The sequence below is a fragment of the Hevea brasiliensis genome, chromosome 1 (assembly GCF_030052815.1).
Source record: "Hevea brasiliensis isolate MT/VB/25A 57/8 chromosome 1, ASM3005281v1, whole genome shotgun sequence".
Lineage (NCBI taxonomy): Eukaryota > Viridiplantae > Streptophyta > Magnoliopsida > Malpighiales > Euphorbiaceae > Hevea > Hevea brasiliensis.
Genome location: NC_079493.1, coordinates 38,539,550 through 38,611,638, shown reverse-complemented (window position 1 = coordinate 38,611,638; position 72,089 = coordinate 38,539,550).

Sequence of the window (72,089 nt, the reverse complement as noted above, 5' to 3'; positions counted from 1 at the left end):
TAACCTTTGTGCTTAGCTTTAACCAACTCAAATCAACCTCCCAATCCAACCAAACTTGACTTTTCAACTTGAATCCACCCTTGGCTGAAATTCCCTTCTTCAACATACCAAAGATTTCAATCAATTTTCCATAGAACACTTCATATTCAACTTGAATTCAATGAGCTAATAGCTATTGAAGCATGAAATCCAACTTACCTAGATTTGGTCAAATTTCCCCTTCACCCAATCTTCCAAATTCTTTGAAATTTTGATGTGCTTTCTTCAAATCAAGCTTCAATTTAGGGTTTTCTATTGATTTCCTAAAGAAATTATGGAAGAAACTGTAACACCCTCACTTTAGCTAGTCCGTATATTATACTGTTTCGGTGATCAATGTCGGTCAAGACAGCCAGAAGTTTGGAACTATATTTAGACTAGAGTGAGGAGTCATAAATAGTCCAAATAATAACAAGAAAAATTTAGGAAAAATTTAAGAAAAGAAATGCCATTAGGTTAAATGAGCTATGGCCACAGCGATGGGTGACCAAACGAGAAGTGACTGTGAAGACAGTTGTCACCACTATACTCGTGGGAAAACCCTGTGAATTAATTTTTGGGACTCTAGTGAAGAGTTATTGACCCTTTGATGGCATTAGAATGCCAAGAAAATGCTCAGAGAATTTTATCAATCGGTACAGACAATTTTAGCTCAACAAGCTAAACGAAGGGCATTTTGGTCATTTCACCTTTAGAGATGATTTTTAACCAACTTGTCCAATTAAGTAAATAAATTATATGACATAAAATATGAATAAATATTGCTAAAAATTTAATTAAAAATGAATAGAAAAGAAAGAGAAAGAAAATGAATTAAATACCTAATTAAGATATCATAATGATGTCATTTAAAAAGCTCCCACCAATCACAATGCAATAAGCCATCTTAAAACCATTAAAAGAGATAAAAATTAAAGAAAAAAAAATCAGATTTCCTTCCTCATCTTCAGCTGGCCGAATTGCTTGTGAGAGAGAGAACTCCATTGATGACTTTCCTTTCTCACTAAACTTTCCTTATAAACACCCCCTAAAATTACTTGCTTCTTTCACTAAAACTCCTCCTTGCAACTAGAGCAAGCTTGAGGCAGCAAAAGCAAAGAAAAATCAAGAAGTTTTGCAAGCTAGGGAATTGCTCACATAAAGGTTAGTGACCAATTCTTCATCTCTCTCTGTAAATTTCTTGTTAGGATGATGAATTGAGTTAGGATTTGTGAAATTTGAACAAAAATAAACATGCTAGAGGACCATACAAATTTTGGTAGCCATGATGGACTTTAAGAAATGATGAGTTTGATTGAAATTAACATGTCTACTAAGGCCAAAGATGTGTATAATGGAGTTGAAATGGAAAAATCACATGAATTGTATGGTGTATGCATGAATTAGGGATTGAAGTTAGGATTTTGTAATTAATTTGGGGGTTTTGTTAAATTGTTAATGAATTGACATTATTAAGGTCAATTAGTGACTATTTGAAGTTGTTTGACCTTAAAATGAGACAAATTGTGGCTTTGAATATTGAAATGTGTAGGCTGCCCTATGTGATGAATTCTGGACCATTGGAGTCCAGTGTGTTTGGACAGCCTTAATTGGATTTGTGTAGCTCCAATTGGTGCAAGGACAATTAAAGATGAAAATAGACATATAATGTAACATTTTTGGTGAAGAAACCATGCCCAGAAAACCAACCTAAGTTGGCCTAAAAATTGACCAAATTTGGGTAATACACATGCTACCCTGGAAAAATGACTAAATAAACAGTGTTTGTTCAATTAGTCATAACTCAGTGTAAAAAGGTCCAATTGACCTAAATTTTATATCAATGGAAAGATTAGACAATTTAGAATAACTTTTATGGAGAACACCAACCCAAATTCTGACCTTAAGCCATCCGAAATGCTAGTTGAATTTAGGGCACTAAAACTGCCCTAACCATTTCTGCCCATAAATTCTGGGTAGATACTAATCCGGCCAGCCTTATTCAAATTAGCATAACTTGACTTAGAAAACTCCAAATGGAGTGATTCAAAAAGATAATTAAAGAAGACACAATAAGGAACAACTTTGATGAAGAGAATTTTGCCAAATTTTTACTGTAGAAATGACTAATGGAATAGTAAACTTAAAGCAAGAAATCTGAAAAATGGAAATAACATGCAATAAGCTTTGAAATGGATTTGGCAACAAATGCTAATATTTATAGAATACAAAATGTGGTATGTTAGTGTTATTAGAACCAACTTACCTATTATGTATGAAAAAGTCAATATTTTGATTGACTAGTAAAATGAATAGTAACCAATGAATATTAAATACAAAGAATTATATATTAAATTTATAACATGCCCTAGTATGCCTAGTATGATTGGTTTGGATAGGTTGGCATGCCAATAGAGTTCTATTAGCAGTACTGCATATGGCATTATGCCATTATGTGATTTATGACATTTCGTGCCATTCTGTGATATTATGGCCTAAGGCCATTCTGCTATACTTGATACACTTGGCCTTGTGCCCAATGATTATTACAGCTCATTCGCTGTTCTGTTGCACACCTGGAGATACTTTATGACCGATGGTGTGATGACCCGAGGTACTTGGTATCCATTGCCAGTTTACCTGTTTATCCAGTCCGGTCAGTTTGTATAAATTAGTTGGGCAACTAAAATAAGTCTAAATACATTATTATCAAATAATGAACATAAAAGCACTAAATACACAAAAATGTTAATAATTACCAAAAATCTTAGTTTGCATAAAATAACAACATAATATCTACATTATTAATTATTTCAGTTTATTTGCATTTTATATTAGCACCACTAAGCTTTATGCTTAGCGCATCGCTGTTCGTAATGCGTAGGTACTGAAGTTTTGGTCAGGGAACCCAGTAAACCATAGGCTAGGAGTTAGAAGTTTTGATCTGCATTTGGGTCCCGAGTGTCACCTCCTCAGCAGTGCATATTTTGGTAGAGTCCAACAGCTTGTAGTTTATTTTTTATCATTATAATTAAATTTTGGATATGTAATGTAAATTATGTATTTTTGTACATTAAATGAGCACGTGATGTAAAGTAATACAGTTTGAAATTTCATATTTGAATTGTGTATGTATGGAAATGATTTGAATTTCTTATGTATTTATATGAGTAGAACTTATTGATGTTCTGAATGAGAAAACAAATTTGAGAATATATATAAAAATAATTGTTTCACATAGGTGGGAAATCGTCGAATTATTAAGAAATGAGGGGAAACTTCATTAGTTTCTCCAACAAAATAATTATGTAACACCCCTCACCCGTCTACAGTATAGCCGAGTAATGCGTGCTACACGACGTGCTACACGGCGTGCCGGAGCACCTAGTCTGTAATCAACTCATTTCCTAAATTCAGTTTGATTTTAAGAAGTCTTTTATGTAATATTCATATCATGCTGATACTATTTTCATACTTTAATAAAACCAGAGTTTCAAAAATGATAATAAAAATCCAATAAGGTGCCGTCTGTATTTCAAACAATCTGTCCTTCTAAACCTATTAAAAACAGTTCAATATGATAATCTCAAAATCTAAACTATTTCATAGTTGCAAAATACAATCCATCATAATTTACATTCATCCAAACACTATCCATAGGAGTTTAATATATACAAATTATTACAAACTTTAAAGTTTTATGATATCTATACATATTACATAATAAAATATCAAAATACAACTGATAGTCATTACACAAGATCCTAAGTCCTACCATGTATGCAGTGTAGTGCAGATGACTCTGGACTCTTGTATAGATCTGATGTCTCACCCGGTCGTAGGTCTGCTGGGCTCCCCAGCTGTGTCTCCAGTACCTACGCATTATAAAAGCAACGCGCTAAGCAATTTTGCTTAATAGTGCCAAATATAAAGAAATATATACTAAAATAAAGTAAATGAATTATTTATGAATTTATAATATCGATATACTTTGCAGTTGCTGATTCTACTTTTATTTGCTAACATTTCAATATTTGTTAATTTTTGGTAGTGGTGTATGTCAGTAGACTAGATTTAACTATTTGAATTTAGTAGTGCTTAAATTAACTGCCCGTGTAGCCTATATACTAACCAGACTTGTCACACCCTAGCCCTCTGTAAGGCATAACATGATCCCGTAGTATATCTAATGAATTACCAACTCCGTCTACTGATAACCCATTAAATACACTACAAGGGATTTTAAAAACTTTTCTTACTTCTTTTACAGTGGTGAGCACTATTTACAAGTATTAAAAACCTTTTTGAATTGAAGTGATAGAACTAACACATTTGAATTATTTGGAGTTTCTGTAAAAATTTTGGCAGAGTGCCATCTGTATTTTGGATAAAACAGTTCTTCAGAAAACCTGTAAAAAGCACTTCAATATTTTTCCAAATCTCATCTTCAACATATTTCTCAACACAACATATTTATCAACTTAAATCCACAGTGATTTTTCAAAGACTGAGATAAAAGAAATATAATACAATTTTTACAAGTCAAAATAACTCATAATTTACCTTACAACTTCAATGTACAATTTTAATTTACAACTGCTCAAAACCAAAAACAATATGTACATACAGTGGTCATACATTACAGTACAAAATGCAAAATGTGGTATACTCATTATACCCGAAAATCTCTCGCTGGGTGTACTAGCAGCCTAGTCTGCTGCCCTGTCTATCTGTCTACCTGCGACAGCAATAAAAAGCTATCGCTGAGACAATGTCTCAGTGGTGCACAACATTAACCAAATACATCTTTAAATCACAATTCATAAATCATATAAATAGTGGATACTTAAAACCATAGTTAAATTCAAGACAATAAATGTCATAAAGAATTTAACACAATATCACATTAAATCTCAGAAATCAAAACATAGTTAAATTTAAAAGACAGTGAATGTCAATAAGCATTTAAACTCCATTTCACAATTTCACAATACATATCAATAAACCACACACAGCTTAATCATGTTCCAAAGTTCAATTTGTCCCAAAAGCCGATGGCTAATGAGGTATTCAATTCGTCCCAAAAGTCGATGACTAATGAGGAATAACATAGCTAGCTAGCAAAAATATGAGTACTCATTCGATTCGTCCTCAACAGGCACACACCTCAACACTTCAGCCAGAGAGGGAATTCAATTCGTCCCACTAGACAAGCTAGCGAGGAATACAATCAATATACATGATAGATGTGGTTTCAAATCATTTCCAATGCTTTTCAATCAATAAGTATCCATCAATATCATTCAAACAATTTTTCATAGTTTCAAACCATTTACAATGCTTTTCAAGCAATAAATATCCATCAAATATCATTCAAACAATTTTTCACAGTTTCACAATTCAAAACAACAATATACAAATAGTCATAATTTATTTCAATTGAAAATAATTCAAAAGAAATAGCTGTTGTGCACAAACCTCTGATAACTGTCTCCTGGTTTAGACTCAGTGTTTCCTTCCCTTTTCCTGAGTCTTTACTAACTGAGAAACACAATTTAAAGTATTTCAGTACTAAATTAAACTGTCTCTATTGATAATGCTTGATAAGTAATTCACTGAAAGCTATTATTTGCTTAATCACCTAATATACCGACCCTCGATGCGTTCTAGGTAAATTAGGTTTTAGTGTCACTAATATGTCACATTCGATAGTGTTTTAGGGTTGGTACACGTTACCAATTTCATTTCCTTGTTTAGTGCATTTTATTGCAACTTGCTGGATTCCGGTATACTAGTTTGACCTAGTAGGACGACCTAGTTCTCTCAATTTTCGGGTTTCGGTCAAAACTACAAACTTGTAGATCTATGTCTTATGGAACGCGGGGCAAAATTTTAGGTCATTCTGAGTTTTGTAGACCAAGTTATGGTCATTTTACTATTTCTGGTCAAATGGCATCAAATTAGGTCATTTTAGGTAAAATTTGGTCAACTTTGGTTCGGCCAGTTTTTGGACCCCAACTTGTGCAAGCTGTTTGACTTGCTTATGGTCATTGCTGGGCTTTGGTTTCTTCATAAGACTTGTAGATATGGGTCTTACCTATTCATGGTTAAAATTTCAGGTCAATTGGACCTGTTTTGAGTGAGTTATGGCCTAAACACTAACTGCTGCCCAATTGGTCAATTTTCAGGTCTCACTTGTACTTAATCCGGATTTGGTCATTTTTCAAGTTACCTTGCAAGCAGAATTTTGGTATGTTTCCTTCATGAAAGTTGGCACATTTTGTGCCTAGTTTCACCTCCAATTAGTCTCATACCAATTGGAGTTACACATTTAAAGTTATAGGCTAAAATGCACACTGCCCTTAATTATATTGCTTAAACATCTATTCATTACACATTTACCTTGCTACAAATCCACCTCTCAACCCCATTCTGTTTTGGTACATTACCAAAACCATTTACCACTTCACATTAAGATCATTTTGGGCAGAATACAAACATCCTCAATACACCAAATAAAACTCTAATTCATAAAGTCCAAATACAATAATATACTCACATAAACACTACTCATTATTACATACAATTTCCACAACCAATTTACATACATTTTCATCAATCCTTAATGTCACAATTCACCCAATATCTTCATAAATTAAAACACTCATTAAAGAGTCCCAAGGCTGCCGAATTGCTCCACCTTGCCAAAGTTTCACATAACTTCCTCCACTTTAATTTCAAATGCACAATCATCACATATACATGGGAATAACTTACTAGGACATTAATCACCCTACTCAACATAATTTCCCATCAAATAAATGTAAGAATAAATCATCAAATATACAACTCCATGGCTGTCCAAACTGGATATATCAAGAACTCCTCAAAACTTAAAAATTCCTTCACAAAGCACACACCCATAACATGTATACAAAGTTTAACAAAGCAATATTTAAAAATACAAACTTACCTATTGTTAGGACTTGTTAAACCTTCACTAAACTTCTTGATATTGGTATCTAATTCTTCCTTGTGAAGTGGGGATAATTTTTAATGAAGCAACCTAGGTGTTTAGAAGTGAAATAAAGGAGAGGATGAAGCTTTAAGCTACACGGCAATGGAGGATTTCCATTCCTTCATTTCGGCATGGTTGAGGGAAATGGGAGAAGATGAAATTGCAGAATGTTTAATGAACTTACACCTGCCCATTTTGTTCTTAATTTATTCTATAGTGGTCCACTTACTCAAATTAAATCATATAATAAGTTTAACTTTCATTTATCCCACATTAAACCCATAATTTTTGCTATTTACTTTAGGTACCACCAATTTAATTTTTCATTATATTTTCCAAGTGTAATATTATTTATTTTTAATGGACATTTAGGTCAAAACACAATTCGGGATGTCAAATGACCATAATGCCTCTGTTCGGGTTACATTCCCGATTTTTCGGTAACACCGGGTTTTGTCTGTTTTTCGATTTCTCACTTTTCTTTGTACTAATTAATTAATTTTTCTTTGACATTTTTAATGATATTTATACTTCAATTGATGTCTCTTTAAGTTCTAAAAATATTTCCCAGGGTTCCCCACAGTCCAGGGCTAGTCAACGGTCCACGCCGTGACTTCCCGATGAGGTTACTCATCGCTAGGGTTTTCGACTCGCTTAACATGGTTACATTTCTTTGCTACTATTTTTCCTTTGTTTTTCTTGTATTTTCTTTTCTTGTATTTCATTATTTTATGTCTCCTCCCTCATATAAAATATAGTTCTAGGCATCCTAGCTGTCCGGACAACACTGGTCACCGGAGCAGTAGAACGCACTACCGAACATAGGGGTGTTACAAGACTGGATAAACGAATATACTGGCACTGGGTACCTAGTACCTCAGGCCGTCACACCATCGATCACAAAGTGTCTCTTGGTGTGCAAACAGTATGGCTAAAAAGCCATATAGTCAATCTAGGGATAAGCCAAGTACAATAACACAATACATATAGCCGTAGGCTATTAAAGTCACAGTGCGGCATAATATGCCGTAGAAACACAGTATTGCGTAAAGCCATTTACAGAACAGCTGCCAGAATCTTATTGGCATGCCAACCTATCCAAACTAGTCAACTAGGCAAACTAGGGCACATTATAAATTAATTGTTTAATTCTTCAATTTTTAGAGTTTACTAGCGATTATGTAATTCATAAGTCAATGCATATGTTGACCTTTTTAGGTACTATGGATAAATTGTTTCTAGCATCAACATGTCATAAATTGTAATTCAATATGCTGCCAATATAGTGCAATTTACCATTTTTACAAGTTGGCATGCATTGCCAAATTGCTTCAAGCATCATTATATGTAAATGTCAAATTCTCAATTTTAGTGTGCTAGATTGGTTGAGCTTAAAGTCATATTTCTCTTGGTTTTTAGCTTTTGGTCAAAGAAGCAAAAGTGTAGCTCTATGTCTTATTGCACTCTTGGCAAAATTTCAGGTCCTTCTGAGTTGTATAGACCAAGATATGGTCAATTTACTAAAGCTGGACAGATTGCACCTTTAGTGTAAAATTTGGTCAATTTTAGGTCACTTTTAGTTCTGGTAGTTTTGTTACCCGAACTTGAGCAATCTATTTGACTTGGTTCTGGCCATTTCTGGGCTTTGGTGTCTTCATAATAATTGTAGCTCTATGTCTAAGCTATCCATGGTAAAAATTTTAGGTCAATTGGGCCTGTTTTGAGTGAGTTATGGTCATTCTAATGATTACTGTTCATATGGTCAAAAATCTGGGTTGCAAGGTTGCCATTCTGGATTTGGTCATTTTTAAGGTCAGTTTCTAGGCAGAATTTTGGCAACATTTCTGCATGAAAGTTGGCGTATTTGGTGTCTAGTTTCACCCCCCATTGGCCTCATACCAATTGGGTTCACAGCTTTGCACTTTTGACCTAATTTAAGTGTTGCCAACATACACAACCTGCATTTGAACATTACACTTCCAATTTTTGACAATTCTTCTCCTCCCAATACTTTAATATTCAATCATGACACTTCTATATATATGGTAGAAAATTCCAACAATGTATTTTGAACAAAACACTCAAGTGTTCAATCACACAATACACCATTTAAGTTCAACATTTACTTCAACCCAAAATCAATGTACATCAACACTTATATTACACATACACTTCCATGGCAATTACATAAACTACCCACCATTCAACACCACCATATTTCATTAAAAAATTTCATAAACTCACACACAAATTCATAATATTTAAGGCTTCCTAACATGACAGTTTACTAAAGCATCAAAGTTCCACTTTTAAACCCTTAATTCAAGTACTAACATACACATACTTGGATATTAACTTACTACAATTTCCATTTGAGTTAATCAACCTTAAATCCCATCCATTAGAGGTAAGCAAAACTCAAATACAACAAACCTTCATGGTTACCAAAAATGGACAAGTTCATTTCTCAATATTTTCTTCATTTCTCTTCACCAAATTACTCACCTCAACCTAAACACAAGGTTTGCTAAAGCTAGAGAGAAGATTTGGACACTTACACTTTTGGAGCTTCCTTTAAACTTCACCAAATCTTGTTTTTCTTATTGCCAATATCTTCCCTAAGGTGAGTAGGCACGTTTTAATAAAGGGTGCTTGCATGTGGGGCTACAATGGTGCTTCCATGAAGGTTTCCTTTCGGCTTGTGAGAGTGAGGTTGAAGATGAAGATGACAATGAATGGAACCTGCTGTCCCAAGGTCCAATATGTCTCCCAAGTTAGGAGTTAGTGAAGCACTCATCCTATTTTTATTGTTTAATTATTTCAAGTTCCATTATTTGCACATTTATCTCCTTTTTTTTTCACTATTTACATAATGTATTACAATTCAATTTTTCATGACATTTCTAAAGTGTAGTATCATTTATTTTTAATGGAAATTGAGGTCAAAAGACAACTCTAGATGTCAAATGACCAAAATGCCCCACTTCGGGTTATATTCTCGATTTTTCGGTAACACCGATTTTTGTTTATTTCTCGATTTTTCTTTTTTCGTTGTACTAATTTATTAACTTTTCTTTGATATTTCTAGTGTCAATTATATTTCAATAAACCTTTACTTACATCCCAAAATTTAATTCCGAGGTTTTCCTGCGGTCCTGGGGTCGGCAACGGCCTTCCCAGTGCGGTCACCCCTCGCTGCGGTGTCGGCTCGTTTAACTTAGTTTCATTTTCTCTCTTTCATTTTTCTTTGATTTTTCTTGTATTTTATTTTTATTTATTTCATCATAATATGTCTGTTCACTATCACCGAAGTGTAGTTCGGACATCTGACTTCCGGTGACATTAAGTGACCGAACAGAGCGTCTGAGAACACGTACAGGGAGGATGTTACAACTCTTCCCCGATAAATAAAAATTTCATCCTCGAAATTTACCTGATATAAAGAGCTGAGGGAACTGTTGCCTCATTGTCTCCTCGCTCTCCCATGTTGCCTCTTCCGTGTTGTGGTGCCTCCATAGGATTTTCACTAGTGGAATTATCTTGTTTCTGAGCGCTTTTACCTCTTGTGCCAACATTTTAATCAGTTCTTCTTCATATGTCAGGTTCGGTTGTACCACAATTTCTTCTGCTGAGATGACATGTGAAGGATCTGATCTATATCTTCTAAGCATCGAGACATGGAGCACATAATGTATCTTATCTAGCTCTGGTGGTAAGGCTAATCTGTAGGCTACTGGTCCCACACGATCAATAACATCATATGGGCCAATAAACCTAGGGCTTAATTTCCCTTTTTCCTGAATCTCAACACTTTCTTCCATGGTGATACTTTGAGAAATACCTTCTCGCTAACATCATACTCAATGTCATTTCTTTTCAAGTCAGCATAAGATTTTTGTCGGTCTGAGGCAACTTTCAAATTGGCCTTTATCAGTTTCACCTTTTCCTCTGTATATTTTATCAGGTCTGGCCCTACTAGCATATCTTCACCCAATTCAGCCCAACATACAGGTGTTCTGCATTTTCTCCCATACAATGCTTCATAAGGTGCCATTTGTATGCTAGCTTGATAGCTATTGTTGTATGCAAATTCTGCCACTGGAAGGTATCTGTCCCAACTTCCCTCAAACTCAATAACACAGCTCCTCAGCATATCCTCGAGGACCTATCACATATGTTCGGTTATTATTATCATTATCAGTTCAATTTATTATTTGCAATAACTCAATGAGTTTTAAAATTTTACATAGATTATTCTTTCTGACTGTCCATCCGTCTGAGGATGAAAAACCGCACTAAAATAGAGTTGTGTGCCCAAGAATTCTTGTAATTTCTTCCAAAATCTAGATGTAAATCTCGGGTCTCTATCAGATATAATGGAAAGTGGAATTCCATGTAGTCTAACTATCTCACTAATATACAATTCTGCTAGCTTTTCCAGTGAGTAGTCAGTTCTGACTGGCAGAAAATGTGCTAATTTGGTCAACCTATCCACAATCACCCATATTGCATCATGCTTCTTTTGAGTGAGAGGTAGACCACTGAAAAAGTCCATAGTGACTCCGTCCCATTTCCATTCAAGTATGTTTATGGGCTGTAACAAACTTGATGGAACTTGATGTTCTGCTTTGACTTGCTGACATGTCAAGCATCTAGTTACATAGTCAGCTATGTCCTTCTTCATACCTGGCCACTAGTATCAGAGTTTCAAGTCATGGTACATTTTTGTGCTTCCTGGGTGCATAGCATACACACTATTATGTGCTTCTCTCAGAATACTAGTTTTCAACTCTTTATCATCTGGTACACACACTTTTTCTTGATAGTACAGGCACCTATTTTCTTTCACTTCATATTCAGTTTCCTTTCCCTCAGTGATTTTGCCCATAACAGCCATTAATTTCTCATCTGTCTTCTACCCATCTTGTATCTGTTGTAACAGATTCGGCTTCAATTGCAACTCAGCCAAAATAACTCCGTCATGAGTTAAAGACAGTTGGACATTCAGAGATCTTAATGCTACAATAGATTTTCTGGTTAAAGCATCAGCAACTACATTTGCCTTCCCAGGGTGGTAGTCAATCACACAATCATAATCTTTCAGGAATTCAATCCATTGCCTCTATCTCAAATTAAGTTCCTTCTGGGTTGGCAGATACTTTAGACTCTTATGGTCTATGTATATGTAGTATTTTTCTCCATACAAATAATGCCTCCATATCTTCAATGCGAAGATAATTGCTGCTAACTCTAAATCATGAGTACGGTAATTCTTTTCTTGTGGCCTTAACTGCCTAGAAGCATATGCGATCACTTTCCCTTCTTGCATGAGTACACACCCTAACCCATTATGTAAGGCATCACTGTAGACTATGAAGTCTTTTCCCGACACTGGCTGTGTTAACACTGGTGCCTCTGTCAACATAGTCTTTAGCCTCTCAAAACTAGCTTGACATTTGTCATTCCAGTCAAATTTCATATTCTTGTGTAGTAATTTGGTCATTGGAGTAACTATCAGGGAAAATCCCTTTACAAATCTTTTATAATATCCAGCTAACCCCAAAAAACTTATGATCTCAGTTGTATTTCTGGGAGGCTTCCATTCCATCATTGCTTCAATCTTCTTGGGATCCACTCGAATCCCTTCAACTGATACTACATGTCCAAGAAATGCAATCTCATTCAACCAGAACTCACACTTGGACAATTTGGCGTACAGTTTCTTCTCTTTTAGAGTCTGCAGAATAATTCTCAAATGCTCATCATGTTCTGCTTTGTCCTTGGAATACACCAGGATATCATCAATGAAGACCACTATGAACTGATCTAAGTATGGATGGAAGAAACGGTTCATAAGGTCTATGAATGCTGCTGGAGCGTTTGTTAACCCAAATGGCATCACCAGGAATTCATAATGCCCATACTGGGTTCTAAATGCAGTCTTAGGCACATCTACATCCTTAACCCTTAGCTGATGATACCCTAATCGGAGATCAATCTTAGAAAACACACCAGCTCCCTTTAACTGATCAAACAGATCGTCAATTCTAGGCAACGGATACTTGTTCTTCACTGTAACTCTGTTTAACTGCCGGTAGTCAACACATAACCTCAGTGTCCCATCTTTCTTCTTTACAAATAGTACCGGAGCTCCCCACGGTGACACACTGGGGTGTATGAACCCCTTGTCTAGTAATTCTTGTAGCTGGATTTTTAACTCTCTCAATTCAGTAGGTGCCATCCTATACGGAGCAATTGAAATCGGAGCTGTACCTGGCATAATCTCAATAGCAAATTCAACTTCCCTTTCTGGTGGCAAACTAGGCAATTCCTCAGGAAATACCTCCGAGAAATCCCTTATTGTGGGTATGTCAGACAAGTTAAGTTTACCCTACCTAGTGTCAACCACGTGTGCCAGATAAGCTTCACACCCTTTTCTCAACCATCTCCTTGCAATTGTATGTCACACCCTACTCCCCCGTAAGATGTAACATGATCTTGTAGTATACCTAATGAATTATCGTACTTTGCCTACCGATAACCCATTAGATATACTACAAGGGATTTTAAAGCAATTTTCATGAAATTTAAATCATCGATTAAAATCTGGTGTTATAAAATTTTTTCAGAATTTTGGCAAAGTGCCGACTATATTTTGAGAAAACAGCTCTTCAATCCTGCAAAAGAAAATACTCCCAATATGTTTTCTCAAATACAACTCCAATAACTTCATTTCATTTCACAATTCAAATCTCAATAAACAATCAATTCATTTTCAAACCAATCTCATCATAAAGAAACATTTCATTGATTACAAGACTCAAAATTTATATTATAAAACTATTCAAGTAAATGAAATCTTAAATTTATATTTATAATAATTTATATTTAATTACATACCAAAATATTTTACAAGAGTTTTTATACAACTGCTCAAATAATTTACATGCATATTATTACATGCATACATCAAAACCTATGTACATGGGTATACCTATGATATACCTGGAGCTGATTTGAATGTCTCTTCAAAGAAGCTTACTCAATTGCTCTATGCTCTTTTCACCTGCGACAGCATGCAAAGCTATCGCTGAGTGGTGAACTCAGTGGTGCACAACTATAATTTAAAATATAGTACAATATACCTTAACAAAAATTACAACAAATAATTTGGAAATCTGGATACTCATCAAATTCCAAAACTCAAAATATTCATTGCCAATAATATAAATCATTTGTATAACCATTTAAGGTAATTCCAACAATTTATTGGAAAGACAGATTTATTCCAATAAAATTAATTATACATAAATCATAATTAAAATCACAATTCTTTACTATTTAAAAACATTCTTTATCTTGAAAACCGTTCTTTATCTCAAAAACCATTATTTATCTCACTAACTATGCAAGACTAATCCGAAAGGGCCATCTTTGGGGTGATTCTAACTCCCTATGGTCGGGGAGGTCGAATCAGATTCTAACTCCCTATGGTCGGGGAGTTCAAATCATCGTGCACAGTACACATCACAATAATGAATCTTCCGAAAGGGCCTTAACAAATAAGAACTTAGATCTAACCTCTAATAAGAGGAGAATCTAAGCCTGTGCACATACCATGGTAATCAAAACACAACTAACTCCATTGTCTTCTCAACAAATGAGAGAGACGGCTAATAACCTAGTCAAGCATATATAGTGAGATATAAAACAATATCACAATCCTTTTAGTGAGCATAAATCATAATACAATTCGATTCAAAGTCAATTCCAATATCCAATAATTTTTATTCTCATCATAATTCAAATCATAAATTTGCATTTTTCCATGCAAATTGCCCATCACAATTCAAAACATGTTCTATCACAATTTTCCAAAACATAATTTATTCAATTCACAACAATGCTTAATACTTGTGAAAATACCATTTCACAAAGCTAAATTCATACATACTATAACAATTTTAATAATCATTGAATTAAATCCAATGCTTGTTAAACATAATACATAAGAAAAATATGTCATTTAATCATATGAAATATTCAGAACAAAATCAGTTAAAAAAAAATAGTTGTGCACAAACTTGATTTGAGTCACTCCTAGGCCTTGACTCAATGTTCTTTATGCTTCTCAATATCCTTATCAACTGAAACACACAACTTAAAGTGTTTCAGTACTCAATGAATTTGTTTCTAACCATAAAATCCAATATTTAAATTTTCTTAATACTATTCCCTTCAGTTCATTTCATTAGTCAATCTATAATGTTGACCCTTGATGCACTCTAAGTGAGTCAATTCTAATGTTACCAATATGTCACATTTTATAGCTCTTTAGTATTGGTATATGTTACCAATTTTATTTCCAAGTGTATTGCGTTTTATTGCAATTTACCGGATTTCAATGTACTATTTTGACCTAACCGGATGACCTAGTTCCCTCAGTTTTCGGGTTTCAGTCCAAACTACAAACTTGTAGGTCTTTGTCTTATTGCATGCAGGGCAAAATTTCAGGTCATTCTGAGTTGTGTAGACCAAGATATGGTCAATTTACCAATGCTGGACAGAATACATCAAAATGGTAACTTTAGGTCATTTTTAGGTCACTTTTGGTTCGGCTAGTTTTGGTACCTGAACTTTTGCAAGCTATTTGGCTTGGTTCTGGCCATTTCTGGGTTTTGGTGTCTTTATAAGAATTGTAGATCTATGTCTAAACTATTCATGGTAAAAATTTTAGGTCATTTGGACCTTTTTTTAGTAAGTTATGGTCAAAACACTAACTGCTGGCCAATTGGTCAATTTCCAGGCTTTCAAGTCACTAATCCGGATTTGGTCATTTTTCAAGTTATCTTCTAGGCAGAATTTAGATAAGCTTCCTTCATGAAAGTTGGCACATTTTGTGCTTAGTTTCACCTCCAATTGGTCTCATACCAATTGGAGTCACACACTTAAGGTTCTAAGCTAAAACATACACTGCCCTGCTACACCCTTTTCAAACACCAAACCAAACACAAGTTTACTAATTACATCTTTATTTCCCCACCATATTCTGCATTTGGCACTAACCAAAACCATTCCATTCTCTACATTATAGTTCACTTGGACAGAATATAACCACTTCAAATACACCAAATGCAGTCACCATTCACAAATTTCAATCCCAACAATGTATACACATAAATACTTCTAATCATCACACAAACTTCCATCATCAAATAACATACCTATCACTACTATTTCAAACACATATATTATGCCAAATTTTTGTACAATATTTCAAAAACATTTCATGATTTTGAACATTACAAATTTCCATTATGAGGCTGCCCAAAAATTATACATACACATCAACTTCCGTTTTCACTTTTTAAGCTTACCATTCAACTTCACACATGGAATTCAACTTCAATACAATTAAACATTTAATTCAACATCTCAAACTACCATCTACATGCATAAGCAATCTATATAATATGAAGTTCCATGGCTGCCAAAACTAAGGTTCACCAATACTCATCATTTCCTCAATTTTTCTTACCAATTCAACTTACCCAAAGCTCAACACAAGGATTATTGAAGGAAAATGGAAAGATTAAGCACTAACCTCAACTTGAGCTTAAAAAATCCATGGAATTTCCTCTCTTTTTTTGCTACCCATATACTGCCCATGGTGTGAGGACCACTTTTAACGAAGGGAGTTTGAAGAAATATGGCTTGGATCATAGTAGATTTGAGCTTATGCATGAATGGCCATGGAGTTTTCATGGAGAAGAAAAATGAATTCGGCAAAGTGAGATTAAAGAGATGAAGATGATGAAATATGGCTGTCCACTTTGTCTCATATGCTTATATATGTCCCACTAAGGTCCACTAATTTTAAAATAATAATAATTTAATTAAACTTTTAATTATCCCAAACTTTATCCCTTTAATTTCCCTTAATCACATTTCATTCCAAATTCATTTTTCATGAAATTTTCAAAATTTAATACCACTTTATTTTCATGGAAATTTAGGTCAGAAGCCAACTCTAGGTGTCAAATGACCAAAATGCCCCTTTTCGGGTTGTATTCCCAAATTTTCATTTTTCTTTGTACTAATTATTTAATTTTTCTTTGACATTTCTAATATCATTTATTTTTCAATAGATGTTTATTTAAGTCCCAAAAATATTTTTCAGGGTTCCCTGCAGTCCAAGGCTAGTCAACGGCCCACGCCGCAACTTCCCGGTGTGGTCACCCATCGCTGCGGTGCTGGCTCGTTTAAATTAATTTCATTTCATTGCTATTATTTTTCCTTTGTTTTTCTTGTATTTTCCTTTCTTGTATTTCATTATTTTATGTCTCATCACTAACTTTTAAATGTAGTTCTAGGCATTCTAGCTATCCGGACAGACACTGGTCACCGGAACAGTAGAATGCACTACTGAACATAGGGGTGTTACACTGTAGCTGAGATGACATTGGACAAGAAATCTGTCCTTTCACCCACAACTATTATTTCTTCGTTCTCAGCAGTTTTCAGAGAGATTCTCTTCAATTTATAATCTACTTTTGCCTGATGATGGGATAACCAGTCCATTACCAAAATCACATCAAACTCATGGAAAGGTAGTTCAATTAAGTCTGCTGAGAACTCTTTCCCTTGAATCTTCAATGGACAGCCCTTATACACCTTGTTTACTACCACACTGTGGTCTAGCGGATTTGTGACCAGGATGTCTTGTCACTTTCCTCTACTGGCATTCCCTTTTCTACGGGCAGCTTGATACAAATATATGAATGAGTAAATCCAGGATCCACTAATGCATGCACAAAAGTATTATAGAGGAGGAACGTACCCTTGATGTCATCTGGAGCATCTTGTTCCTCCTGTGCCCTTATAGCATAGGCTCTAGCTGGTTTTCTACCTTCTGCTCTCTCCACAGACTCTGATACAGGTTTCTGTGAAGTATCGACTGCCTCAGCCTTACCCAGCTTTCTACCCCTTGGAGCTGGAGGGGCTGGCCTAACAGTTGATATTGGACTGGATGTAGCAGTTCTGCACGGACAATCTCGGATTAGATGGTCTGTAGACCCACACCATAAACAAGCACCTATCATCCTCCAACATTCACCCCTATGCCATTTTTGGCAATGTGGACAAGCAACAGATACTGTTGGGGCTGAAACCCTGAACCCTGTCCCTAGAGAGCTAGCCACTGAAGGTGTGGGCTGGCCTCTCCTCGGTGCAAATTGAGATTTGGGCCTTTGTGACTGACCCTGACTTGGTGCTCTACTAAAACTCTGAGTAGGCGAACCTCTGAATTTCTTACTAGGGGCAGAAGATGTACCAGTCTGACCCTGACCTCTTTTCTGTTGCCTATCCCTTCTATTTTGCTCATTCATTCTAACTTTTTCAACCTTCAGTGCGGCTTCCACTGTAACACCCCTCACCCGTCTACAGTATAGCCGAGCAAGGCGTGCTACACAGCGTGCCAGAACACCTAGTCTATGATTATTTCATTTCCTGAACTCAATTTGATTTTAAGAAGTCTTTTATTTAAAATTCATATCATGCTGATACTATTTTCATACTTTGATAAAATCAGTGTTTCAAAAATGATAATAAAAATTTGGCAAGGTGCCGTCTGTATTTCAGACAAACTGTCCTTCCAAACCTGTTGAAAACAATTTAATAGGATAATATCAAAATCTTAAATATTTCACAGTCTCAATTTCTCAGTAAAGTCAATAGACTTTTACAGTCATTAAACAGTTCCATAATACAGTCCATAATAATTTAAATATATCCAAAAAATCTCCATATTATTTAATATATACAAAATATTACAAACTTTAGAGATTTCATAACATTACAAAATATAGGGCCGAATTTCAAAAATACAACAAAAGTACAAAATACAAGATATCCTAAGTCCTACCATGTATGCAATGCAGTGCAGATGACCCTGGACTCCTGTGCAGATCTGATGTCTCAATCGGTCGTAGGTCTGCTGGGCTCCCCAGCTATGTCTCCAATACCTACGCGTTACAAAAGCAATGCACTAAGCAATTTTGCTTAGTGGTGCCAAATATAAAGAAATATACACTAAAATAAAGTAAATGAAGTTATTACATCGATATTTTTTACAGTTGTTGATTCTACTTTTATTTGGTAACATTTCAACATTTGCTAATTTTTTTGGTAGTGCTGTATGTCAGTAGGCTGGATTTAGCTATTTGAATTTAATAGTACTTGAATTACTGCACGTGTAGCCTATATACTGACCAGACTAGATAAATGGATATACTGGCACTGGGTAGCTAGTACCTCGGGCCATCACACCATCGGTCACAAAGTGTCTCCTGGTGTGCAAATAGTGTGGCTAAAAAGCCATATAGTCAATCTGGCGATAAGCCAAGAATAAATACACAATATATATAGCCGTAGTCTATTAAAGTCACAGTGCGGCATAATAAGCCATAAAAACATAGTATGGCATGAAGCCAATAACAAACCGGTTGTCAGAATCCTATTGGCATGCCAACCTATCAAAACTAGTCAACTAGGCAAACTAGGGCACATTATAAATTAATTGTTTAATTCATCAATTTTTTTAGAGTTTACTAGCTATTATGTAATTCATAAGTCAATGCATATGTTGAACTTTTTAGGTACTATGGATAAGTTGTTTCCAGCATCAACATGTCATATATTGTAATTCAATATGCTGCCAATATAGTGCAATTTACCATTTTTATAAGTTGGCATTCATTGCCAAATTGCTTTAAGCATCATTGTATGTAAATGTTTTGAGTGAGTTATGGTCATCCTAATGATTACTATTCATATGGTCAAAAATCTGGGTTGCAAGGTTGCCATTCCGGATTTGGTCATTTTTAAGGTCAGCTTCTAGGCAGAATTTTGGCAACATTTCTACGTGAAAGTTGGCCTATTTGGTGTCTATTTCACCCCTCATTGGTCTCATACTAATTGGGTTCACAGTTTGGCACTTATGACCTAATTTATGTACTGCCATCAATACATAACCTGCACAAGACACTTACACTTCCAATTTGATATTCCTTCTCCTCCTCGTTACTTCAATATTCAATCAATGGCACTTCCATATATACATTGTACACAATTCTAGCAAGCATATTGGGTAGAACACTCAAGTGCTCAATGCACACAATTCACCATTCAAGTTCAACATTCACTTCCATCAAAATTCAACATATGTCAATATCAATATTACACATACACTTCAATATACTCATACTTTGATATCATTTACACATGCTGCCCACAATTTAACAATATCATGTTTCATTAATAAACTTCATATTCACACACAAATTCATGATATTATAGGCTATCAAACATGGTAGTTTGCCAAAGTGTCAAGGTCCCATATCAAACCCTTAATTCAAGCACTAACAAGCATATACTTAGATTTTAACTTACTACATCTTCCATTTGAGTTAATCAACCATAATTTCCATCCATTAGAGGTAAGAAAAAGTCAAATACAACAAATATTCATGGCTGCCGAAAATGGACAATTACATATCTCACTATTCTCTTCATTTCTCTTCACCAAAATACTCACCTCAACCTAAACACAAGGTTTACTAAAGCAAGGGAGAGGTTTTGGACACTTACAACATTTGGAGCTTATCAAAACTTCACCAAATCTTGTTTTTCTTATTGCCATTATCTTCCCCAAGGTAAGTATGCAAGCTTTAATGAAGGAATCAAGTGGAAATGATGGCTTGATTATGCACCAATGAAGCTTGCATGTGGGGCGGCAATGGTGGTTTCCATGGTAAATTTCATTTCAGCAAGATGAAGTTGGATGAAGAAGAAGATGATAATGAGTACAATCTGTTTTCCCAAGGCTTGTTTTGGTGTCCCAATATTCAAGTTAGTGGAGCACTAAGTTCATTTAATGTTTACTTAGTTAAAGTTTCCTTATTTGCTCATTTATCTCAATTCTTTCACTATTTACATAATGTATCTCATTTTAATTTTTCATGACATTTTCTAAGTGCAATATCATTTATTTTTAATGGAAATTGAGGTCAAAAGGCAGCTCTAGGTGTCAAATGACCAAAATGCCCCACTTCGGGTTATATTCAAAATTTTTCGGTAACACCGATTTTTGTCTGTTTCTCGATTTTTCGTTTTTTTTTATACTAATTTATTAATTTTTCTTTGATAATTCTAGTGTCAATTATATTTCAATAAACCTTTACTTACATCTGAAAATTTAATTTCGAGGATTTCTCGCTATCACAGAATTAAACGACCTTCCAGTCTGATCATCCATTCTTTGTGTATTCTTTGGCTCGTTTAACTTAGCTTCATTTTCTCTCTTTCATTTTTCTTTGATTTTTCTTGTATTTTCTTTTTATTTATTTCATTTTTACATGTCTATTCACTGTAACCGAAGTGCAGTTCCAGACATCCTGATTTTCTTGGACTGATATTTGGCCACTAGAGCAATAGAACGTACAGAATACGTACAGTGGGGATGTTACAACTCTTCCCCTATAAATAAAAATTTAGTCCTAGAAATTTACCTGATGTGAAGATCTGGGGAAACTGTTGCCTCATTGTCTCCTCGCTCTCCCATGTTGCCTCTTCCGTGTTGTGGTGCCTCCATAGGATTTTCACTAGTGGAATTGTTTTGTTTCTGAGCTCTTTTACCTCTCGTGCTAAGATTTTAATTGGTTCTTCTTCATATGTTAGGTCAGGTTGTACCACAATTTCTTCTGCTGAGATGACATGTGAAGGATCTGATCTGTATCTTCTGAGCATCGAGACATGGAACACATTATGTATCTTATCCAACTGAGGTGGTAAGGCTAATCTGTAGGCTACTGGTCCCCTACGTTCAATAACTTCATATGGGCCAATGAACCTAGGGCTTAATTTTCCCTTTTTCCCAAATCTCAACACTTTCTTCCATAGTGATACTTTGAGAAATACCTTCTCGCCAACTTCATACTCAATGTCCTTCCTCCTCAAGTCAACATAAGATTTCTGTCGGTCTGAGGTAACTTTCCAATTAGCCTTTATCAATTTCACCTTTTTCTCTGTCTGTTTTATCAGGTCTGGCCCCACTAGATTATCTTCACCCAATTCAGTCCAACATACAGGTGTTCTGCATTTTCTCCCATACAGTGCTTCATAGGGTGCCATTTGTATGCTAGCTTGATAGCTATTGTTGTATGCAAATTCTGCTAGTAGAAGGTATCTATCCCAGCTTTCCTCAAACTCAATAACACAACTTCTCAGCATATCCTCGAGGACCTATCATATATGTTCGGTTATTATTATCATTATCAGTTGAATTATTGTTTACAATAACTCAATGAGTTTCAAAATTTACCTAGATTATTCTTTCTGACTGTCCATCCGTCTGAGGATGAAAAGCCGTACTAAAATGGAGTTGTGTGCGCAAGGATTCTTGTAATTTCTTCCAAAATCTAGATGTAAACCTTAAGTCTCTATCAGATATAATGGAAAGTGAAATTCCATGTAGTCTAACTATTTCACTGATGTACAATTCTGCTAGCTTTTCCAGTGAGTAGTCAGTTTTGACTGGCTGAAAATGTGCTAATTTGGTCAACCTATCCACAATCACCCATGCTGCATCATACTTTTTCTGAGTGAGAGGTAGACCACTGACAAAGTCCATAGTGACTCGGTCCCATTTCCATTCAAGTATGTTTATGGGCTGTAACAAACCTGATGGAACTTGATGTTCTGCTTTGACTTATTGACATGTCAAGCATCTAGTTACATAGTCAACTATGTCCTTCTTCATACCTGGCCACCAGTATCGGAGTTTCAGGTCATGGTACATTTTTATGCTTCCTGGGTACATAGCATATAGACTGTTATGTGCTTCTCTCAGAATACTAATTTTCAACTCTTTATCATCTGGTACACACACTCTTTCTTGATAGTACAGGCACCCACTTTCTTTCACTTTATATTCAGTTTCCTTTCCCTCAGTGATTTTTCCCATAACATCCATTAATTTCTCATCTGTCTTCTGCCTATCTTGTATCTGTTGTAACAGATTCAGCTTCACTTGCAACTCAGCCAAAATAACTCTGTCATGAGTTAAGGACAGTTGGGCATTTAGAGATCTTAATGCTACAATAGATTTTCTAGTTAAAGCATCAGCGACTACATTTGCCTTCCCAGGGTGGTAGTCAATCTCACAATTATAATCTTTTAGGAATTCAATCCATCGCCTCTGTCTCAAATTAAGTTCCTTCTGGGTTGGCAGATACTTCAGACTCTTATGGTCTGTGCATATGTAGCATTTTTCTCCATACAAGTAATGCCTCCATATCTTCAAAGCGAAGATTATTGCTGCTAACTCTAAATCATGAGTAGGGTAATTCTTTTCATGTGGCCTTAACTGCCTAGAAGCGTATGCGACTATTTTCCCTTCTTTCATGAGTACACACCCTAACCCCTTGTGTGAGGCATCATTGTAGACTACAAAGTCTTTTCCAGACATTGATTGTGTTAACACTGGTGCCTCTGTCAACATAGCCTTCAGCCTTTCAAAATTGGCTTGACACTTGTCATTCCAGTCAAATTTCGTATTCTTGTGTAGTAATTTGGTCATTAGAGCAGCTGTCAAGGAAAATCCCTTTACAAATCTTCTATAATATCCAGCTAACCCCAAGAAACTTCTAATCTCAGTTGTATTTCTGGGAGGCTTCCATTCCATCACTGCTTCAATCCTTTTAGGATCAACTCTAATCCCTTCAGCTGATATTACATGTCCAAGGAATGCAATCTCATTCAATAAAAACTCACACTTGGACAATTTAGCATACAGTTTCTTCTCTTTTAGAGTCTGCAGAACAATTGTCAAATGCTCATCATGTTCTGCTTTATCCTTGGAATACACCAGGATGTCATCAATGAAGACCACTACGAACTGATCTAAGTATGGATGGAAGAGATGGTTCATAAGGTCCATGAATGCTGCTAGAGCGTTTGTTAACCCAAATGGCATCACCAGGAATTCATAATGCCCATACCGGGTTCTAAATGCAGTCTTAGGAAAATTTGCATCCTTAACCCTTAGCTGATGATACCCTGATCTGAGATCAATCTTAGAAAACACACTGGCTCCCTTCAACTGATCAAATAGATTGTCAATTCTAGGTAACGGATACTTGTTCTTCACTGTTACTCTGTTTAACTACCAATAGTCAACACATAAACTCAGTGTCCCATCTTTCTTCTTAACAAACAGTACCGGAGCTCCCCACGATGACACACTGGGGCGTATGAACCCCTCGTATAATAATTCTTGCAGCTGGAATTTTAACTCTTTCAATTCAGCAGGTGCCATCCTATATGGAGCAATTAAAATTGGAGTTGTACCAGGCGTAATCTAATTTGCAAATTCAACTTCTCTTTCTAGTGGCAAACTTGGCAATTCCTCAAGAAATACCTCAAAGAAATCCCTTACTGTGGGTATATCAGACAAGTCAAGTTTACCCTGCCTAGTGTCAACCACGTGTGCCAGATAGGCTTTACACCCTTTTCTCAACCATCTCCTTGCAACTGTAGCTGAGATGACATTGGACAAGAAATTTATCCTTTCACCCACAACTGTTATTTCTTCTTTTTCAGCAGTTTTTAGAGAGATTCTCTTCAATTTACAATCTACTATTGCCTGATGATGGGATAACCAGTCCATTCCCAAAATACATCAAACTCATGGAAAGGCAGTTCGATTAATTCTGCTGAGAACTCTTTCCCTTAAATCTTCAATGGACAGCCCTTATACACCTTGTTTACTACCACACTATGGCTTAGCGGATTTGTGACCAAGATGTCTTGGTCACTTTCCTCTACTGGTGTTCCCCTTTCAACGGGCAGCTAGATACAAATATATGAATGAGTAGATCCAAGATCCACTAATGCATGCACAGAAGCATTATAGAGGAGGAACGTACCCTTGATGACATCTGGAGCATCCTGTTTCTCCTGTGCCCTTATAGCATAGGCTCTGGCTGGTTTTCTATCTTTTGCTCTCTCCACAGATTCTGATACAGGTTTCTGTGATGTACCGGCTGCCTCAGCCTAACCCGGCTTTCTTCCCCTTGGAGCTAGAGGGGTAGGCCTAACAGTTGATACCAGAGTAGATGTAGCAATTCTGCGAGGACAATCTCGGACTAGGTGGTCTGTAGATCCACACCATAAATAAAACACCTCTCATCCTCTAACATTCGCCCTTATGCCATTTTTGGCAATGTGGGCAAGCAACAGATACTGTTGGGGCTGGTCCCTTGAATCCTGTCCCTAGAGAGCTAGCTATTGAAGGTGTGGACTGGCCTCTCCTCGATGCAAACTGAGATTTAGGCCTCTGTGGCTGACCCTGACTTGGTGCTCTACTGAAACTTTGAGTAGGTGAACCTCTGAATTTCTTGCTAGGGCAGAAGATGTACTGGTCTGACCCTGACCTCTTTTCTGCTGTCTGTCCCTTCTATTCTGCTCATTCATTCTAACTTTTTCAACCTTTAGTGCGGCTTCCACTAACTTGATAAACTCTGTAATTCCCAAGGGTGTAATCATTACTTTAATGTTATTATTGAGTCCTTCCTCAAATCTCTTGCATCTCTCGGCCTTATTAGGGACTATTTCCCCCCCATTGTGGCTCAGTATGACAAATTCTCTTTCATATTCAGCCACTGTCAACTGTCTCTAGCGTAGGGTAATAAACTCCCTTCTCTTTTCTTCCAAGTGTACACTGCCCACATACTTCTTTCTGAACTCAGTGAGAAAGAAATCCCAAGTTATCTTTTTTGGTGGCACCTCACTAGTTACTGTATCCCACGATTGGTATGCATCATCTTGCAGTAGTGATACAGCAGCTTCCAAATTCTGCTCTGGAGTATAATGAAGTTGTTTCAAGACTCTTCCAGTTCTATCCAACCAGTTTTCAGCTGTGACAAAATCATCTTCCCTTTTGCCCAGAAAATCCACTGCTCCGAACTTCCTAAGTCTCTGCATATGAGATTTTTGATGTGGAGGTGGTGGTGGTGGCATAACTCCTGCCATCTGTCTAAAGAACTCAGCCATTTGCTGAAATGTGGCTGTTGCATCTAGTACTGGTGGAGCAGGTTCCCTCCTGTCTCCTGGTTTAGTCATAGATGGAGCATGACTTTCTACTTCCTCATCGACCGCTCTCTGTGATGTGGAGTCAATATTCTGATCAAAATAACATATCAAAAGATCTGCACTAGAGTCATCTTAACACTTACAATGCAATGCATGATATGCAAACTATCTAGGTCCAGAAACGCCTAAACCATGCTCTGATACCACTAAATGTAACACCCCTTACCCATCTATAGTATAGCTGAGCAAGGCGTGCTACACGGCGTGGCGAAACACCTAGTCTGTGATTATTTCATTTCCTGAACTCAATTTGATTTTAAGAAGTGTTTTATGTAATATTCATATCATGCTGATACTATTTTCATACTTTGATAAAATCAGTGTTTCAAAAATGGTAATAAAAATTTGGCAAGGTGCCATCTGTATTTCGAACAAACTGTCCTTCCAAACCTGTTGAAAACAGTTTAATATGATAATATCAAAATCTCAAATATTTCACAGTCTCCATTTCTCAGTAAAGTCAATAGACTTTTACAGTCATTAAAAAGTTCTATAATAAAGTGCATAATAATTTAAATATATCCAGAAAATCTCCATGTTATTTAATATGTACAAAATGTTACAAACTTTAGAGCTTTCATAACATTACAAAATACAAGGCCGAATTTCAAAAATACAACAAAAGTACAAAATACAAGATATTCTAAGTCCTACCATGTATGCAGTGTAGTGCAGATGACTCTGGACTCCTGTGCAGATCTGATGTCTCAATCGGTCGTAGGTCTGTTGGGCTCCCCAGCTATGTCTCCAATACCTACGCTGTAACACCCCTAAGTTTGGTAGTGCGTTCTGCTGTTCCGGTGACCAGTGCTGTCCGGACAGCTAGGATGCCTAGAACCACACTTCAAGGTGAGTGAGGAGACATAAAATAATGAAATACAAGAAAAGAAAATACAAGAAAAACAAAGGAAAAATAATAGCAAAGAAATGTAACCAAGTTAAGCGAGCCGAGAACCCTAGCGATGGGTGACCGCACCGGGAAGTCACGGCGTGGACCGTTGACTAGCCCTGGACTGCGAGGAACCCTAAAAAATATTTTTAGGACTCTAATAAATATTTATTGAAGTATAAATATCATTAGAAATATCAAAGAAAAATTAAATAATTAGTACAAAGAAAAGTGAGAAATCGAAAATCGAACAAAACCCGGTGTTACAGAAAAATCGGGAATGAGACCCGAACAGGGGCATTATGGTCATTTGACACCCCGAATTGTCTTTTGACCTAAATGTCCATTAAAAATAAATAATATTACACTTAGAAAATAAAATAAAAAAATAATTTGGGGATACCTAATATAAATAGCCAAAAGTGGAGTAAAAATGTGTAAATAAAACATTTAACTTATTATATGATTTAATAAGTGTAAGTGGACCACTAAAGGGATAAATTAAACATAAAATGGGCAGGTGTAGGTTCATTAAACAATCTGAAAATTCTTTTCTTCCAAGTTCTTCAACAATGCCGAATTGAGGAAAAGAAAATCCTCCATTGCCGTTGGCCTTCAAGCTTGATCTTGTCCTTTATTTCACTTCTAATCACCTAGGTAGCTTCACAAAAAATGGTCTACACATCACAAGGAAGATATTGATACCAAATTTGAGAAGTTTGGTGAAGGTTTAGCAAGTTACAATTAAAGGTAAGTTTGCATTTTTGAGAATTTCTTTGTTAAAGTTTATGTTCATGTTATGGGTGTTGGTTTGGTGAAGGAAAATTTTGAGTTTGAAGGGTTATTCTTGTTTTCATTTTGGACAGCCATGAGTCACGTTTTTGATGAGATATTTGTGCATATAATTGATGAGAAATGGTGTTGATCATGATGAATTAGTAACCTAGTGAATTATTTCATGTTTATATGGTGATTTATGCACTTGGATGGGAATTGGTAAATTGGATGGCACTTTGATGTTGAAGAATGTTTTGCGGCAGCTTGGGGACACTTGAGTAATGGTATATATTGAAGGAAGTGTGGGCAGAATATTGACCTAGAAGGTTGATGAGATGTATGTAGATTGATATTGTAAAGTGTATGTAAAATTTGTAATGGTTAGGTGTGTTTGTAATGGTAATTAGAAATTGTAATTATGAATGATATTTGGTGTGTTGAGGGTAATGGTAATCTGCCCAAAATAATGTTAATGTAAAGTAGATAATGCTTTTGGTAATGTACCAAAACAGATTGGTAGGGTATGGAAGTAAACTTTGCAAGTTAAATGTGTGTTTGAAGTGGGGTGTGAAAGGCATAGTGAGGGCAGTGTACATTTTAGCCTATAACCTTAAATGTGTAACCTCAATTGGTATGAGACCAATTTGAGGTGAAACTAGGCACAAAATGTGCCAACTTTCATTGAGAAACCATGCCAAAATTCTGCTTGCAAGGTGACCTAAAAAAATGACCAATTCGGATTAGGTGCAATTAGGACCTGAAAAATGACCAATTGGGCAGCAGTGAGTGTTTAGGCCATAACTCACTCAAACCAGGTCCAATTGACCTGAAATTTTGACCAAGAATAGTTAAGACCCATACCTACAAGTCTTATGAAGACACCAAAGCCCAGAAATGACCATAAGCAAGTCAAACAAATTGCACAAGTTCGGGTCCAAAAACTGGCCGAACCAGAATTGACCAATTTGACCTAAAATTGACCTAAAATGGTACCACTTGACCAGCAATAGTGTAATGACCATAACTTGGTCTACTTAACTCGGATTGACCTGAAATTTTGCACCGCGTGCAATAAGACCTAGATCTACAAGTTTGTAGTTTTGACCGAGACCGAAAACTGAGGGAACTAGATCGTCCGGTTAGGTCAAACCGGTGTTCGGAATCGAGAATTTGCATTAAAATTCAATAAAAAAGTAAATGACTTTGGTAAAACTTACCAAACCTAAAACCCTATCGAATGTGACATATTAACGACACTAAAACCTAATTTACCTAAAACGCAATGAGGGTCGGTATATTAGGTGATTAAGTGAATAATTTAGTTCAGTGCATTATTTACCAAACACCATTGATAGAGACAGTTTAATTTAGTACTGAAACACTTCAAATTGTGTTTCTCAGTTAACAAGGACTCAGCAAAAGGGAAGGAAACACTGAGTCGGATCGGGAGACAACATCGAGGTTTGTGCACAACTAGTTTTTAACTGATTTTGTTTGAATATTTCATATGATTAAATGACATATTTTTCTTATGAATTATGTTTAACAAGCATTGGATTTAATTCAATGATTATTGAAAATTGTTATAGTATGTATGAATTTGGTTTTGTGAAATGGTATTTCCATAAGTATTAAGCATTGTTATGGATTGAATAAATTATGTTTTGGAAAATTGTGATAGAACATGTTTTGAATTGTGATGGTACTTTTCATGGAAAAATGTAAATTTATGATTTAAATTGTGATGAGCATAAAAATTATTGGATATTGGAATTGACTTTGAATCGAATTGTATTGTGATTTATGCTCACTAAAAGGATTGTGATATTGTTTTATATCTCACTATAGATGCTTGACTAGGTTATTACCCGTCTCTCTCATCTGTTGAGAAGACAATGGAGTTAGTTGTGTTTTGATTACCATGGTACGTGCACAGGCTTAGATTTTCCTCTGATTTGAGGTTAGATCTAAGTTTATTTTATCGTTATGGCCCTTGCGGAAGATTCATTATTGTGATGGTACTGTGCACGATGATTCGACCTCCCCGACCATAGGGAGTTAGAATCTGATTCGACCTCCCCGACCATAGGGAGTTAGAATCACATCGAATATGGCCCTTTCGGATTAGTCTTGCATATGAGTGAGATAAAGATTGATTTTTGAGATAAAGATTGATTTTTGAGATACAGTATGATTTTTGAGATACAGTATGATTTTTGAGATACATAATGATTTTTGAGATACATAATGGCTTTTGAATGGTAAGAAATTGTGATTTCAATTATGGTTTATGTATAATTGATTTTGTTGAATTACTTAAATGGTTAGTCATGATTTGATAAATTGAATTTTGTGATCAAAGTCATTTATACAAATGATTTACATTATTGGCAACGAATATTTTGAGTTTTGAAATTTGATGAGTATTGATTCCCAATTTATTTATCAGTAAATTTTGTCAATGTATATTGTACTATGTTTTAAATTATAGTTGTGCACCAGAGTTCACCACTCAATGATAGCTTTGTATCTTTGTCATGAGTAAGAAAGCATAGAGCGATAAGTAAATTTCCTTGAAGATATATTCATATCAGCTCCAGGTATATCATAGGTATACCCATGTGCATAGGTTTTGATGTATGCATGTAATAATATGTATGTAAATTATTTGAGCAGTTGTATAGAAACTCTTGTAAAATATTTTGGTATGTAATTAAATGTAAATTATTGTAAATGTAAATTTGAGATTTCATTTACTTGAATAGTTTGTATTATATTTCTTGTATCTCGATCTTTGAAAAATCATCTGATTTGAGTTGAGAAAAATGTTGTGTTGAGAAATATGTTGGAGTTGAGATTTGCAAATACATGTTGAAGTGCTTTTACAGTTTTACAAGAACTGCTTTATCCAAAATCTGAGAGGGCACTCTGCCAAAATTTTGTGAAATTCCAAATAATTCAAATGTGTCAATTCTATCACTTGATTTAAAAGGTTTTAACACCTGTAAATAGTGCTCACCACTGTAAAAGAAGTAAGAAAAGTTTTGAAAATCCCTTGTAGTGTATTTAATGGGTTATCAGTAGACGGAGTTGGTAATTCATTAGGTATACTACGGGATCATGTTATGCCTTACAGAGGGGTAGGGTGTGACATGTTTTAGTGGTATCAAAGCAATGGTTTTAAAGTAAATTTTGAACTGTGAATTTGAAATCTTTTTGTCGGTAACTACAACTGCTCAAATGTTTGATACATATAGTATATTTACATCATAAATGTGAACTAATGGAGAGGAATCTCCTTGTGTTGGTTGTACAGGAATAGAAAATTCTGTGAGAAAAATGGAAGAGAAGAATGAGATAATAGAACAGTCTGTGATGGTAGAAGAACAAGTTGAAGCACCAGCTCCACAAATTGTCGAAGGCCTGACTGTACCAGTTTTACCGGTACAAATTACTGCACAAATGGCCCAACAAATGGCCACTTTCTTTCAACAAATGGCTGATAATTTGTCATTAAGCCCAAGTCTGCACCCAACCCCACAAGGGCAGTGTGAAATGGAAAAGAGGGAGAAACCTATGGGTCAGAGTTCGAACAGTAATTTGGGGAAGAGAAAAGAATTTGAGGAACCCCAAACTCAGAAATATGATAGAGGCGGATCATCAGGGCAGAGACCACTAAGATCTAGTCATCGAACAACTAGAAGTTCCTACCCTTCCCGCCAATGTGAAACTTGTAGAAGATATCATGGAGGTATTTATCGTAAGGCCTCTGGAGCCTGTTACAATTGTGGAAAACTTGGACACTTTGCTAAAGATTGTGCTAAACCACCTCGATCTGTTCTCCGGAGTTCACAGACCGTCAGTCAGAGTCAAGATAGAAATAGAGTTGGTACTCCTCACCACTATAATACAATGAATCAACCCGAATATAGTAGCGCACCAGTCGGGGTGTCCACTATGCGCCAAGTAAAAGGAGCAGAAACTTCAGATGTAGCTGCTAGTAAGTTCTTAATTTTAGTTATTATTTGATCCCAGCACTACTTAGTTGTGTGTTAGTGTCAGAACTATATGTTCTGTTGTCATTCCTTTACATGGGAACGAATTTTGATGTATTAGTGACTAGTCCTTTAGGATAATAACTATAATAACAAGTATGATTGACATTACTTTTGGAAGAATTGTTAGCTAAAAGTATTTTCTAACATACCATAAATTATAAAGCTAAATGGCGAGCCTACTTAATGTAAGGCAAGAGGACCTAAAAGTAAGTTACAGTAATAGAATTACTCTAGATGAGGGCAAAGATGTTACTGTTAGTAATTGTCAAAGGAAATTGTAATCAGAATCGGTTTGGGATATTAGTGGATTCGAGAAAGATAAGATGTTAGAAAACCTAGTCCATGAGGTTATAACGTAGTGACTATATAATGTTCTCGATGTTTGTATTGTAAGCTGCAGATACTGATCGATACTGGATTATTGTGTAGAGCTACGTGTTTCCTCGTGGTACAATAAGTAAGAATATTTGTAAGTAATCTATAAATTGATACAGTTGCACCCGAATAGGGTACTATTACTGGAAATAAATGTGAAAATTTTAGTCAGAAATTTAAAACTTCAGAACTAGCCTGTCGAAAGACTACACTTGTAAGGTAGCTGGAGTCAGTAACTCGGTTACAATAATGTGAATTACCTGTACCCCAGTAATTGCTATAAACTTAGAGATATCAGTACAACGTATCATCTTCAGACAGATGGACAATTGAAACAAGTGATTCAGGTAAATTCGGAAACTCATTGAGTTCCTATAAATAATGAAATGAAATGATAAAAATAACCTGTAAAAGGTGATAAGCCCTCAAGAATATATCGAGAACTTGTGTCATTGAATCCGAGAGGAGATGGGACAGATACATCCCACTAACAGAATTTGTATACATTAATAAGTGTCAAGCTAGCATACGAGTGGCACCCTATGAAACATTGTAAGGGAACAGATAACTATGGATGTTGTGATGAGACTCCCGAGGACACATAATAGTCAAGATGCAGTATAGGTCATAATTGTCAGATTGACCAAGTCTGCTCACTTTTGCCGATTCGGATGGACTATAGCACAGAAAGATTGGCGGATTGTACTTATATGAAATTGTAAATTGCATGGAGTGCCAGTATCAATTGTGTCTGATAGAGATCCTAGGTTCACTTCTAGATTCTGGGGTAGTCTTCAGAGAGCCCTAGGAACTAGATTGAACTTCAAAGACAAAGATTCCACCCAGACATGATGGCCACTTGAAAGGGTTATTCAGACATTGGAGGGTATGCTACGGGCTTGTGTGATTGAATTTAAAGGTAGTTGGGATACACACTTGCCTTTGATTGAGTTTGCTTATAACAGCAGCTACCAATCAAGCATAGGGATGCCTCCATATGAAGCTTTGTATGGCAGAAAGTGCAGAACTCCCTTATGTTGGGATGAAGTAGAGGAAAGAAAGGTGATTGGACCAGAAATTGTTCAGCAGACATAGGAAAAGATCAAATTGATCAGAGATAGACTCAAGGCTGCGTCAGACCGTCAGAAGTCTTATGTTGATCTGAAGAGAAGAGATATTGGATATGCAGTGGGTGATAAAGTATTCCTCAAAGTTTTTCCTTGGAAGAGGAATGTGAGATTTGGCAAAAAGGGGAAACTGAGTCCTCGTTTCATCGGATCATATGAGGTTTTGGAAAGAGTGGGTCCTTTGGCATACCGGTTGGCATTACCTCCAGAGCTAGCAAGGATACACAGTGTCTTCCATGTGTCCATGTTAAGGAGGTACAGATCAGACCCATCTCATGTACTGTCAGTTGAAGAGATTGAAGTAAATCCAGACCTCTCATATGAGGAAGAACCCATAAGAATTCTGGCTTATGAGGTGAAGCAGCTGAGGAACAAACAGATACACCCGGTTAAAGTGCTGTGGAACCATCATTCAGGCCAGAAAGCTACTTGGGAACGTGAAGAGGATATGAGGAGACAGCACCCATAGCTGTTCAAAGACTAATGCCAGATAAAATTTCGAGACGAAATTTATTTAAGGGGGGGAGAATTGTAACACCCCTAAGTTTGGTAGTGCGTTCTGCTGTTCCGGTGCTTCAAGGTGAGTGAGGAGACATAAAATAATGAAATACAAGAAAAGAAAATACAAGAAAAACAAAGGAAAAATAATAGCAAAGAAATGTAACCAAGTTAAGCGAGCCGAGAACCCTAGCGATGGGTGACCGCACCGGGAAGTCACGGCGTGGACCGTTGACTAGCCCTGGACTGCGGGGAACCCTAAAAAATATTTTTAGGACTCTAATAAATATTTATTGAAGTATAAATATCATTAGAAATATCAAAGAAAAATTAAATAATTAGTACAAAGAAAAGTGAGAAATCGAAAATCGAACAAAACCCGATGTTACAGAAAAATCGGGAATGAGACCCGAACAGGGGCATTATGGTTATTTGACACCCCGAATTGTCTTTTGACCTAAATGTCCATTAAAAATAAATAATATTACACTTAGAAAATAAAATGAAAAATTAATTTGGGGGTACCTAATATAAATAGCCAAAAGTGGAGTAAAAATGTGTAAATAAAACATTTAACTTATTATATGATTTAATAAGTGTAAGTGGACCACTAAAGGGATAAATTAAACATAAAATGGGCAGGTGTAGGTTCATTAAACAATCTGAAAATTCTTTTCTTCCAAGTTCTTCAACAATGCCGAATTGAGGAAAAGAAAATCCTCCATTGCCGTTGGCCTTCAAGCTTGATCTTGTCCTTTATTTCACTTCTAATCACCTAGGTAGCTTCACAAAAAATGGTCTACACATCACAAGGAAGATATTGATACCAAATTTGAGAAGTTTGGTGAAGGTTTAGCAAGTTACAATTAAAGGTAAGTTTGCATTTTTGAGAATTTCTTTGTTAAAGTTTATGTTCATGTTATGGGTGTTGGTTTGGTGAAGGAAAATTTTGAGTTTGAAGGGTTATTCTTGTTTTCATTTTGGACAGCCATGAGTCACGTTTTTGATGAGATATTTGTGCATATAATTGATGAGAAATGGTGTTGATCATGATGAATTAGTAACCTAGTGAATTATTTCATGTTTATATGGTGATTTATGCACTTGGATGGGAATTGGTAAATTGGATGGCACTTTGATGTTGAAGAATGTTTATGCAGCTTGGGGACACTTGAGTAATGGTATATATTGAAGGAAGTGTGGGCAGAATATTGACCTAGAAGGTTGATGAGATGTATGTAGATTGATATTGTAAAGTGTATGTAAAATTTGTAATGGTTAGGTGTGTTTGTAATGGTAATTAGAAATTGTAATTATGAATGATATTTGGTGTGTTGAGGGTAATGGTAATCTGCCCAAAATAATGTTAATGTAAAGTAGATAATGCTTTTGGTAATGTACCAAAACAGATTGGTAGGGTATGGAAGTAAACTTTGCAAGTTAAATGTGTGTTTGAAGTGGGGTGTGAAAGGCATAGTGAGGGCAGTGTACATTTTAGCCTATAACCTTAAATGTGTAACCTCAATTGGTATGAGACCAATTTGAGGTGAAACTAGGCACAAAATGTGCCAACTTTCATTGAGAAACCATGCCAAAATTCTGCTTGCAAGGTGACCTAAAAAATGACCAATTCGGATTAGGTGCAATTAGGACCTGAAAAATGACCAATTGGGCAGCAGTGAGTGTTTAGGCCATAACTCACTCAAACCAGGTCCAATTGACCTGAAATTTTGACCAAGAATAGTTAAGACCCATACCTACAAGTCTTATGAAGACACCAAAGCCCAGAAATGACCATAAGCAAGTTAAACAAATTGCACAAGTTCGGGTCCAAAAACTGGCCGAACCAGAATTGACCAATTTGACCTAAAATTGACCTAAAATGGTACCACTTGACCAGCAATAGTGTAATGACCATAACTTGGTCTACTTAACTCGGATTGACCTGAAATTTTGCACCGCGTGCAATAAGACCTAGATCTACAAGTTTGTAGTTTCGACCGAGACCCGAAAACTGAGGGAACTAGATCGTCCGGTTAGGTCAAACCAGTGTTCCGGAATCCAGCAATTTGCATTAAAATGCACTAAACAAGGAAATGACTTTGGTAAAACGTACCAAACCTAAAACCCTATCGAATGTGACATATTAACGACACTAAAACCTAATTTACCTAAAACGCAATGAGGGTCGGTATATTAGGTGATTAAGTGAATAATTTAGTTCAGTGCATTATTTACCAAACACCATTGATAGAGACAGTTTAATTTAGTACTGAAACACTTCAAATTGTGTTTCTCAGTTAACAAGGACTCAGCAAAAGGGAAGGAAACACGAGTCGGATCGGAGACGATCATCGAGAGGTTTGTGCACAACTAGTTTTTAACTGATTTTGTTTGAATATTTCATATGATTAAATGACATATTTTTCTTATGAATTATGTTTAACAAGCATTGGATTTAATTCAATGATTATTGAAAATTGTTATAGTATGTATGAATTTGGTTTTGTGAAATGGTATTTCCATAAGTATTAAGCATTGTTATGGATTGAATAAATTATGTTTTGGAAAATTGTGATAGAACATGTTTTGAATTGTGATGGTACTTTTCATGGAAAAATGTAAATTTATGATTTAAATTGTGATGAGCATAAAAATTATTGGATATTGGAATTGACTTTGAATCGAATTGTATTGTGATTTATGCTCACTAAAAGGATTGTGATATTGTTTTATATCTCACTATAGATGCTTGACTAGGTTATTACCCGTCTCTCTCATTTGTTGAGAAGACAATGGAGTTAGTTGTGTTTTGATTACCATGGTACGTGCACAGGCTTAGATTTTCCTCTGATTTGAGGTTAGATCTAAGTTTATTTTATCGTTATGGCCCTTGCGGAAGATTCATTATTGTGATGGTACTGTGCACGATGATTCGACCTCCCCGACCATAGGGAGTTAGAATCTGATTCGACCTCCCCGACCATAGGGAGTTAGAATCACATCGAATATGGCCCTTTCGGATTAGTCTTGCATATTAGTGAGATAAAGATTGATTTTTGAGATACAGTATGATTTTTGAGATACAGTATGATTTTTGAGATACAGTATGATTTTTGAGATACATAATGATTTTTGAGATACAGAATGGCTTTTGAATGGTAAGAAATTGTGATTTCAATTATGGTTTATGTATAATTGATTTTGTTGAATTACTTAAATGGTTAGTCATGATTTGATAAATTGAATTTTGTGATCAAAGTCATTTATACAAATGATTTACATTATTGGCAACGAATATTTTGAGTTTTGAAATTTGATGAGTATTCAGATTCCCAATTTATTTACTGTAAATTTTGTCAATGTATATTGTACTATGTTTTAAATTATAGTTGTGCACCAGGTTCACCACTCAATGATAGCTTTGTATCTTTGTCGCAGTAAGAAGAGCATAGAGATAAGTAAATTTCCTTGAAGATATATTCATATCAGCTCCAGGTATATCATAGGTATACCCATGTGCATAGGTTTTGATGTATGCATGTAATAATATGTATGTAAATTATTTGAGCAGTTGTATAGAAACTCTTGTAAAATATTTTGGTATGTAATTAAATGTAAATTATTGTAAATGTAAATTTGAGATTTCATTTACTTGAATAGTTTGTATTATATTTCTTGTATCTCAGTCTTTGAAAAATCACTGCGGATTTGAGTTGAGAAAAATGTTGTGTTGAGAAATATGTTGGAGTTGAGATTTGCAAATACATATTGAAGTGCTTTTTCTGAGTTTTACAAGAACTTTTTTATCCAAAATACAGAGGGCACTCTGCCAAAATTTTGACAGAAATTCCAAATAATTCAAATGTGTCAATTCTATCACTTCAGTTCAAAAAGGTTTTAACACCTGTAAATAGTGCTCACCACTGTAAAAGAAGTAAGAAAAGTTTTGAAAATCCCTTGTAGTGTATTTAATGGGTTATCAGTAGACGGAGTTGGTAATTCATTAGGTATACTACGGGATCATGTTATGCCTTACAGAGGAGTAGGGTGTGACATACGCGTTACAAAAGCAACGTGCAAAGCAATTTTGCTTAGTGGTGCCAAATATAAAGAAATATACACTAAAATAAAGTAAATGAATTTATGACATCGATATTCTTTACAGTTGCTGATTCTACTTTTATTTGCTAATATTTCGATATTTGCTAATTTTTTTGGTAGTGCTGTATGTCAGTAGATTGGATTTAGCTATTTGAATTTAATAGTACTTGAATTACTGCCCGTGTAGCATATATACTGACCAAATTGGATAAACGGATATACTGGCACTGGGTATCTAGTACCTCGGGCCATCACACCATCAGTTACAAAGTGTCTCCCGGTATGCAAATAGTGTGGCTAAAAAGCATATAGTCAATCTGGCGATAAGCCAAGAATAAATACACAATATGTATAGCTGTAGGCTATTAAAGTCACAGTGCAGCATAATAAGCCGTAAAAATACAGTATGGCATGAAGCCATTTACAGAACAGCTGTTAGAATCCTATTGGCATGCCAACCTATCCAAACTAGTCAACTAGGCAAACTAGGGCACATTATAAATTAATTGTTTAATTCATCAATTTTTTTAGAGTTTACAAGCTATTATGTAATTCATAAGTCAATGCATATGTTGAACTTTTTAGGTACTATGGATAAGTTGTTTCTAGCATCAATATGTTACATATTGTAATTCAATATGCTGCCAATATAGTGCAATTTACCATTTTTATAAGTTGGCATTCATTGCCAAATTGCTTCAAACATCATTGTATGTAAATGTCAAATTCTCAATTTTTGGTGTGCTAGATTGGTCTAGCTTAAAGTCCTACTTCTCTTGGTTTTTAGCTTCTGGTCAAAGAAGAAAAATTGTAGCCCTATGTCTTATTGCTCCCGGGGAAAAATTTTAGGTCATTCTGAGTTGTATAGATCAAGATATGGTCAATTTACTAAAGCTGGACAGACTGCACCTTTAGTGCAAAATTTGATCAATTTTAAGTCACTTTTAGTTCTGGCATTTTTGGCATCCGAACTTATGCAAGCTATTTGACTTGGTTCTGCTCATTTTTGGCCTTTGGTGTCTTCATAAGAATTGTAGCTATATGTCTAAGCTATCCATGGTAAAAATTTCAGGTCAATTAGACCTATTTTGAGTGAGTTGTGGTCATCCTAATGATTACTGTTCATATGGTCAAAAATCTAGGTTGCAAGTTTGCCATTCCGGATTCGGTCATTTTTAAGGTCAGCTTCTAGGCAGAATTTTGGCAATATTTCTACATGAAAGTTGGCCTATTTGGTGTCTATTTTCACCCTCTATTGGCCTCATACCAATTGGGTTCATAGTTTGGCACTTATGACCTAACTTAGGTATTGCCATCAATACACAACCTGCACAAGACACTTACACTTCCAATTTGATATTCCTTCTCCTCCTCATTACTTCAATATTCAATCAATGGCACTTTTGTATATATATTGTACACAATTCTAGCAAGCATATTGGGTAGACACTCAAGTGCTCAATGCACACAATTCACCATTCAAGTTCAATATTTACTTCCACCAAAATTCAACATATCTCAATATCAATATTACACATAAACTTCAATATACTCATACTTTAATATCAATTACACATGCTGCCCACAATTTAACACTATCATATTTCATTAATAAACTTCATATTCACACACAAATTTATGATAGTATAGGCTGTCAAACATGGCAATTTGCCAAAGCAGCAAGGTCCCATATCAAACCCTTAATTCAAGCACTAACATGCATATACTTAGATTTTACTTACTACATCTTCCATTTGAGTTAATCAACCACAATTTCCATCCATTAGAGGTAAGAAAAACTCAAATACAATAAATATTCATGGCTGCTAAAAATGGAAATTAACATATCTCACTATTCTCTTCATTTCTCTTCACCAAAATACTCACCTCAACATAAGCACAAGGTTTACTAAAGCAAGGGAGAGGTTTTGGACACTTATAACTTTTGGAGCTTTTCAAAACTTCACCAAATCTTGTTTTTCTTATTGCTAATATCTTCCCCAAGGTAAGTATGCAAGCTTTAATGAAGGAATCAAGTGGAAATGATGGCTTGATCAAGCACCAACGAAGCTTGCATGTGGGGCAGCAATGGTGGTTTCCATGGTTAATTTCATTTCGACAAGATGAAGTTGGATGAAGAAGAAGATGATAATGAGTACAATCTGCTATCCCAAGGCTTGTTTTGGTGTCCCAATATTCAAGTTAGTAGAGCACTAAGTTCATTTTCATGTTTAATTAGTTAAAGTTTCCTTATTTGCTCATTTATCTCAATTCTTTCACTATTTACATAATGTATCTCATTTTAATTTTTCATGACATTTTCTAAGTGTAATATCATTTATTTTTAATGGACATTGAGGTCAAAAGGCAACTCAAGGTGTCAAATGACCAAAATGCCCCACTTCGGGTTATATTCCCAATTTTTCGGTAACACCAATTTTTTTCTGTTTCTCGATTTTTCATTTTTCTTTATACTAATTTATTAAATTTTCTTTGATAATTCTATTGTCAATTTTATTTCAATAAACCTTTACTTACATCTTGAAATTTAATTCCGAGGGTTCCTCACTGTCCTGGGGTCGGCAACGGCCTGCCCGGTGCAGTCACTCATTGCTGCGGTGCCGGTTCATTTAACTTAGCTTCATTTTCTCTCTTTCATTTTTCTTTGATTTTTCTTGTATTTTCTTTTTATTTATTTCATCATTATATGTCTGTTCACTATCACCAAAGTGTAGTTCCAGACATCCTGACTTGCCTGGACTAATATTTGGCCACTGGAGCAACATAACGTACAGAATACGTACAGTGGGGATGTTACATCCACTAACTTGGAAAACTCTATAATTCCCAAGGCTGTAATCATTACTTTAATGTTATCATTGAGTCCTTTCTCAAATCTTTTGCATCTTTTTGCCTCATTAGGGACTATTTCCCACCTAAAGTGGCTCAATCTGACAAATTCTCTTTCATATTCAGCCACTGTCGGCTGTCTCTAGCCTAGGGTAATAAATTCCCTTCTCTTCTCTTCCAGGTATACACTGCCCACATACTTCTTTCTGAACTCGTTGAGAAAGAAATCCGAAGTTATTTGTTCTAATGGCACCTCACTAGTTACTGTATCCCACCATTGGTATGCATCATCTTGCAATAGTGATACAGTAGCTTCCAAATTCTGCTCTGGAGTATAGGGAAGTTGTTTCAAAACCCTTCCAATTCTGTCCAACTAGTTTTCAGCTGTGACAAAATCATCTTCCCTTTTGCCCAGAAAATCCACTACTCCGAACTTCCTGAGTCTCTCCATGTGAGATTTTTGATGTGGAGGTGGAGGTGGTGGCATAACTCCTACCATCTGTCTAAAGAACTCAGCCATTTGTTAAAATGTGGTTGGTGCACCTGGTACTGGTGGAGCAGGTACCCTCTTGTCTCCTGGTTCAGTCATAGATGGAGCATGACTCTCCACCTCCTCATCGACCGCTCTCTGCGATGTGGAGTCCATATTCTGATCAAAATAACAAATCAAAAGATCTGCATTAGAGTTATCTTAACACTTACAATGGAATGCATGATATGCAATCTATCTAGGTCCAGAAATGCCTAAACCGTGCTCTGATACCACTAAATGTAACACCTCTCACCCGTCTACAGTATAGCTAAGCAAGGCATGCTTCACGGCGTGTCGGACCACTTAGTCTATAATCAACTCATTTCCTGAACTAAGTTTGATTTTAAGAAGCCTTTTATGTAATATTCATATCATGCTGATACTATTTTCATACTTTAATAAAATCAGAGTTTCAAAAATGGTAATAAAAATTCAGCAAGGAGCCATCTATATTTCGGACAATCTGTCCTTCTAAACCTGTTAAAAACAGTTCAATATGATAATCTCAAAATCTCAACTATTTCATAGTTGAAAAATACAATCCATCATAATTTACATTCATCCAAACACTATCCATAGGAGTTTAATATATACAAATTATTACAAACTTTAAAGTTTTATGATATCTATACATATTACATAATAAAATGTCAAAAAACAACTGATAGTCATTACACAAGATCCTAAGTCCTACCATGTATGCAGTTTAGTGCAGATGACTCTGGACTCCTGTACAGATCTGATGTCTCACCCGATCGTAGGTCTGCTGGGCTCCCCAGCTGTGTCTCCAATACCTACGCGTTACAAAAGCAACGCGCTAAGCAATTTTGCTTAGTGATTCCAAATATAAAAAAATATACACTAAAATAAAGTAAATGAATTGTTTATGAATTTATAATATCGATATACTTTGCAGTTGCTGATTCTACTTTTATTTGCTAAAATTTCAATATTTGCTAATTTTTGGTAGTGCTGTATGTCAGTAGACTGGATTTAACTATTTGAATTTAGTAGTGCTTAAATTAACTACCCGTGTAGCCTATATACTGACCAGACTGGACAAAAAAATATACCAGCACTAGGTACCGAGTACCTCGGGCTGTCACACCATCAGTCACAAAGTGTCTCCCGGTGTGCAAACAGTGTGGCTAAAAAGCCATATAGCCAATTTGGCAATAAGCCAAGTACAATAACACAATACGTATAGCCATAGGCTATTAAAGTCACAGTGCGGCATAATATGCCGTAAAAACACAGTATGGCATAAAGCCATTTACAGAACAGCTGTCTGAATCCTATTGGCATGCCAAGCTATCCAAACTAGTCAACTAGGCAAACTAGGGCACATTATAAATTAATTGTTTAATTCTTCAATTTTTAGAGTTTACTAGCTATTATGTAATTCATAAGTCAATGCATATGTTGACCTTTTTAGGTACTATAGATAAATTGTTTCTAGCATCAACATGTCACAAATTGTTATTCAATATGCTGCCAATATAGTGTAATTTACAATTTTTACAAGTTGGCATTCATTGTCAAATCGCTTCAAGCATCATTGCATGTAAATGTCAAATTCTCAATTTTAGTGTGCTAGATTTGTCGAGATTAAAGTCCTATTTCTCTTGGTTTTTAGCTTCTGGTCAAAGAAGCAAAAGTGTAGCTCTATGTCTTATTGCACTCTTGGCAAAATTTAAGGTCATTCTGAGTTGTATAGACAAAGATATGGTCAATTTACTAAAGCTGGACATATTGCACCTTTAGTGCAAAATTTAGTCAATTTTAGGTCACTTTTAGTTTTGGCAGTTTTGGTACCCGAACTTGTGCAATCTATTTGACTTGGTTTTGGCCATTTATGGGCTTTCATGTCTTCATAAGAATTGTAGCTCTATGTCTAAGCTATCCATGCTAAAAATTTCAGGTCAATTGGACCTATTTTGAGTGAGTTATGGTCATCCTATTGATTACTATTTATATGGTCAAAAATTTGGGTTGCAAGGTTGCCATTCCGGATTTGGTCATTTTTAATGTCAGTTTCTAGGTAGAATTTTGGCAACATTTCTGCATAAAATTTGGCCTATTTGGTGTCTAGTTTCACCTCCCCCATTGGCCTCATACCAATTGGGTTCATAGTTTTGCACTTTTGACCTAATTTAGGTGATGCCAACATACAGAACCTGCATTTGAACATTACACTTCTAATTTTTGACAATCCTTCTCCTCCCAATACTTCAATATTCAATCATGGCACTTCTATATATATGGTACACAATTCCAGCAATGTATTTTGAACAGAATACTCAAGTGTTCAATGCACACAATACACCATTCAAGTTTAACATTTACTTCAACCCAAATTCAATGTACATCAATATTTATATTACACATACACTTCCATGGCAATTACATAAACTGCCCACCATTCAACACCATCATATTTCATTAATAATTATCATAAACTCACACACAAATTCATGATATTTAAGGCTACCCAATATGGCAGTTTACTAAAGCATCAAAGTCCCACTTTTAAACCCTTAATTCAAGTACTAATATACACATACTTGGATATTAACTTACTACAACTTCCATTTGAGTTAATCAATCTTAAATCCCATCCATTAGAGGTAAGTAAAACTCAAATACAACAAGCCTTCATGGCTACCGAAAATGGACAAGTTCATTTCTCATTATTTTCTTCACTTCTCTTCACCAAATTACTCACCTCAACCTAAACACAAGGTTCACTAAAGCTAGGGAGAAGATTTGGAAACTTACACTTTTGGAGCTTTCTTTAAACTTCACCAAATCTTGTTTTTCTTATTGCCAATATCTTCCTCAAGGTGAGTAGGCATGTTTTAATGAAGGAACCAAGTGGAAAGGGTGGCTTGATCTTACACCAATGGAGCTTGCATGTGGGGTTGCAATGGTGCTTCCATGGAAGTTTCCTTTTGGCTTGTGAGAGTGAGGTTGAAGATGAAGATGTCAATGAATGGAACCTGCTGTCCCAAGGTCCAATATGTCTCCCAAGTTAGGAGTTAGTGGAGCACTCATCCTATTTTAATTGTTTAATTATTTCAAGTTCCATTATTTGCACATTTATCTCTTTTTTTTCACTATTTACATAATGTATCACAATTTAATTTTTCATGACATTTCTAAAGTGTAATATCATTTATTTTTAATGGACATTGAGGTCAAAAGGCAACTCAAGGTGTCAAATGACCAAAATGCTCCACTTTGGGTTATATTCTCGATTTTTCGATAACACTGATTTTTATCTATTTCTCGATTTTTCATTTTTCTTTTACTAATTTTTTAACTTTTCTTTGATATTTTTAGTGTCAATTATATTTCAATAAACCTTTACTTACATCCCGAAATTTAATTCCGAGGGTTTCTTGTGATCCTGGGGTCGGCAACGACCTTCCCAGTGTGGTCACCCATCGCTGCGGTGTCGGCTCATTTAACTTTGTTTTATTTTCTCTCTTTCATTTTTCTTTGATTTTTCTTGTATTTTCTTTTTATTTATTTCATCATTATATGTCTGTTCACTATCACCAAAGTGTAGTTCCAGACATCATGACTTGCCTGGACTGATATTTGGCCACTAGAGCAACATAACGTACAAAATACGTACAGTGGGGATGTTGCATCCACTAACTTGGAAAACTCTGTAATCCCCAAGGCTGTAATCATTACTTTAATGTTATCATTGAGTCCTTCCTCAAATCTTTTGCGTCTTTCTGCCTCATTAGGGACTATTTCCCACCCAAAATGGCTCAATTTGACAAATTCTCTTTCATATTCAGCCACTGTCAGCTGTCTTTGGCCTAGGGTAATAAATTCCCTTCTCTTCTCTTCCAGGTATACACTACCCACATACTTCTTTCTGACCTCATTGAGAAAGAAATCTGAAGTTATTTGTTCTAATGGCACCTCACTAGTTACTATATCCCACCATTGGTATGCATCATCTTGCAATAGTGATACAGTAGCCTCCAAATTCTACTCTGGAGTATAGTGAGGTTGTTTGAAAACCCTTCCAATTCTGTCCAACTAGTTTTCAGTTGTGACAGAATCACCTTCCCTTTTGCCCAGAAAATCCACTGCTCCAAACTTCCTGAGTCTCTCCATGTGAGATTTTTGTTATGGAGGTGGTGGTGGTGGCATAACTCCTGCCATCTGTCTAAAGAACTCACCCATTTGTTGAAATGTGGTTGGTGCATCTGGTACTGGTGGAGCAGGTTCCCTCCTGTCTCCTGGTTCTGTCATAGATGGAGCATGACTCTCCACGTCCTCATCGATAGCTCTCTGCGATGTGGAGTCCATATTCTGATCAAAATAACAAATCAAAAGATCTGCATTAGAGTCATATTAACACTTACAATGCAATGTATGATATGCAATCTATCTAGGTCTAGAAATGCCTAAACCGTGCTCTGATACCACTAAATATAACACCCCTCGCTCGTCTACAGTATAGCCGAGCAAGGTGTGCTTCACGGCGTGCCGGAGTACTTAGTCTGTAATCAACTCATTTCCTGAACTAAGTTTGATTTTAAGAAGCCTTTTATGTAATATTCATATCATGCTGATACTATTTTCATACTTTAATAAAATTAGAGTTTCAAAAATGGTAATAAAAATCCGACAAGGAGCTGTCTATATTTCGGACAATCTGTCCTTCTAAACCTATTAAAAGCAGTTCAATATGATAATCTCAAAATCTCAACTATTTCATAGTTGTGAAATACAATCCATCATAATTTACATTCACCCAAACACTATCCATAGGAGTTTAATATATACAAATTATTACAAACTTTAAAGTTTTATGATATCTATACATATTACATAATAAAATGTCAAAAAACAACTGATAGTCATTACACAAGATCCTAAGTCCTACCATGTATGTAGTGTAGTGTAGATGACTCTGGACTCCTGTGCAGATCTGATGTCTCACCCGGTCGTAGGTCTGTTGGGCTTCCCAGCTGTGTCTCCAATACCTACGCGTTACAAAAGCAACGCGCTAAGCAATTTTGCTTAGGGATTCCAAATATAAAAAAATATACACTAAAATAAAGTAAATGAATTGTTTATGAATTTATAATATCAATATATTTTGCAGTTGCTGATTTTACTTTTATTTGCTAACATTTTAATATTTGCTAATTTTTGGTAGTGCTGCATGTCAGTAGACTGGATTTAACTATTTGAATTTAGTAGTGCTTAAATTAACTGCCCGTGTAGCCTATTTACTAACCAAACTGGACAAACAGATATACCGGCACTAGGTACCTAGTACCTTGGGCTGTCACACCATCGGTCACAAAGTGTCTCCCGGTGTGCAAACAGTGTGGCTAAAAAGCCATATAGTCAATCTGGCAATAAGCCAAGTACAATAACACAATACGTACAGCCGTAGGCTATTAAAGTCACAGTGCGGCATAATATGCCGTAAAAACACAGTATGGTGTAAAGCCATTTACAGAACAGCTATCAGAATCCTATTGGCATGCCAACCTATCCAAACTAGTCAACTAGGCAAACTAGGGCACATTATAAATTAATTGTTTAATTTTTCAATTTTTAGAGTTTACTAGCTATTATATAATTCATAAGTCAATGCATATGTTGACCTTTTTAGGTACTATGGATAAATTGTTTCTAGCATCAACATGTCACAAATTGTTATTCAATATGCTGCCAATATAGTGCAATTTACTATTTTTACAAGTTAGCATTCATTGCCAAATCGCTTCAAGCATCATTGTATGTAAATGTCAAATTCTCAATTTTAGTGTGCTAGATTTGTCGAGCTTAAAGTCCTATTTCTCTTGGTTTTTAGCTTATGGTCAAAGAAGCAAAAGTGTAGCTCTATGTCTTGTTGCACTCTTGGCAAAATTTCAGGTCATTCTGAGAAGTATAGACAAAGATATGATTAATTTACTAAAGCTGGACAGATTGCACCTTTAGTGCAAAATTTGGTCAATTTTAGGTCACTTTTAGTTTTGGAAGTTTTGGTACCCGGACTTGTGCAATCTATTTGACTTGGTTCTGGCCATTTATGGACTTTGGTGTCTTCATAAGAATTGTAGCTCTATGTCTAAGATGTCCATGCTAAATATTTCAGATCAATTGGACTTGTTTTGAGTGAGTTATAGTCATCCTAATGATTACTGTTTATATGGTCAAAAATCTGGGTTGCAAGGTTGCCATTCCAGATTTGGTAATTTTTAAGGTCAGTTTCTAGGTAGAATTTTGGCAACATTTCCACATGAAAGTTGGCCTATTTGGTGTATAGTTTCACCTCCCCCATTGGCCTCATACCAATTGGGTTCACAGTTTTGCACTTTTGACCTAATTTAGGTGCTGCCAACATACACAACCTGCATTTGAACATTACACTTCCAATTTTTGACAATCCTCCTCCTCCCAATACTTCAATATTCAATCATGGCACTTCTATGTATATGGTACACAATTCCAGAATGTATTTTGAACAGAACACTCAAGTGTTCAATGCACACAATACACCATTCAAGTTTAACATTTACTTCAACCCAAATTCAATTTACATCAACACTTATATTACACATACACTTCCATGGCAATTACATAAACTGCTCACCATTCAACACCATCATATTTCATTAAGAAATTTCATAAACTCACACACAAATTCATGATATTTAAGGCTGCCCAACATGGCAGTTCACTAAAGCATCAAAGTCCCACTTTTAAACCCTTAATTTAAGCACTAATATACACATACTTGGATATTAACTTTCTACAACTTCCATTTGAGTTAATCAATCTTAAATCCCATCCATTAGAGGTAAGCAAAACTCAAATACAACAAACCTTCATGGCTGCCAAAAATGGACAAGTTCATTTCTCAATATTTTCTTCATTTCTCTTCACCAAATTACTCACCTCAACCTAAACACAAGGTTTACTAAAGCTAGGGAGAAGATTTGGACACTTACACTTTTGGAGCTTTCTTTAAACTTCACAAAATCTTGTTTTTCTTTTTGCCAATATCTTCCTCAAGGTGAGTAGGCAAGTTTTAATGAAGGAACCAAGTGGAAAGGGTGACTTGATCTTGCACCAATGGAGCTTGCATGTGGGGCTGCAATGGTGCTTCCATGGAAGTTTCCTTTTGGCTTGTGAGAGTGAGGTTGAAGATGAAGATGTCAATGAATGGAACCTGCTGTCCCAAGGTCTAATATGTCTCCCAAGTTAGGAGTTAGTGGAGCACTCATCCTATTTTTATTGTTTAATTATTTCAAGTTCCATTATTTGCTCATTTATCTCCTTTTTTTTCACTATTTACATAATGTATAACAATTTAATTTTTCATGGAATTTCTAAAGTGTAATATCATTTATTTTTAATGGACATTGAGGTCAAAAGGCAACTCTAGGTGTCAAATGACCAAAATGCTCCACTTCGGGTTATATTCTCGATTTTTCGGTGACACCGATTTTTATCTATTTCTCGATTTTTCGTTTTTCTTTTACTAATTTATTAACTTTTCTTTGATATTTCTAGTGTCAATTATATTTCAATAAACCTTTACTTACGTCCTGAAATTTAATTCCGAGGGTTTCCTGCGATCTTGGGCTCGGCAACGGCCTTCCCGGTGTGGTCACCCATCGCTGCGGTGTCAGCTCATTTAACTTAGTTTTATTTTCTCTCTTTCATTTTTCTTTGATTTTTCTTGTATTTTCTTTTTATTTATTTCATTATTATATGTCTGTTCACTATCACTGAAGTGTAGTTCTAGACATCCTGACTTGCCCGGACTGACATTAGGTCACCGGAGCAACAGAACGTACAGAACACGTACAGGGAGGATGTTACAACTCTTCCCCTCTAAATAAAAATTTCATCCTCGAAATTTACCTGATGTGAAGAGCTGAGGGAACTGTTGCCTCATTGTCTCCTCGCTCTCCCATGTTGCCTCTTCCGTGTTGTGGTGCCTCCATAGGATTTTCACTAGTAGAATTGTCTTGTTTTTTAGCGCTTTTACCTCTCCTGCCAAGATTTTAATCGATTCTTCTTCATATGTTAGGTCAGGTTGTACCACAATTTCTTCTGCTGAGATGACATGCGAAGGATCTGATCTGTATCTTCTGAGCATCAAGACGTGGAACACATTATGTATCTTGTCTAGCTCAGGTGGTAAGGCTAATCTGTGGGCTACTGGTCCCACACGATCAATAACTTCATATGGGCCAATAAACCTAGGACTTAATTTTCCCTTTTTCCCGAATCTCAACGCCTTCTTCCACGGTGATACTTTGAGAAATACCTTCTCGCCAACTTCATACTCAATGTCCTTTTTTTTCAAGTCAGCATAAGATTTTTGTCGGTTTGAGGCAACTTTCAAATTAGCCTTTATCAGTTTCACCTTTTCCTCTGTCTGTTTTATCAGGTCTGGCCCCACTAGCTTATCTTCACCCAATTCAATCCAACATACAGGTGTTCTACATTTTCTCCCATACAATGCTTCATAGGGTGCCATTTGTATGCTAGCTTGATAGCTATTATTGTATGCAAATTCTGCCAGTGAAAGGTATCTGTCACAACTTCCCTCAAACTCAATAACATAACTCCTCAACATATCCTCGAGGACCTATCACATATGTTCGATTATTATTATCATTATCAGTTCAATTTATTATTTGCAATAACTCAATGAGTTTCAAAATTTTACCTGGATTATTCTTTCTGACTGTCCATCCGTCTAAGGATGAAAAGCCTTACTAAAATGAAGTTGTGTGCCCAAGGATTCTTGTAATTTCTTCCAAAATCTAGATGTAAATCTCGAGTCTCTATCAGATATAATGGAAAGCGGAATTTCATGTAGTCTAACTATCTCGCTGATATACAATTCTGCTAGCTTTTCCAGTGAGTAGTCAGTTCTGACTGGCAGAAAATGTACTGATTTGGTCAACCTATCCACAGTCACCCATATTGCATCATGCTTCTTCTGAGTGAGAGGTAGATCACTGACAAAGTCCATAGTGACTCGGTCCCATTTCCATTCAAGTATGTTTATGGGCTGTAAAAAACCTGATGGAACTTGATGTTCTGCATTGACTTGCTGAAATGTCAAGCATCTAGTTACATAGTCAACTATGTCCTTCTTCATACCTGGCCACCAGTATCGGGTTTCAAGTCATGGTACATTTTTGTGCTTCCTGGGTGCATAGCATACACACTGTTATATGCTTCTCTCAGAATACTAGTTTTCAACTCTTTATCATCTGGTACACACACTCTTTCTTGATAGTACAGGCACCCATTTTCTTTCACTTCATATTCAGTTTCCTTTCCCTCAGTGATTTTGCCTATAACAACCATTAATTTCTCATTTGTCTTCTGCCCATCTTTTATCTGTTGTAACAAATTCGGCTTCACTTGCAACTCAGCCAAAATAACTCCGTCATGAGTTAAGGACCGTTGGGCATTCAGAGATCTTAATGCTATAATAGATTTTCTGCTTAAAGCATCAGCGACTACATTTGCCTTCCCAGGGTGGTAGTCAATCACACAATCATAATCTTTTAGGAATTCAATCCATCACCTCTGTCTCAAATAAACTTCCTTCTGGGTTGGCAGATACTTCAGACTCTTATGGTCTATGTATATGTAGCATTTTTCTGCATCCAAGTAATGCGTCCATATCTTCAATGCAAAGATACTTGCTGCTAACTCAAAATCATGAGTAGGGTAATTCTTTTCATGTGGCCTTAACTGCCTAGAAGCATATGCGACCACTTTCCCTTCCTACATGAGTATACACCCTAACCCATTATGTGAGGCATCACTGTAGACTACGAAGTCTTTTCCCGACACTGGCTGTGCTAACACTGGTGTCTCTGTCAACATAGCCTTTAGCCTCTCAAAATTGGCTTAACACTTGTCATTCCAGTCAAATTTCATATTCTTGTGTAGTAATTTGGTCATTGGAGCAGCTATCAGGGAAAATCCCTTTACAAATCTTCTATAATATCCAATTAACCCCAAGAAGCTTCTGATCTCAGTTGTATTTCTGGGAGGCTTCCATTCCATCATTGCTTCAATCTTCTTGGGATCCACTCTAATCCCTTCAGCTGATACTACATGTCCAAGGAATGCAATCTCATTCAACCAGAACTCACACTTGGACAATTTGGCGTACAGTTTCTTCTCTTTTAAAGTCTGCAGAATAATTCTCAAATGCTCATCATGTTCTGCTTTATCCTTGGAATACACCAGGATATCATCAATTAAGACCACTACGAACCGATCTAAGTATGGATGGAAGATATGGTTCATAAGGTCCATGAATGCTGCTGGAGCATTTGTTAACCCAAATGGCATCACCAGGAATTCATAATGCCCATACCGGGTTCTAAATGTAGTCTTAGGCACATCTGCATCCTTAACTCTTAGCTGATGATACCCTGATCTGATATCAATCTTAGAAAACACACCAGCTCCCTTCAATTAATTAAACAGATCGTCAATTTTAGGCAACGAATGCTTGTTCTTCACTGTTACTTTGTTTAACTACCGGTAGTCAACACATGACCTTAGTGTCCCATCTTTCTTCTTTACAAACAGTACCGGAGCTCCCCACAGTGACACACTGGGGCGTATGAACCCCTTGTCTAGTAATTCTTACAGCTGGATTTTTAACTCTCTCAATTCAGTAGGTGTCATCCTATACGGAGTAATTGAAATCAGAGTTGTACCCAGCATAATCTCAATAGCAAATTCAACTTCCTTTTCTGGTGGCAAACTAGGCAATTCCTCATGAAATACCTAAGAGAAATCCCTTACTGTGGGTATGTCAGACAAGTTAAGTTTGCCCTGCCTAGTGTCAATCACGTGTGCCAGATAGGCTTCACACCCTTTTCTCAACCATCTCCTTGCAATTGTAGCTGAGATGACATTGGAGAAGAAATTTGTTCTTTCACCCACAACTATTATTTCTTCATTCTCAGCAGTTTTCAGAAAGATTCTATTCAATTTACAATCTACTATTGCCTGCTGATGGGATAACCAGTCCATTCCTAAAATCACATCAAACTCATGGAAAGGCAGTTCGATTAAGTCTGCTGAGAACTCTTTCCCTTAAATCTTCATTAGACAGCCCTTACCTTGTTTACTACCACACTGTGGCCTAGCGGATTTGTGACCAAGATGTCTTGGTCACTTTCCTCTACTTGTATTCCCTTTTCTACGAGCAACTTGACACAAATATATGAATAAGTAGATCCAGGATCCACTAATGCATGCACAAAAGTATTATAGAGGAGGAACATACCCTTGATGACATCTGGAGCATTCTGTTCCTCCTGTGCCCTTATAACATAGGCTCTGGCTGGTTTTCTACCTTTTGCTCTCTCCACAGACTCTGATACAGGTTTCTGTAAAGTACTGACTGCCTCAGCCTTACCCGGCTTTCTACCCCTTAGATCTGGAGGGGCAGGCCTAATAGTTGATACCGGAGTGGATGTGGCAATTCTACGTAGACAATCTTGGATTAGATGGTCTGTAGACCCACACCGTAAACAAGCACCTATCATCCTCCAACATTCAACCTTATGCCATTTTTGGCAATGTGGGCAAGCAATAGATACTGTTGGGGCTGGTCCCCTGAACCCTATCCCTGGAGAGCTAGCCACTAAAGGTGTGGACTGGCCTCTCCTCAGTGCAAACTGAGATTTGGGCCTCTATGACTGACCTTGACTTGGTACTCTACTAAAACTCTAAGTAGGCGAACCTTTGAATTTCTTACTAAAGGCAGAAAATGTACCAGTCTGACCTTGACCTCTTTTTTATTGTCTGTCCCTTCAGTTCTGCTCATTCATTCTAACTTTTTCAACCTTCAGTGCGGCTTCCACTAACTTGGAAAACTCTATAATCCCCAAGGCCGTAATCATTACTTTAATGTTATCATTGAGTCCTTCCTCAAATCTTTTGCATCTCTCTGCCTCATTAGGGACTATTTTTCTCCCATAGCGGCTCAATTTGACAAATTCTCCTTCATATTCAGCCACTGTCAGCTGTCTCTGGCGTAGGGTAATAAATTTCCTTCTCTTCTCTTCCAGGTATACATTGCCCACATACTTCTTTCTGAACTCATTGAGAAAGAAATCCCAAGTTATTTGTTCTGGTGGTGCCTCACTAGTTACTGTATCCCACCATTGGTATGCATCATCTTGCAATAGTGATACAGCAGCTTCCAAATTCTGCTCTGGAGTACAGTGAAGTTGTTTCAAAACCCTTCCAGTTTTATCCAACCAATTTTCAATTGTGACAAAATCATCTTCCTTTTTGCTAGAAAATCCACTGCTCTGAACTTCCTGAGTCTCTCCATGTGAGATTTTTAATGTGGAGGTGGTGGTGGTGGTGGTGGCATAACTTATGCCATCTGTCTAAAGAACTTAGCCATTTATTGAAATGTGGCTTGTGCACCTAGTACTGGTAGAGCAGGTTCCCTCCTGTCTCCTGGTTCAGTCATAGATGGAGCATGACTCTCTACCTCCTCATCGATCGCTCTCTGCGATGTGGAGTCTATATTCTGATCAAAATAACAAGTCATGTAACACCCCTCACTCATCTACAGAATAGCCGAGCAAGGCGTGCTACACGGCATGCCGGAACACCTAGTCTATGATTATTTCATTTCCTGTACTCAATTTGATTTTAAGAAGTCTCTTATGTAATATTCATATCATGCTGATACTATTTTCAAACTTTGATAAAATCAGTGTTTCAAAAATGATAATAAAAATTTGGCAAGGTGCCATCTGTATTTCGGACAAACTGTCCTTCCAAACCTGTTGAAAACAGTTTAATATGATAATATCAAAATCTCATATATTTCAAAGTCTCTATTTCTCAGTAAAGTCAATAGACTTTTACAATCATTAAATAGTTCCACAATATAGTCCATAATAATTTAAATATATCCAGAAAATCTCCATGTTATTTAATATGTACAAGATATTACAAACCTTAGAGCTTTCATAATATTACAAAATACAAGGTCGAATTTCAAAAATACAATAAAAGTACAAAATACAAGATATCCTAAGTCCTACCATGTAAGCAATGTAGTGTAGATGACTTTGGACTCCAGTACAGATTTGATGTCTCACCCGGTCGTAGGTCTACCAGGCTCTCCAACTATGTCTCCAATACCTACGCGTTGCAAAAGCAACGCGCTAAGCAATTTTGCTAAGTGGTGCCCAATATAAAGAAATATACACTAAAATAAAGTAAATAAAGTATTTACGAATTTATAACATAGATATACTTTGCAGTTTCAGATTCTACTTTTATTTGCTAACATTTCAATATTTTCTAATTTTTGGCAGTGCTGCATGTCAGTAGACTGGATTTAGCTATTTGAATTTAATAGTACTTGAATTACTGCCCGTGTAGCCTATATACTGACCAGACTGAATAAATGAATATACTGGCACTGGGTACCTAGTACCTCGGGCAGTCACACCATCAGTCACAAAGTGTCTCCTGGTGTGCAAATAGCGTGGCTAAAAAGCCATATAGTCAATCTGGTGATAAGCCAAGAATAAATACATAATATGTACAACCGTAGGCTATTAAAGTCATAGTGCGGCATAATAAGCCGTAAAAACACAGTATGGCATGAAGCCATTTATAGAATAGCTGTCAGAATCCTATTGGCATGCCAACCTATCCAAACTAGTCAACTAGGCAAACTAGGGCACAATATAAATTAATTGTTTAATTTTTTAACTTTTAGAGTTTACTAACAATTATGTAATTCATAAGTCAATGCATATGTTGACCTTTTTAGGTACTGTGGATAAGTTGTTTCTAGCATCAACATGTCACATATTGTAATTCAATATGCTGCCAATATAGTGCAATTTACCATTTTTACAAGTTGGCATTCATTGCCAAATTGCTTCAAGCATCATTGTATGTAAATGTCAAATTCTCAATTTTTGGTGTGCTAGATTGGTCTAGCTTAAAGTCCTATTTCTCTTAGTTTTTAGCTTCTGGTCAAAGAAGCAAAATTGTAACTCTATGTCTTATTGCACACGGGGTAAAATTTCAGGTCATTCCGAATTGTATAGACCAAGATATGGTCAATATACTAAAGCTGGACAGATTGCATTTTTAGTGCAAAATTTGGTCAATTTTAGGTCACTTTTAGTCCTGGCAGTTTTGGTGCCTAAAATTATGCAAGCTATTTGACTTGGTTTTGGTCATTTCTTGCCTTTGGTGTCTTCATAAGAAATGTAGCTCTATATCTAAGCTATCCATGGTAAAACTTTCAGGTCAATTGGACCTGTTTGGGGTGATTTATGGTCATCCTAATAATTACTGTTCATGTGGTCAAAAATCTGGGTTGCAAGGCTGCTATTCCGGATTTGGTCATTTTTAAGGTCAATTTCTAGGCAGAATTTTGGCAACATTTCTACATGAAATTGGCCTATTTGGTGTCTGGTTTCACTCCCCATTGGCCTCATACCAATTGGGTTCACAGTTTGGCACTTATGACCTAATTTAGGTACTGCCATCAATACACAACCTACACAAAGCACATACACTTCCAATTTGATATTCCTTCTCCTCCTCATTACTTCAATATTCAATCAATGACACTTCCATATATATATATTGTACACAATTCCAGCAATAATTTTGGGCAGAATATTCAAGTGCTCAATGCACAAAATTCACCATTAAGTTCAACATTCTCTTCCACCAAAATTCAACTTATCTCAATGTCAATATTACACATACACTTCAACATAATCATACTTCAATATCACTTACACATGCTGCTCACAATTTAATACTAGCATATTTCATTAATAAACTACATATTCACACACAAATTCATGATTTAATAGGCTACCAAACATGGCAGTTTGCCCAAAGCATTAAGGTTCTATTTCACACCCTTAATTCAAGTACTACATGCACATACTTAGATTTTAACTTACTACATCCTCTATTTGAGTTAATCAACCATAATTTCCATCCATTAGAGGTAAGAAAAACTCAAATACAAACGTAATCATGGCTGCCGAAAATGGACCATTTCATTTCTCAAGATTTTCTTCATTTCTCTTCACCAAAATACTCACCTCAACCTAAACACAAGGTTTACTAAAGCAAGGGAGAGGTTTTGGACACTTACCTATTTTTGTAGCTTGCTCAAACCACACTAAACTTCTTCTTTTTGCTGCCAATGTCTTCCCTAAGCTGAGTATGCAAGGTTTAATGAAGGAATCAAGTAGAAATGGTGGCTTGATCATGCACCCATGGAGGTTGCATGTGGGGCGGCCATGGTGATTTTCATGGTGAACTTCATTTCTCTTGGCTGGTTATTTCTCAAGGTGGAAGATGATGGTTCTGCTGTCCCAAAGGCATATTTAGGTGTCCCAAATTAGGAGTTAGTGGAGCACTAACTTGGATTTTAATGTTAATTATTCAAAGTTTCATAAATTAGATTTTATCCCCCATTTCTTTCACTATTCTTATAATGTGTCACAATTTAATTTTTCATGATATTTTCTAAGTGCAATATCATTTATTTTTAATGGAAATTGAGGTCAAAAGGCAACTCTAGATGTCAAATGACCAAAATGCCCCACTTCGGGTTATGTTCTAGATTTTTCAGTAACACCAATTTTTGTCTGTTTCTCGATTTTTTATTTTTCTTTGTATTAATTTATTAATTTTTCTTTGATATTTCTAGTGTCAATTACATTTCAATAAACCTTTATTTATGTCTCAAAATTAAATTTCGAGGGTTCCCTGTAGTCCTGGGGTCGTCAACGGCCTTCCCAGTGCGGTCACCCATCGCTGCAGTGCCGGCTCGTTTAACTTAGCTTCATTTTCTCTTTTTTATTTTTCTTTGATTTTTCTTGTATTTTCTTTTTATTTATTTCATCATTATATGTCTGTTCACTATCACTGAAGTGTAGTTCCAGACATCCTGACTTGCCTGGACTGATATTTGGTCACTGGAGCAACAGAATGTACATAATACATACAGTGGGGATGTTACAACTCTTCCCCTCTAAATAAAAATTTCATCCTCGAAATTTACCTGATGTGAAGAGCTAAGGGAACTGTTGCCTCATTGTCTCCTCGCTCTCCCATGTTGCCTCTTTCGTGTTGTGGTGTCTCCATAAGATTTTCACTAGTGGAATTGTTTTGTTTCTGAGCTCTTTTACCTTTCGTGCCAAGATTTTAATCGGTTCTTCTTTGTATGTCAGGTCAGGTTGTACCACAATTTCTTCTGCTGAGATGACATGTGAAGGATATGATCTGTATCTTCTGAGTATTGAAACATGGAACACATTATGTATCTTGTCCAGCTCAGGTGGTAAGGCTAATCTGTAGGCTATTGGTCCCACACGTTCAATAACTTCATATGGGCCAATAAACCTGGGGCTTAATTTTCCCATTTTCCCTAATCTCAACACTTTTTTCTATGGTGATACTTTGAGAAATACCTTCTCGCTAACTTCATACTCAATGTCCTTTCTCCTTAAGTCAGCATAAGATTTCTGTCGGTTTGAGGCAACTTTCAAATTGGCCTCTATCAGTTTCACCTTTTCCTCTGTCTGTTTTATCAAGTCTAGCCCCACTAGCTTATCTTCACCCAACTCAGTCCAACATACAGGTGTTCTGCATTTTCTCCCATACAGTGCTTTATAGGGTGCCATTTATATGCTAGCTTGATCGCTATTATTGTATGCTAGCTTAATTCTGCTAGTGGAAGGTTTCTGTCCCAACTTTCCTCAAACTCAATAACACAACTCCTCAGCATATCCACGAGGACCTGGATTATTCTTTCTAACTGTCTATCCATCTGAGGATGAAAAGCCGTACTAAAATGGAGTTGTGTGCCCAATGATTCTTATAATTTCTTCCAAAATCTAGATGTAAACCTCGGGTCTCTATCAGATATAATGGAAAGCGGAATTCCATATAGTCTAAATATCTCATTGATATACAATTCTGCTAGCTTTTCTAGTGAGTAGTCAGTTCTGACTGGAAATATACTGATTTTGTCATCCTATCCATAATCACCTATACTGCATCATGCTTCTTCTGAGTGAGAGGTAAACCATTGACAAAGTCCATAGTGACTTGGTCCCATTTCCATTCAGGTATGTTTATGGGCTGTAACAAACCTAATGGAACTTGATGTTTTGTGTAACACCCTCACTGTAGCAATTACGTACATTCTACTGTTCCGGTGACTGTTGTCGGTCCGGACAGCTAGAACGTCTGGAAAAAAAAATATTTAAACTAAAGTGAGGAACCATAATTAACTCAAATATTAATAAGAAAAATTTAGAAAAAATTTTAGAAATAAAATACAACCAAGTTAAATGAGCCGGTGCCCTAGCAATGGGTAACTCAGTGGGAAGTTGCGGTTCTCGCAACTAGGAGTCCTAGACCCAGGAGAAAATTCATAAAATAATTTTTGAGACTCCAAAGAAGAGTCATTGAGGTTTCTATGGCATTAGAATGCCAAGAAAATGTTTAGAAAAATTTTTCAATTGGTACAGACAATTTTAGTCTGTTAAGCTAAACGGAGGGCATTTTGGTCATTTCGTCTTCAGAGATGATTTTTGACCGACTTGTCCAGTTAAGTAAATAATTATTATGATATGAAATATGAATAAATATTGTTAAAAATTGAATTGAAAATGAGTAGAAAAGGAAAGAAAAGAAAAATAAAAGAAACTAGGAATTATGACATCACATGATGTCATTAACATGCCCCCACCCAATTACAATTTGACAAATTAAATAAAGAGATAAAAATGAGATAAAAACAAGCCCAAACAGCCATCTTCCTCAATTATTCTTCTCATTGCCGGAAATCTTTCATCTCTCTCTTCCATGAAAAAAAAAATTCTTCATCTCTCTTAATTTTCATTGATTTCCCTCCACAAAACCCTAGACCTCCTTCATTAAAACTTGTCTACACTACTTGGGAAGGTGTTTGGATTCCGAGAAAACTAAAGAAAGTGAAGGAAATTGAAGGGAAAATTCTGCCCTCCTAAGGTTAGTGCTAACTCTTACATTTTTCTTTTTATTCCATGTTAGGAAGTTCAAGTGAATGAGAAATTGTTAAGAAATTGAATAAAACACTTATGTAGGAGTATGTATGAATTGTGGCAGCCAAGAGAGGGTTAGGGTTTTGATGGTTTAATTGCAATTAAGTTGGTATATTAATGTTAGTTAATGTATACATATGAATTGGAGTTTAATGGAGTTGAATTTTTTTGAGTTTGTATGAGAATGAGATTTGATCAATTAGGGTTAGTATGAAAATTGGAGATATTGTTTTTGAATGGTTAATTGGATTTCTAATGGTCAATTAGTGACCATTTGATGAAGTTTGACCCTAAATTGGAAGTAATTGTGGCCTTGAAATTGAAAGTGGTATGCTGCCCCCATTATGCCAGAATACTGGACTTGAGTCCAGTGTATTTCTAGGGTCATAACTTGAGCTATGTTACTCCAATTGGTTTAAGGCCAATTGAACATGAAACTAGACACATAATGGCACAACTTTGGTGAAGAAACCATGCCCAAAAAACCAAACTAAGTGGACCAAAAGTTTGCCTAATCCGAGTGACCTGCAGTCTACCAGGGCAAGATGACCAAATGAACAGTGTTTGGTCATTTGGCCATAACTCAGTGTAGAAAGGTCCAATTGACCTGAACTTTTACCAGAAACAAGTTGAGATATATACCAACAACTTTCATGAGGAATACAAATCCAAATTCTGACCATAACCTAGTCAAATTGCTAACCAAACTTAGGTCACCAAATCTGGCAAAACCAAATTGCCCAGAAAATCTGGGTACAGGTCACTCCGGCCAGTTATGGTAAAATGACAATAACTTGAGCTACAAAACTCCAAATGGAGTGATTCAAAAAAGGAAATGCAACTAGACAAAATAAGGAACAACTTTCATGTTGATCAGTTTGCCAAATTCCCACTGAAAAATTAACCAATAGAACAGTAAAAACAGGGCATGAAAACTGAAAATTCTACCCAATTAACATTAAGTTTGGAAATGGTATTGGCAACCAATACCAACAAATTTTGAATGCAAAATGTGGTATCTTGGAGAACTTAGGTTCAATAAATTTATTATGTATTAAAAATTCAATAATTTGAGTGAGTAGTAATGTGAATAGTAATACAAAAACACAAAGTATAATAACTAAATTGGTAGAGGAAATTAGGGTATGAAATTTGAAATCCATGAAACATTCATGGATTACTTGGAATAGAAATAGTAATTCACCTAAATGACTTAATGAACATTTAAGTTATGTGAGTATATAGTTAAGAATTGTATTCCCATTACTAGTAGGTCTAATAAAACATGAGTGATACCACTTGAATATGAAATGAAATTAACCTAGATGGATTGTTGAGTATAAATGGGATGAGGTTTACATTACAAATAAGATAATAACACCTTGTATGAGTTATGAATCCATATAAATATTGTAATGAATAAATGAATCACATAAAAATATGAATGGAACATTAGTTTTCTTTATAAGAGAAAGGAAGAATGTTTTGAGTACAATGGTATATGAACACCATTGTTGTGAATTGTGATCAATATGAATGATGTAAGGAATGTATGAATATTATGATGAATGTATAAATTATAAAATTTATCATAAATAATAAAGTCATAAAACACAATATATTAATATTTAATGATATTATGTGTCCTTGTATTGCTTAGACATGTGTGTCAGATTGGATAGTTTAGCATGCCAATAGGGTATTGTTTTAGCTGTACTGCGAAAGGCTTTATGCTTGTATTCATGGTTTATGCCCTTATTCATGGCTTTTATGCCCATATTCATGGCTTTTATGCCCGATTATGTGATATCATGGCTTTTTAGCCATACTGACTGCATACGTGATTGACGTTCTGCGTCCCATAGTATGACGCCCCGAGGCACCGCGATGCCCAGTGCCAACGACCCGTTATCCAGTTTAGTCAGCCTGTCGTAGGTTACTTGGGCAGTGTAATTTATTGAAATAAATTAAGACTATTAACAATTAAAAATATTAGAAATTAAATAAAATAAATGAGTAAGATGACTTAAAATAAATTAGAATAGTTATTTATTAGAAATTGTTAAGTAAAATGATAAAAGAGTTGCAAAAATAGGTATAACTTAACTAAATATTTTAAAAGTACCTTCTATTGCCATATGAATATAAACTGAGTATTTTTATTAATTCTATATATTGTACATTATCACCGTGAATTTAGGAATTAAACGCTTCCAAAGCGGAACAAATTAGAACAAAAGATAATTAATATTAGACACATTGTATTAAATTAAATTGATTCTTAAATATTCAAATTATGCTTCGTTCTTTCTTTATTTGTATATTATTTCCTTGTTATATTGTTGCACCACTAAGCAGCAATGCTTAGCGCGATGGAATTGTTTCCTCACGCAGGTACTGAAGGTAAAGCGCAGATAAAAATATTAAACAGAGATTTTGGAGTTCTGATCTGCAGAAGTGTCTGAAGTATTCAAGGTTGTCACCTCCTCAGCAATGCATGTAGATAGGGCCCCTATAGATTATATTTTATATTTTGTATAAAATGCTTAGATATTGTATTGTAATGTATATTATGAACAGGTAATTAATAGGAATGCGATGTAAATTAATAAATTAGTTTTTCATATGTAATTAATTTATATATCATGTAAATTATGAAATTTTGTAATTATTTTGTAAATTATGTAAATTAAGGAAATTTGAAAATGTTGCTTATGTAATTTGAGAATGTTTACATATGAATTGAGTATGAATGGAAATGTATGGAAATGATTATGAAATTGAAATGTATGGATGAGATTTGAAATATGAGAAAATTATGAGAATGATTATGAGATAATTATGATTAGCATGGATAAGATTTTATTTTGAAAATATTGTTGAATTTCAAACAGGTGAATATTGAAATACACCAAACGATAATAAAATAGGGGAAACTCCACTAGTTTCTCCGTCGAAAAATAATTGATATTAAATTAAACGAATTCAAAATTATTAAAAAAATAAAGTAAGATAAGTTAGGGTGCTCCGGCATCGATTGTAGCACGCCTTGCTCGGCTACACTGTAGTCGGGTAAGGGGTGTTACATTTATTGGTATCAGAGCGCGGTTTAGGCGTTTCTAGGCATAGATAGATAGAATGAGATAGTGTGCATAACATGCATTGCATTCATATGAGTTGAGGTGACACTAATGCAGATCTATTTTCTTGGTTATTTTAGGTTAAGGTATGGACTCAGAATCGCAGAGGGCAGTAGAAGAAGACGTAGGAAGCCGTATCCCGACTGGGAGTGATATTGGAAATCGGGGAGATCCTGCTCCACTAGTGCAAGAGGTGCCTGTACAACCCTAACAGGCCTTGTTTGAGCAGATGATTGGATTCTTTTGACAGATGATTGGGGTTATTCCACCACTGTCTCAGCAGAAGTCACCTTTGGGAAAAATTAGGAAGTATGGAGCTGTAGATTTCAATGGTAGAAAGGAAGATGATTCTTCAGCGGCTGAGTATTGGTTAGAAAGGACTGAAAGAGTCCTGCAGCAGCTCCATTGCACACCAGAACAAAGTTTGGAGTGTGTAGTTTCATTGTTACAAGAAGCTACATATCAGTGGTGGGATGTTGTAACCAAGGTAGTGCCACCAACTGACGTAACTTGGGAATTCTTTTTGATAGAGTTTAGAAAGAAATATATTAGCTATGTTCATGAAGAGGAACAAAAGAGGAGTGGTGATCAGCAAAAGAGGAAATCTGGACAGTCTAGTAATAAGAGGCTGAGAGAACAGTTAAGTCAGACATCTGATCAAAGTAGGAGATCCAGAGCCAGGCCTATACCCAGAAGAGATCAATAAGAAATAATAGTAGTGAGTGCGCCAAGACTAGCAAGAAAATGTGGTCATTGTAACAAGTGGCATAAAGGTGAATGTAGGGGATTAACTGGAGCTTATTATAGATGTGGGGCCATAGACCATCGTCTGAAAGATTGTCCTAAGAGGAATTTACCACGGACCCAAACAGAGGTCGTGGAAGAACCAAGTACAACAGTAACACCACTTCCAAATGTCACCCAAGCCAGAGAGGAGAAAGAAGCCCAAATGTGAATTTGAGGTAAAGTATCCTTCCCTTCTAATATGCCTAAGTGTATAATAATAGATTCGAAAAAACTAAATAGTACCATATATATATAAAAGAAGTAGACAGAGGGAGCAATAGAAAGGTAAAAGAATTATCTCAGAATCCAAAACACCTAGTAAATTTTGAGGATGAAATTTAAATTAGAGGGGAAGAATTGTAACACCCTCACTGTAGCAATTACGTACATTCTACTGTTCCGGTGACCGGTGTCGGTCCGGACAGCTAGAATGTCTGGAAAAAAAATTTAAACTAAAGTGAGGAACCATAATTAACTCAAATATTAATAAGAAAAATTTAGAAAAAATTTTAGAAATAAAATACAACCAAGTTAAATGAGCCGGTGCCCTAGCGATGGGTAACCCAGTGGGAAGTTGCGGTTCTCGCAACTAGGAGCCCTAGACCCAGTGGGAGAAAATTCATAAAATAATTTTTGAGACTCCAAAGAAGAGTCATTGAGGTTTCTATGGCATTAGAATGCCAAGAAAAGGTTTAGAAAATTTTTTCAATCGGTACAGACAATTTTAGTCTGTTAAGCCAAACGGAGGGTATTTTGGTCATTTCGTCTTCAAAGATGATTTTTGACCGACTTGTCCGGTTAAAGAAATAATTATTATGATCTAAAATATGAATAAATATTATTAAAAATTGAATTGAAAATGAGTAGATAAGGAAAGAAAAAAAAATGAAAGAAATTAGGAATTATGACATCACATGATGTCATTAACATGCCCCCACCCAATTACAATTTGACAAATTAAATAAAGAGATAAAAATGAGATAAAAACAAGCCCAAACAGCCATCTTCCTCAATTATTCTTCTCATTGCCGGAAATCTTTCATCTCTCTCTTCCATGAAAAAAAAAATTCTTCATCTCTCTTAATTTTCATTGATTTCCCTCCACAAAACCCTAGACCTCCTTCATTAAAACTTGTCTACTCTACTTGGGAAGGTGTTTGGCTTCCAAGAAAACTAAAGAAAGTGTAGGAAATTGAAGGGAAAATTCTGCCCTCCTAAGGTTAGTGCTAACTCTTACATTTTTCTTTTTATTCCATGTTAGGAAGTTCAAGTGAATGAGAAATTGTTAAGAAATTGAATAAAACACTTATGTAGGAGTATGTATGAATTGTGGCAGCCAAGAGAGGGTTAGGGTTTTGATGGTTTAATTGCAATTAAGTTGGTATATTAATGTCAATTAATGTATACATATGAATTGGAGTTTAATGGAGTTGAATTTTTTTGAGTTTGTATGAGAATGAGATTTGATCAATTAGGGTTAGTATGAAAATTGGAGATATTGTGTTTGAATGGTTAATTGGATTTCTAATGGTCAATTAGAGACCATTTGATGAAGTTTGACCCTAAATTGGAAGTAATTGTGGCCTTGAAATTGAAAGTGGTATGCTGCCCCCATTGTGCCAGAATACTGGACTTGAGTCCAGTGTATTGCTAGGGTCATAACTTGAGCTATGTTACTCTAATTGGTTTAAGGCCAATTGGAAATGAAACTAGACACATAATGGCACAACTTTGGTGAAGAAACCATGCCCAGAAAACCAAACTAAGTGGACCAAAAGTTTGCCCTAATCCGGGTGACCTGCAGTCTGCCTGGGCAAGATGACCAAATGAATAGTGTTTGGTCATTTGGCCATAACTCAGTGTAGAAAGGTCCAATTGACCTGAAATTTTACCAGAAACAAGCTGAGATATAGACCAACAACTTTCATGAAGAATACAAATCCAAATGCTGACCATAACCTAGTCAAATTGCTAACCAAATTAGGTTACCAAATCTGGCAGAACCAAATTGCCCAAAAAATCTGGGTACAGGTCACTCCGGCCAATTATGGTAAAATGACCATAACTTGTGATACAAAACTCCAAATGGAGTGATTCAAAAAAGGAAATGCAACTAGACAAAATAAGGAACAACTTTTATGTTAGTCAGTTTGCCAAATTCCCACTGCAAAATTGACCAATGGAACAGTAAAGACAATGCATGAAAACTGAAAATTCTGCCCAATTAACATTAAGCTTGGAAATGGTATTGGCAACCAATACCAACAAATTTTGAATGCAAAATGTGGTATCTTGGAGAACTTAGGTTCAATAAATTTATTATGTATTAAAAATTCAACAATTTGAGTGAATATTAATGTGAATAGTAATACAAAGACACAAAGTATAATAACTAAATTGGTAGAGGAAATTAGGGTATGAAATTTGGAATCCATGAAACATTCATGGATTACTTGGAATAGAAATAGTAATTCACCTAAATGACTTAATGAACATTTAAGTTATGTGAGTATATAGTTAAGAATTGTATTCCCATTACTAGTAGGTCTAATAAAACATGAGTGATACCACTTGAATATGAAATGAAATTAACCTAGATGGATTGTTGAGTATAAATGGGATGAGGTTTACATTAGGATTTATGTTTCCATTACAAATAAGATAATAACACCTTGTATGAGTTATGAATCCATATAAATATTGTAATGAATAAATGAATCACATAAAAATATGAATAGAACATTAGTTTTCTTTATAAGAGAAAGGAAGAATGTTTTGAGTACAATGGTATATGAACACCATTGTTGTGAATTGTGATCAATATGAATGATGTAAGGAATGTATGAATATTATGATGAATGTATAAATTATAAAATTTATCATAAAATAATAAAGTCATAAAACACAATATATTAATATTTAATGATATTATGTGCCCTTGTATTGCCTAGACATGTGTGTCAGATTGGATAGTTTGGCATGCCAATAGGGTATTGTTTTAGCAGTACTGCGAAAGGCTTTATGCCTGTATTCATGGCTTTATGCCCTTATTCATGGCTTTTATGCCCGTATTCATGGCTTTTATGGCCGATTATGTGATATCATGGCTTTTTAGCCATACTGACTGCATACGTGATTGACGTTCTGCGTCCCATGGTATGACGCCCCGAGGCACCGCGATGCCCAGTGCCAATGACCCGTTATCCAGTTTAGTCAGCCTGTCGTAGGTTTCTTGGGCAGTGTAATTTATTGAAATAAATTAAGACTATTAGCAATTAAAAATATTAGAAATTAAATAAAATAAATGAGTAAGATGACTTAAAATAAATTAGAATAGTTATTTATTAGAAATTGTTAAGTAAAATGATAAAAGAGTTGCAAAAATAGGTATAACTTAACTAAATATTTTAAAAGTACCTTCTATTGCCATATGAATATAAACTGAGTATTTTTATTAATTCTATATATTGCACATTATCACCGTGAATTTAGGAATTAAACGCTTCCAAAGCGGAACAAATTAGAACAAAAGATAATTAATATTAGATACATTGTATTAAATTAAATTGATTCTTAAATATTCAAATTATGCTTCGTTCTTTCTTTATTTGTATATTATTTCTTTGTTATATTATTGCACCACTAAGCAGCAATGCTTAGCGCGATGGAATTGTTTCCTCACGTAGGTACTGAAGGTAAAGCGCAGATAAAAATATTAAACAGAGATTTTGGAGTTCTGATCTGCAGAAGTGTCTGAAGTATTCAAGGTTGTCACCTCCTCAACAATGCATGTAGATAGGGCCCCTATAGAAATATTTTGTATAAAATGCTTAGATATTGTATTGTAATGTATATTATGAACAGGTAATTAATAGGAATGCGATGTAAATTAATAAATTAGTTTTTCATATATAATTAATTTTTATATCATGTAAATTATGAAATTTTGTAATTATTTTATAAATTATGTAAATTAAGAAAATTTAAAAATGTTGCTTTTGTAATTTGAGAATGTTTACATATGAATTGAGTATGAATGGAAATGTATGGAAATGATTATGAAATTGAAATGTATGGATGAGATTTGAAATATGAGAAAATTATGAGAATGATTGATGAGATAATTATGATTAGCATAGATAAGATTTTATTTTGAAAATATTATTGAATTTCAAACAGGTGAATATTGAAATACATCAAACGATAATAAAATAGGGGAAACTCTGCTGATTTCTCCATCGAAAAATAATTGATATTAAATTAAACGAATTCAAAATTATTAAAAAAATAAAGTAAGATAAGTTAGGGTGCTCCGGCACTGATTGTAGCAAGCCTTGCTCGCCTACACTGTAGTCGGGTAAGGGGTGTTACATTCTACTTTGACTTGCTGACTTGTCAAGCATCTAGTTACATAGTCAACTATGTCCTTCTTCATACCAGGCCACCAGTATCGGAGTTTCAGGTCATGGTACATTTTTGTGCTTCCTGGGTGCATAGCATACACACTGTTATGTGCTTCTCTCAGAATACTGGTTTTCAATTCTTTATCATCTGGAACACACACTCTTTCTTTATAGTACAGGCACCCATTTGCTTTCACTTCATATTTAGTTTCCTTCCCTTTAGTGATTTTGCCCATAATAGCCATTAATTTCTAATCTGTATTCTGCCCATCCTGTATCTGTTGTAACAGATTTGGCTTCACTTGCAACTCAGCCAAAATAACTCCATCATGAGTTAAGGACAGTTGGGCATTCAGAGATCTTAATGCTACAATAGATTTTCTGCTTAAGGCATTAGCAACTATGTTTGCCTTCCCAAGGTGGTAGTCAATCACACAATCATAATCTTTCAAGAATTCAATCCATCGCCTCTGTCTCAAATTAAGTTCCTTCTAGATTGGCAGATACTTCAGACTCTTATGGTCTGTGTATATGTAGCATTTTTCTCCATTCAAGTAATGTCTCCATATCTTCAATGCGAAGATAATTGTTGCTAACTCCAAATCATGAGTAGGATAATTCTTTTCATGTGGTCTTAATTGCCAGGAAGCTTATGTGACCACTTTTCCTTCTTACATGAGTACCCACCTTAACCCATTGTGCGAGGGATTATTATAACTACAAAGTCTTTTCCAGACATTAGCTGTGTTAACACTGGTGCCTCTGTCAACATAGCCTTTAGTCTCTTAAAACTGGCTTGACACTTGTCCTTCTAGTCAAATTTCATATTCTTGTGTAGTAATTTGGTCATTGGAGCAGCTATCAGGGAAAATCCCTTTACAAATCTTCTATAATATCCAGCTAACCCCAAGAAACTTCTGATCTCAGTTGTATTTCTGGGAGGATTCCATTACATCACTACTTCAATCTTCTTGGGATCCACTCTAATCCCTTCAGCTGATACTACATGTCCAAGGAATGCAATCTCACTTAACCAGAACTCACACTTGGATAATTTAGCATACAGTTTCTTCTCTTTCAGAGTCTGCAGAACAATTCTCAAATGCTCTTCGTGTTCTGCTTTATCCTTGGAATACACTAGGATGTCATCAATGAAGACCACTACGAACCGATCTAAGTATGGATGGAAGATACGGTTCATCAGGTCCATGAATGCTGCTGGAGCATTTGTTAACCCAAATGGCATCACCAGGAATTCATAATGCCCATACCAGGTTCTAAATGCAGTCTTAGGAACATCTGCATCCTTAACCCTTAGCTGATGATACCCCGATCTGAGATCAATCTTAGAAAACACACCGACTCCCTTCAACTGATCAAACAGATCATCATTTCTAGGCAACGGAAACTTGTTCTTCACTGTTACTCTGTTTAACTACCGATAGTCAACACATAACGTTAGTGTCCCATCTTTCTTCTTTACAGACAGTACCGGAGCTCCCCACAGTGATACACTGGGGCGTATGAACCCCTTGTCTAGTAATTCTCTTAGCTAGATTTTTAACTCTTTCAATTCAGCAGGTGCCATCCTATACGGAGCAATTGAAATTAGAGCTGTACTCGGCATAATCTCAATAGCAAATTCAACTTTTCTTTTTGGTGGTAAACTAGGCAATTCCTTAGGAAACACCTCAGAGAAAACCCTTACTGTGGGTATGTCAGACAAGTCAAGTTTACCCTACGTAATATCAACCACATGTGCTAGATAGGCTTCACACCCTTTTCTCAACCATCTCTTTGCAATTGTAGTTGAGATGACCTTGGACAAGAAATCTGTCCTTTCACCCACAACTGTTACTTTTTCATTCTCAGCAGTTTTCAGAGAGATTCTCTTCAATTTACAATCTACTATTGCCTGATGATGGGATAACCAGTCCATTCCCAAAATCACATCAAACTCATGGAAAGGCAGTTTGATTAAGTCTGTTGAGAACTCTTTCCCTTGAATCTCCAATGGACAGCCCTTATATACCTTGTTTAGTACCACACTATGGCCTAACGGATTTGTGACCAGGATGTCTTGGTCACTTTCCTCTATTGGTATTCCCTTTTCTACGGGCAGCTTGATACAAATATATGAATGAGTAGATCTAGGATCCACTAATGCATGCACAAAAGTATTATAGAGGAGGAACATACCCTTGATGACATCTGGAACATCCTGTTCCTCCTGTGCCCTTATAGCATAGGCTCTAGCTGGTTTTCTGCCTTCTGCTCTCTCCACAGACTCTAATATAGGTTTCTTTGAAGTACCGGCTGCCTCAGCCTTACCCGACTTTCTACCCCTTGGAGCTGGAGGGGCAGGCCTAACAGTTGATACTGGAGTGGATGTAGTAATTCTGTGAGGACAATCTCAGACTAGGTGGTCTATAGATCGACATCGTAAACAAGCACCTATCATCCTCCAACATTCACCCTTATGCCATTTTTGGTAATGTGGGCAAGCAACAAATACTGTTGGGGCTGGTCCACTGTACCCTGTCCCTAGAGAACTAGCCATTAAAGGGGTGGACTGGCCTCTCCTTGGTGCAAACTGAGATTTGGGCCTCTATGACTGACCCTGACTTGTTGCTCTACTGAAACTCTAAGTAGGCGAACCTCTGAATTTCTTACTAGGGGCAGAAGATGTATCGGTCTGACCTTGACCTTTTTCTGCTGCCTGTCCCTTCTGTTCTGCTCATTCATTCTAACTTTTTCAACCTTCAGTGCAACTTCCACTAACTTGGCAAACTCTGTAATCCCCAAGGCTGTAATCATTACTTTAATGTTATTATTGAGTCCTTCCTAAAATCTCTTGCATCTCTCTGCCTCATTAGGGACTATTTCTCGCCCATAGCGGCTCAGTCTGACAAATTCTCTTTCATATTCAGCCACTGTCAACTGTCTCTGGCATAGGGTAAAAAACGCCCTTCTCTTCTCTTCCAAGTATGCACTACCCATATACTTCTTTCTGAACTCAGTGAGAAAGAAATCCTAAGTTATTTGTTCTGGTGGCACCTCACTAGTCACTGTATCCCACCATTGGTATGCATCATCTTACAGTAGTGATACAACAGCTTCTAATTTATGCTCTAGAGTACAATGAAGTCAATGAAGTTATTTCAAAACTCTTCCAGTTCTGTCCAATCAGTTTTCAGTTGTGACAGAATCATCTTCCCTTTTGCCCAGAAAATCCACTACTCCAAACTTCCTGAGTTTCTCCATATGAGATTTTTTATGTGGAGGTGGTGGTGGTGGCATAACTCCTGCCATCTGTCTAAAGAACTCGGCCATTTGCTGAAATGTGGCTGGTGCATTTGGTACTGGTGGAGCAAGTTCCCTCCTGTCTCCTGGTTCAGTCATAGATGGAGCATGACTTTCCACTTCCTCATCGACTGCTCTCTGCGATGTGGAGTCCATATTCTGATCAAAATAACAAATCAAAATATCTGCATTAAAGTCATCTTAACACTTACAATGCAATGCATGATATGCAAACTATCTAGGTCCAGAAACGCCTAAACCGTGCTCTGATACCACTAAATGTAACACCCCTCACTCGTCTACAGAATAGCCGAGCAAAGCGTGCTACACGGCATGCTGTAACACATAGTCTGTGAATATTTCATTTCCTGAACTCAATTTGATTTTAAGAAGTCTTTTATGTAATATTCATATCATGCTGATACTATTTTCATACTTTGATAAAATCAGTGTTTCAAAAATGGTAATAAAAATTTGGTAAGGTGCCGTCTGTATTTCGAACAAACTGTCCTTCCAAACCTGTTGAAAATAGTTTAATATGATAATATCAAAATCTCAGATATTTCACAGTCTCTATTTTTTAGTAAAGTCAATAGACTTTTACAATCATTAAACAGTTCCACAATAAAGTCCATAATAATTTAAATATATCCAGAAAATCTCCATGTTATTTAATATGTACAAGATATTATAAACTTTAGAGCTTTCATAATATTACAAAATACAAGGTGGAATTTCAAAAATACAATAAAAGTACAAAATACAAGATATCTTAAGTCCTACCATGTATGCAATGCAGTGCAGATGACTCTGGACTCCAGTGCAGATCTGATGTCTCACTCGATCGTAG